Source organism: Hyla sarda, unplaced genomic scaffold, assembly GCF_029499605.1.
Source record: "Hyla sarda isolate aHylSar1 unplaced genomic scaffold, aHylSar1.hap1 scaffold_1475, whole genome shotgun sequence".
Taxonomy (NCBI): domain Eukaryota; kingdom Metazoa; phylum Chordata; class Amphibia; order Anura; family Hylidae; genus Hyla; species Hyla sarda.
The window spans coordinates 10,400-82,488 of NW_026608107.1; the positions used below are offsets into that span (position 1 = coordinate 10,400).

A 72,089-nucleotide genomic window follows, 5' to 3' on the forward strand; every position below is an offset into this window, starting at 1 on the left:
TCATTGTATATATAATTGTGTATGTGTGTAACACAGTCCTCAGTGTGTGATCATTGTATATAATTGTGTATGTGTGTAGTACAGTCCTCAGTGTGAGATCAATGTATATAATTGTGTATGTGTGTAGTACAGTCCTCAGTGTGTGATCATTGTATATAATTGTGTATGTGTGTAGTACAGTCCTCAGTGTGAGATCATTGTATATATAATTGTATGTGTATAGTACAGTCCTCAGTGTGATCATTGTATATATAATTGTGTATATGTGTAGTACAGTCCTCAGTGTGAGATCATTGTATATATAATTGTGTATGTGTGTAGTACAGTCCTCAGTGTGTGATCATTGTATATAATTGTGTATGTGTGTAGTACAGTCCTCAGTGTGAGATCATTGTATATATAATTGTATGTGTATAGTACAGTCCTCAGTGTGATCATTGTATATATAATTGTGTATATGTGTAGTACAGTCCTCAGTGTGAGATCATTGTATATATAATTGTGTATGTGTGTAGTACAGTCCTCAGTGTGAGATCATTGTATATATAATTGTGTATGTGTGTAGTACAGTCCTCAGTGTGAGATCATTGTATATATAATTGTGTATGTGTGTAGTACAGTCCTCAGTGTGTGATCATTGTATATAATTGTATGTGTGTAGTACAGTCCTCAGTGTGAGATCATTGTATATAATTGTGTATGTGTGTAGTACAGTCCTCAGTGTGTGATCATTGTATATATAATTGTGTATGTGTGTAGTACAGTCCTCAGTGTGTGATCATTGTATATATAATTGTGTATGTGTGTAGTACAGTCCTCAGTGTGAGATCATTGTATATAATTGTGTATGTGTGTAGTACAGTCCTCAGTGTGTGATCATTGTATATATAATTGTGTATGTGTGTAGTACAGTCCTCAGTGTGTGATCATTGTATATATAATTGTGTATGTGTGAAGTACAGTCCTCAGTGTGAGATCATTGTATATATAATTGTGTATGTGTGTAGTACAGTCCTCAGTGTGTGATCATTGTGTATATAATTGTGTATGTGTGTAGTACAGTCCTCAGTGTGAGATCATTGTATATATAATTGTGTATGTGTGTAGTACAGTCCTCAGTGTGAGATCATTGTATATATAATTGTGTATGTGTGTAGTACAGTCCTCAGTGTGTGATCATTGTATATATAATTGTGTATGTGTGTAGTACAGTCCTCAGTGTGAGATCATTGTATATATAATTGTGTATGTGTGTAGTACAGTCCTCAGTGTGAGATCATTGTATATAATTGTGTATGTGTGTAGTACAGTCCTCAGTGTGAGATCATTGTATATAATTGTGTATGTGTGTAGTACAGTCCTCAGTGTGAGATCATTGTATATATAATTGTGTATGTGTGTAGTACAGTCCTCAGTGTGAGATCATTGTATATATAATTGTGTATGTGTGTAGTACAGTCCTCAGTGTGAGATCATTGTATATATAATTGTGTATGTGTGTAGTACAGTCCTCAGTGTGAGATCATTGTATATATAATTGTGTATGTGTGTAGTACAGTCCTCAGTGTGAGATCATTGTATATATAATTGTGTATGTGTGTAGTACAGTCCTCAGTGTGAGATCATTGTATATATAATTGTGTATGTGTGTAGTACAGTCCTCAGTGTGAGATCATTGTATATATAATTGTGTATGTGTGTAGTACAGTCCTCAGTGTGAGATCATTGTATATATAATTGTGTATGTGTGTAGTACAGTCCTCAGTGTGAGATCATTGTATATATAATTGTGTATGTGTGTAGTACAGTCCTCAGTGTGTGATCATTGTATATATAATTGTGTATGTGTGTAGTACAGTCCTCAGTGTGAGATCATTGTATATAATTGTGTATGTGTGTAGTACAGTCCTCAGTGTGAGATCATTGTATATATAATTGTGTATGTGTGTAGTACAGTCCTCAGTGTGAGATCATTGTATATAATTGTGTATGTGTGTAGTACAGTCCTCAGTGTGAGATCATTGTATATATAATTGTGTATGTGTGTAGTACAGTCCTCAGTGTGAGATCATTGTGTATATAATTGTGTATGTGTGTAGTACAGTCCTCAGTGTGTGATCATTGTATATAATTGTGTATGTGTGTAGTACAGTCCTCAGTGTGAGATCATTGTATATATAATTGTGTATGTGTGTAGTACAGTCCTCAGTGTGAGATCATTGTATATATAATTGTGTATGTGTGTAGTACAGTCCTCAGTGTGTGATCATTGTATATATAATTGTGTATGTGTGTAGTACAGTCCTCAGTGTGAGATCATTGTATATATAATTGTATGTATGTGTGTAGTACAGTCCTCAGTGTGTGATCATTGTATATATAATTGTGTATGTGTGTAGTACAGTCCTCAGTGTGTGATCATTGTATATAATTGTGTATGTGTGTAGTACAGTCCTCAGTGTGAGATCATTGTATATAATTGTGTATGTGTGTAGTACAGTCCTCAGTGTGTGATCATTGTATATATAATTGTGTATGTGTGTAGTACAGTCCTCAGTGTGAGATCATTGTATATATAATTGTGTATGTGTGTAGTACAGTCCTCAGTGTGTGATCATTGTATATATAATTGTGTATGTGTGTAGTACAGTCCTCAGTGTGTGATCATTGTATATATAATTGTGTATGTGTGTATTACAGCCCTCAGTTTGTGATCATTGTATATATTTGTGTATGTGTGTAGTACAGTCCTCAGTGTGAGATCATTGTATATAATTGTGTATGTGTGTAGTACAGTCCTCAGTGTGTGATCATTGTATATATAATTGTGTATGTGTGTAGTACAGTCCTCAGTGTGAGATCATTGTATATAATTGTGTATGTGTGTAGTACAGTCCTCAGTGTGTGATCATTGTATATATAATTGTGTATGTGTGTAGTACAGTCCTCAGTGTGAGATCATTGTATATAATTGTGTATGTGTGTAGTACAGTCCTCAGTGTGAGATCATTGTATATAATTGTGTATGTGTGTAGTACAGTCCTCAGTGTGAGATCATTGTATATATAATTGTGTATGTGTGTAGTACAGTCCTCAGTGTGTGATCATTGTGTATATAATTGTGTATGTGTGTAGTACAGTCCTCAGTGTGTGATCATTGTGTATATAATTGTGTATGTGTGTAGTACAGTCCTCAGTGTGAGATCATTGTATATAATTGTGTATGTGTGTAGTACAGTCCTCAGTGTGTGATCATTGTATATATAATTGTGTATGTGTGTAGTACAGTCCTCAGTGCGTGATCATTGTATATAATTGTGTATGTGTGTAGTACAGTCCTCAGTGTGAGATCATTGTATATAATTGTGTATGTGTGTAGTACAGTCCTCAGTGTGTGATCATTGTATATATAATTGTGTATGTGTGTAGTACAGTCCTCAGTGTGAGATCATTGTATATATAATTGTGTATGTGTGTAGTACAGTCCTCAGTGTGAGATCATTGTATATATAATTGTGTATGTGTGTAGTACAGTCCTCAGTGTGAGATCATTGTATATATAATTGTGTATGTGTGTAGTACAGTCCTCAGTGTGAGATCATTGTATATATAATTGTGTATGTGTGTAGTACAGTCCTCAGTGTGAGATCATTGTATATATAATTGTGTATGTGTGTAGTACAGTCCTCAGTGTGTGATCATTGTATATAATTGTATGTGTGTAGTACAGTCCTCAGTGTGTGATCATTGTGTATATAATTGTGTATGTGTGTAGTACAGTCCTCAGTGTGTGATCATTGTATATAATTGTGTATGTGTGTAGTACAGTCCTCAGTGTGAGATCATTGTATATAATTGTGTATGTGTGTAGTACAGTCCTCAGTGTGAGATCATTGTATATAATTGTATGTGTGTAGTACAGTCCTCAGTGTGAGATCATTGTATATATAATTGTATGTGTGTAGTACAGTCCTCAGTGTGAGATCATTGTATATATAATTGTGTATGTGTGTAGTACAGTCCTCAGTGTGAGATTATTGTATATATAATTGTGTATGTGTGTAGTAACGTCCTCAGTGTGAAATCATTGTATATATATAATTGTGTATGTGTGTAGTACAGTCCTCAGTGTGAGATCATTGTATATAATTGTGTATGTGTGTAGTACAGTCCTCAGTGTGAGATCATTGTATATATAATTGTGTATGTGTGTAGTACAGTCCTCAGTGTGAGATCATAGTATATATAATTGTGTATGTGTGTAGTACAGTCCTCAGTGTGTGATCATTGTATATAATTGTGTATGTGTGTAGTACAGTCCTCAGTGTGAGATCATTGTATATAATTGTGTATGTGTGAAGTACAGTCCTCAGTGTGTGATCATTGTATATAATTGTGTATGTGTGTAGTACAGTCCTCAGTGTGTGATCATTGTATATATAATTGTGTATGTGTGTAGTACAGTCCTCAGTGTGAGATCATTGTATATAATTGTGTATGTGTGTAGTACAGTCCCCAGTGTGATATCATTGTATATATAATTGTGTATGTGTGTAGTACAGTCCTCAGTGTGAGATCATTGTGTATATAATTGTGTATGTGTGTAGTACAGTCCTCAGTGTGAGATCATTGTATATATAATTGTGTATGTGTGTAGTACAGTCCTCAGTGTGAGATCATTGTATATAATTGTGTATGTGTGTAGTACAGTCCTCAGTGTGAGATCATTGTATATATAATTGTGTATGTGTGTAGTACAGTCCTCAGTGTGTGATCATTGTATATATAATTGTGTATGTGTGTAGTACAGTCCTCAGTGTGAGATCATTGTATATATAATTGTGTATGTGTGTAGTACAGTCCTCAGTGTGAGATCATTGTATATATAATTGTGTATGTGTGTAGTACAGTCCTCAGTGTGAGATAATTGTATATATAATTGTGTATGTGTGTAGTACAGTCCTCAGTGTGAGATCATTGTATATAATTGTGTATGTGTGTAGTACAGTCCTCAGTGTGTGATCATTGTATATATAATTGTGTATGTGTGTAGTACAGTCCTCAGTGTGTGATCATTGTATATATAATTGTGTATGTGTGTAGTACAGTCCTCAGTGTGAGATCATTGTATATATAATTGTGTATGTGTGTAGTACAGTCCTCAGTGTGAGATCTATTGTATATATAATTGTGTATGTGTGTAGTACAGTCCTCAGTGTGAGATCATTGTATATATAATTGTGTATGTGTGTAGTACAGTCCTCAGTGTGAGATCATTGTATATATAATTGTGTATGTGTGTAGTACAGTCCTCAGTGTGTGATCATTGTATATAATTGTGTATGTGTGTAGTACAGTCCTCAGTGTGTGATCATTGTATATAATTGTGTATGTGTGTAGTACAGTCCTCAGTGTGTGATCATTGTATATATAATTGTGTATGTGTGTAGTACAGTCCTCAGTGTGAGATCATTGTATATATAATTGTGTATGTGTGTAGTACAGTCCTCAGTGTGAGATCATTGTATATATAATTGTGTATGTGTGTAGTACAGTCCTCAGTGTGAGATCATTGTATATATAATTGTGTATGTGTGTAGTACAGTCCTCAGTGTGAGATCATTGTATATATAATTGTGTATGTGTGTAGTACAGTCCTCAGTGTGAGATCATTGTATATAATTGTGTATGTGTGTAGTACAGTCCTTAGTGTGAGATCATTGTATATATAATTGTGTATGTGTGTAGTACAGTCCTCAGTGTGTGATCATTGTATATATAATTGTGTATGTGTGTAGTACAGTCCTCAGTGTGTGATCATTGTATATATTTGTGTATGTGTGTAGTACAGTCCTCAGTGTGTGATCATTGTATATATAATTGTGTATGTGTGTAGTACAGTCCTCAGTGTGTGATCATTGTATATATAATTGTGTATGTGTGTAGTACAGTCCTCAGTGTGAGATCATTGTATATATAATTGTGTATGTGTGTAGTACAGTCCTCAGTGTGTGATCATTGTATATATAATTGTGTATGTGTGTAGTACAGTCCTCAGTGTGAGATCATTGTATATATAATTGTGTATGTGTGTAGTACAGTCCTCAGTGTGAGATCATTGTATATATAATTGTGTATGTGTGTAGTACAGTCCTCAGTGTGTGATCATTGTATATATAATTGTGTATGTGTGTAGTACAGTCCTCAGTGTGAGATCATTGTATATATAATTGTGTATGTGTGTAGTACAGTCCTCAGTGTGAGATCATTGTATATATAATTGTGTATGTGTGTAGTACAGTCCTCAGTGTGTGATCATTGTATATATAATTGTGTATGTGTGTAGTACAGTCCTCAGTGTGAGATCATTGTATATAATTGTGTATGTGTGTAGTACAGTCCTCAGTGTGTGATCATTGTATATATAATTGTGTATGTGTGTAGTACAGTCCTCAGTGTGTGATCATTGTATATATAATTGTGTATGTGTGTAGTACAGTCCTCAGTGTGAGATCATTGTATATATAATTGTGTATGTGTGTAGTACAGTCCTCAGTGTGAGATCATTGTATATATAATTGTGTATGTGTGTAGTACAGTCCTCAGTGTGAGATCATTGTATATAATTGTGTATGTGTGTAGTACAGTCCTCAGTGTGTGATCATTGTATATAATTGTGTATGTGTGTAGTACAGTCCTCAGTGTGTGATCATTGTATATATAATTGTATGTGTGTAGTACAGTCCTCAGTGTGTGATCATTGTATATATAATTGTGTATGTGTGTAGTACAGTCCTCAGTGTGTGATCATTGTATATAATTGTGTATGTGTGTAGTACAGTCCTCAGTGCATGATCATTGTATATAATTGTGTATGTGTGTAGTACAGTCCTCAGTGTGAGATCATTGTATATATAATTGTATGTGTGTAGTACAGTCCTCAGTGTGTGATCATTGTATATATAATTGTGTATGTGTGTAGTACAGTCCTCAGTGTGAGATCATTGTATATATAATTGTGTATGTGTGTAGTACAGTCCTCAGTGTGTGATCATTGTATATATAATTGTGTATGTGTGTAGTACAGTCCTCAGTGTGAGATCATTGTATATGTAATTGTGTATGTGTGTAGTACAGTCCTCAGTGTGTGATCATTGTATATATAATTGTGTATGTGTGTAGTACAGTCCTCAGTGTGTGATCATTGTATATAATTGTGTATGTGTGTAGTACAGTCCTCAGTGCATGATCATTGTATATAATTGTGTATGTGTGTAGTACAGTCCTCAGTGTGAGATCATTGTATATATAATTGTATGTGTGTAGTACAGTCCTCAGTGTGTGATCATTGTATATATAATTGTGTATGTGTGTAGTACAGTCCTCAGTGTGAGATCATTGTATATATAATTGTGTATGTGTGTAGTACAGTCCTCAGTGTGAGATCATTGTATATATAATTGTGTATGTGTGTAGTACAGTCCTCAGTGTGAGATCATTGTATATATAATTGTGTATGTGTGTAGTACAGTCCTCAGTGTGAGATCATTGTATATATAATTGTGTATGTGTGTAGTACAGTCCTCAGTGTGTGATCATTGTATATAATTGTATGTGTGTAGTACAGTCCTCAGTGTGATATCATTGTATATATAATTGTGTATGTGTGTAGTACAGTCCTCAGTGTGTGATCATTGTATATAATTGTATGTGTGTAGTACAGTCCTCAGTGTGAGATCATTGTATATATAATTGTGTATGTGTGTAGTACAGTCCTCAGTGTGAGATCATTGTATATATAATTGTGTATGTGTGTAGTACAGTCCTCAGTGTGTGATCATTGTATATATAATTGTGTATGTGTGTAGTACAGTCCTCAGTGTGTGATCATTGTATATATAATTGTGTATGTGTGTAGTACAGTCCTCAGTGTGTGATCATTGTATATATAATTGTGTATGTGTGTAGTACAGTCCTCAGTGTGAGATCATTGTATATATAATTGTGTATGTGTGTAGTACAGTCCTCAGTGTGTGATAATTGTATATATAATTGTGTATGTGTGTAGTACAGTCCTCAGTGTGAGATCATTGTATATAATTGTGTATGTGTGTAGTACAGTCCTCAGTGTGTGATCATTGTATATAATTGTGTATGTGTGTAGTACAGTCCTCAGTGTGTGATCATTGTATATATAATTGTGTATGTGTGTAGTACAGTCCTCAGTGTGTGATCATTGTATATAATTGTGTATGTGTGTAGTACAGTCCTCAGTGCATGATCATTGTATATAATTGTGTATGTGTGTAGTACAGTCCTCAGTGTGAGATCATTGTATATATAATTGTATGTGTGTAGTACAGTCCTCAGTGTGTGATCATTGTATATATAATTGTGTATGTGTGTAGTACAGTCCTCAGTGTGAGATCATTGTATATATAATTGTGTATGTGTGTAGTACAGTCCTTAGTGTGAGATCATTGTATATATAATTGTGTATGTGTGTAGTACAGTCCTCAGTGTGAGATCATTGTATATATAATTGTGTATGTGTGTAGTACAGTCCTCAGTGTGAGATCATTGTATATATAATTGTGTATGTGTGTAGTACAGTCCTCAGTGTGTGATCATTGTATATAATTGTATGTGTGTAGTACAGTCCCCAGTGTGTGATCATTGTATATAATTGTGTATGTGTGTAGTACAGTCCTCAGTGTGAGATCATTGTATATAATTGTGTATGTGTGTAGTACAGTCCTCAGTGTGTGATCATTGTATATATAATTGTGTATGTGTGTAGTACAGTCCTCAGTGTGATATCATTGTATATATAATTGTGTATGTGTGTAGTACAGTCCTCAGTGTGTGATCATTGTATATAATTGTATGTGTGTAGTACAGTCCTCAGTGTGAGATCATTGTATATATAATTGTGTATGTGTGTAGTACAGTCCTCAGTGTGAGATCATTGTATATAATTGTGTATGTGTGTAGTACAGTCCTCAGTGTGTGATCATTGTATATAATTGTGTATGTGTGTAGTACAGTCCTCAGTGTGAGATCATTGTATATAATTGTGTATGTGTGTAGTACAGTCCTCAGTGTGAGATCATTGTATATATAATTGTGTATGTGTGTAGTACAGTCCTCAGTGTGAGATCATTGTATATATAATTGTGTATGTGTGTAGTACAGTCCTCAGTGTGTGATCATTGTATATATAATTGTGTATGTGTGTAGTACAGTCCTCAGTGTGAGATCATTGTATATATAATTGTGTATGTGTGTAGTACAGTCCTCAGTGTGAGATCATTGCATATATAATTGTGTATGTGTGTAGTACAGTCCTCAGTGTGAGATCATTGTATATATATAATTGTGTATGTGTGTAGTACAGTCCTCAGTGTGAGATCATTGTATATATAATTGTGTATGTGTGTAGTACAGTCCTCAGTGTGAGATCATTGTATATATAATTGTGTATGTGTGTAGTACAGTCCTCAGTGTGAGATCATTGTATATATAATTGTGTATGTGTGTAGTACAGTCCTCAGTGTGAGATCATTGTATATAATTGTGTATGTGTGTAGTACAGTCCTCAGTGTGAGATCATTGTATATATAATTGTGTATGTGTGTAGTACAGTCCTCAGTGTGAGATCATTGTATATATAATTGTGTATGTGTGTAGTACAGTCCTCAGTGTGAGATCATTGTATATATAATTGTGTATGTGTGTAGTACAGTCCTCAGTGTGTGATCATTGTATATATAATTGTGTATGTGTGTAGTACAGTCCTCAGTGTATGATCATTGTATATATAATTGTGTATGTGTGTAGTACAGTCCTCAGTGTGTGATCATTGTATATATAATTGTGTATGTGTGTAGTACAGTCCTCAGTGTGTGATCATTGTATATATAATTGTGTATGTGTGTAGTACAGTCCTCAGTGTGTGATCATTGTATATATAATTGTGTATGTGTGTAGTACAGTCCTCAGTGTGAGATCATTGTATATATAATTGTGTATGTGTGTAGTACAGTCCTCAGTGTGAGATCATTGTATATAATTGTGTATGTGTGTAGTACAGTCCTCAGTGTGTGATCATTGTATATATAATTGTGTATGTGTGTAGTACAGTCCTCAGTGTGAGATCATTGTATATAATTGTGTATGTGTGTAGTACAGTCCTCAGTGTGTGATCATTGTATATAATTGTGTATGTGTGTAGTACAGTCCTCAGTGTGTGATCATTGTATATATAATTGTGTATGTGTGTAGTACAGTCCTCAGTGTGTGATCATTGTATATATAATTGTGTATGTGTGTAGTACAGTCCTCAGTGTGAGATCATTGTATATATAATTGTGTATGTGTGTAGTACAGTCCTCAGTGTGTGATCATTGTATATATAATTGTGTATGTGTGTAGTACAGTCCTCAGTGTGTGATCATTGTATATAATTGTGTATGTGTGTAGTACAGTCCTCAGTGCATGATCATTGTATATAATTGTGTATGTGTGTAGTACAGTCCTCAGTGTGAGATCATTGTATATATAATTGTATGTGTGTAGTACAGTCCTCAGTGTGTGATCATTGTATATATAATTGTGTATGTGTGTAGTACAGTCCTCAGTGTGAGATCATTGTATATATAATTGTGTATGTGTGTAGTACAGTCCTCAGTGTGAGATCATTGTATATATAATTGTGTATGTGTGTAGTACAGTCCTCAGTGTGAGATCATTGTATATATAATTGTGTATGTGTGTAGTACAGTCCTCAGTGTGAGATCATTGTATATATAATTGTGTATGTGTGTAGTACAGTCCTCAGTGTGTGATCATTGTATATAATTGTATGTGTGTAGTACAGTCCCCAGTGTGTGATCATTGTATATATAATTGTGTATGTGTGTAGTACAGTCCTCAGTGTGTGATCATTGTATATATAATTGTGTATGTGTGTAGTACAGTCCTCAGTGTGAGATCATTGTATATAATTGTGTATGTGTGTAGTACAGTCCTCAGTGTGTGATCATTGTATATATAATTGTGTATGTGTGTAGTACAGTCCTCAGTGTGAGATCATTGTATATATAATTGTGTATGTGTGTAGTACAGTCCTCAGTGTGAGATCATTGTATATAATTGTGTATGTGTGTAGTACAGTCCTCAGTGTGAGATCATTGTATATATAATTGTGTATGTGTGTAGTACAGTCCTCAGTGTGAGATCATTGTATATATAATTGTGTATGTGTGTAGTACAGTCCTCAGTGTGTGATCATTGTATATATAATTGTGTATGTGTGTAGTACAGTCCTCAGTGTGAGATCATTGTATATATAATTGTGTATGTGTGTAGTACAGTCCTCAGTGTGAGATCATTGTATATATAATTGTGTATGTGTGTAGTACAGTCCTCAGTGTGTGATCATTGTATATATAATTGTGTATGTGTGTAGTACAGTCCTCAGTGTGTGATCATTGTATATATAATTGTGTATGTGTGTAGTACAGTCCTCAGTGTGAGATCATTGTATATATAATTGTGTATGTGTGTAGTACAGTCCTCAGTGTGAGATCATTGTATATATAATTGTGTATGTGTGTAGTACAGTCCTCAGTGTGTGATCATTGTATATAATTGTGTATGTGTGTAGTACAGTCCTCAGTGTGAGATCATTGTATATATAATTGTGTATGTGTGTAGTACAGTCCTCAGTGTGAGATCATTGTATATATAATTGTGTATGTGTGTAGTACAGTCCTCAGTGTGAGATCATTGTATATATAATTGTATGTGTGTAGTACAGTCCTCAGTGCGAGATCATTGTATATATAATTGTGTATGTGTGTAGTACAGTCCTCAGTGCGAGATCATTGTATATATAATTGTGTATGTGTGTAGTACAGTCCTCAGTGCGAGATCATTGTATATAATTGTGTATGTGTGTAGTACAGTCCTCAGTGTGTGATCATTGTATATAATTGTGTATGTGTGTAGTACAGTCCTCAGTGTGTGATCATTGTATATATAATTGTGTATGTGTGTAGTACAGTCCTCAGTGTGTGATCATTGTATATATAATTGTGTATGTGTGTAGTACAGTCCTCAGTGTGTGATCATTGTATATTTTGCTGTTTTGTGTCTATTCTATAAGTTCTTTTTTTGCGTAAATTTTTTCTACGGTTACGTTTTCCATAGAGCATTTTCTACTGTAGAATCAATTTACTAACTGCGTTTTTTTTTTTGCGCAAATATACACCACCTCTGGGGACACGTACCTTAAGTGTCTATTTTCACACAGTAAGGACTGTAACTCCCATCATGGGACAGACTCTGAGTATGATGGGAGTTGTAGTCCAGGGGCTGAGCTGCAGATCGCACTGCGTCATTCTGCAGAGACCCGGCGGTACATGCATCTACATCGCGCTGCCACCGGCTTCTATATACACTGTAATAATTCCTAATCCGGGACACGGGAGCTCTGATTGGTCAATAGCTGTTCTCCAATCAGAGCTCCCGGCGGGGATTATGAATTATGACAGTGTATATAGAAGCCGGTGGCAGCGCGATGTAGACGCATGAACCGCCGGCTTTTTAATTGAAATGCGGATCGCAGCAAATCATTCTGGAGATCTACTGCGATCCGCATTGCATAATGCCGTTGACGGCGGATTGCGCAGGTCCTTCACGCATTCCACCGTTTATAAACGGCATTCTGTTAACCTGATGATGCGCGGCATCGCACGGGTTAACTGGCAGAAGTCCCGCTGTTTCCAGCAGGGGACAACTTCTGTCGATGGTCCTGGTCAGCGATCACTGTGATTGGTCCCTGTGGACACAGTGAAGGAGTTGACTGGGGGGGGGGGTAAAGTTAATTTCCCCTGCCCACCTCTAGAAGTCCGAGCAGAGCAGGGGAAGATGACGCCAAGAGCTGCAGCGGGGACCGCGGCACTTACTAAGTACTGGCGCAACAGTGGGCACCGGCGGCAGGCTCTCAACAGCTGGAGGCACATGGGTTGGCGGCTGCGGGTAAGTGGAGGAGGCAGCGGCGGCATCTAGATCAGAGGCAGCAGTGAAGCTCTTCACTGCTGCTTCTGATAGTTTCAAAACTACAACTCCCAGCATGCCCAGACAGCCTTTGGCTGTCTGGGCATGCTGGGAGTTGTAGTTTTGCAACATCTGGAGGGCCACAGTTTCTAGGCCACTGTAATCTGTGCTCTTCCAGATGTTGCAAAACTACAACTCCCAGCATGTCCAGACAGTCCAGGCATGCTGGGAGTTGTAGTTCTGTAACATTGATCATTCAGATGTTGCCGAACTACAATTCCCAGCATGCCTTGGCAGTCTGGGCATGCTGAGAGTTGTAGTTTTGCAACATTTGGAGGCCTACAGTTTGGAGACCACTAAACAGTGGTCTCCAAACTGTTCTCCTCCAGTTGTTGCAAAACTACAACTCTCAGCATGCCCTTCGGCTGCCTGGGCATGCTGGGAGTTGTAGTTTTGCAACAACTGGAGGCGCACTGGTTGGGAAACATTGTCTGTTTCCTAATTCAGTGTTTCCCTACCTGTGCGCCTCCAGCTGTTGCAAAACTATAACTCCCAGCATGCACTGACAAACCATACATGCAGGGAGTTGTAGTTTTGCAACAGCTGGAGGCGCACGGGTTGGGAAAAACTGAGTTAAGTAACAAACTCTCAGTGTTTTGCAACCAGTGTGCCTCCAGCTGTGGCTTAACTACAGCCCCCCATGATGGGAGTTGTAGTTTAGCAACAATTGGAGGTTCCCTGTTTAGGAACACGCTGCATTATGTGTGCTCTCCCCAGGGGAGAGCACAAAAAATGTACTAACCCATATTTCTTTTCTTCTCATTTCAGATACGTGAATGCGGAGGACGACGTCAGATTCGGTGGACTGCAATGATGAACAGCGTTTTTTTTTTATTTCAATAAAAGGGTTAAAGAGGGCTGTGGGGAAGTGTTGTTTTTAAATAAAAAATGTTTTCAATGTGTTGTGTTTTTTATAATTGAATTTGCAGGCTTAGTAGTGGAAGCCGACTTATAGACAGAATCCATTACTAAGCCAGGGCTTAGCGTTAGCACCAAAATCAGCTAGCGCTAACCTCCAAATATTACCCCGGTACCCACCGCCACAGGGGTGCCGGGAAGAGCCGATACCAACAGGCCTGGAGCGTCAAAAATGGCGCTCCTGGGCCTAGGCGGTAACAGGATGGTGATATTTATTTAGGGAGGGCCGGTAACAATGGTCGCCCCCCCCCCCCCTGGTAACATCAGGCCGTTGCTGCTTGGTTGGTATCTGGCTGATACAGAAAATAGGGGGAACCTTATGCAATTTTTTTAATTTATTTTTTTATAAATAAAAAATACTAAAAAAAACTGGTGCGGTTCCCTCATTTTTTCATTATCAGCCAGATACCAACCAAGCAGCAACAGCCTGATGTTACCAGGGGGGGGGGGCGACCATTGTTACTGGCCCTCCCCAGCCTAAATAACACCAGCATGTTACCGCCTAGGCCCAGGAGAGCCATTTTTGACGCTCCGGGTCTGTTGGTACCGGCTCTTCTCGGCACCCCTGTGGCGGTGGGTACCGGGGGTAATAATTGTTAGCACTAGCTGTTTAGGGGGCTAACGCTAAGCCCCAGCTTAGTAATGGATTCTGTCTACTGGACACCTTCAAAATCCAACAAAATCCCTATGTCCACTTTTCCTGTGAGGTAGAGTAGTGTATGGTAGAGAAGGAGTGTACGGTAGAGGAGGAGTGTACGGTAGAGGAGGAGTGTACGGTAGAGAAGGAGTGTACGGTAGAGAAGGAGTGTACGGTAGAGGAGGAGTGTACGGTAGAGGAGGAGTGTATGGTAGAGTAGTGTATGGTAGAGAAGGAGTGTACGGTAGAGGAGGAGTGTACGGTAGAGTAGTGTATGGTAGAGAAGGAGTGTACGGTAGAGAAGGAGTGTACGGTAGAGAAGGAGTGTACGGTAGAGAAGGAGTGTACGGTAGAGGAGGAGTGTACGGTAGAGAGGGAGTGTACGGTAGAGAAGGAGTGTACGGTAGAGGAGGAGTGTACGGTAGAGAAGGAGTGTACGGTAGAGAAGGAGTGTACGGTAAAGGAGGAGTGTACGGTAGAGGAGGAGTGTACGGTAGAGTAGTGTATGGTAGAGGAGGAGTGTACTGTAGAGAAGGAGTGTATGGTAGAGAAGGAATGCTCGGTAGAGAAGGAGTGTACGGTAGAGAAGGAGTGTATGGTAGAGGAGGAGTGTACGGTAGAGAGGGAGTGTACGGTAGAGTAGTGTATGGTAGAGAAGGAGTGTACGGTAGAGGAGGAGTGTACTGTAGAGAAGGAGTGTACGGTAGAGAAGGAGTGTACGGTAGAGAAGGAATGTACGGTAGAGGAGGAGTGTACGGTAGAGAGGGAGTGTACGGTAGAGTAGTGTATGGTAGAGAAGGAGTGTACGGTAGAGGAGGAGTGTACTGTAGAGAGGGAGTGTACGGTAGAGAAGGAGTGTACGGTAGAGGAGTGTACTGTAGAGAGGGAGTGTACTGTAGAGAGGGAGTGTACGGTAGAGAGGGAGTGTACGGTAGAGAGGGAGTGTACGGTAGAGAAGGAGTGTACGGTAGAGTAGTGTATGGTAGAGAAGGAGTGTACGGTAGAGGAGGAGTGTACTGTAGAGAAGGAGTGTATGGTAGAGAAGGAGTGTACGGTAGAGAAGGAGTGTACGGTAGAGAAGGAGTGTATGGTAGAGAAGGAGTGTACGGTAGAGAAGGAGTGTACGGTAGAGAAGGAGTGTACGGTAGAGAAGGAGTGTACGGTAGAGAGGGAGTGTACGGTAGAGAAGGAGTGTACGGTAGAGAAGGAGTGTACGGTAGAGAAGGAGTGTACGGTAGAGAGGGAGTGTACGGTAGAGAAGGAGTGTACGGTAGAGAGGGAGTGTACGGTAGAGAGGGAGTGTACGGTAGAGAAGGAGTGTACTGTAGAGAGGGAGTGTACGGTAGAGAAGGAGTGTACGGTAGAGGAGGAGTGCACGGTAGAGAGGGAGTGTACGGTAGAGAGGGAGTGTACGGTAGAGAAGGAGTGTACGGTAGAGAGGGAGTGTACGGTAGAGAAGGAGTGTACGGTAGAGGAGGAGTGCACGGTAGAGAGGGAGTGTACGGTAGAGAGGGAGTGTACGGTAGAGAGGGAGTGTACGGTAGAGAAGGAGTGTACGGTAGAAGAGGAGGGCACGGTAGAGAAGGAGTGTACGGTAGAGTAGGAGTGTGCGGTAGAGGAGGAGTGTGCGGTAGAGGAGGAGTGTGCGGTAGAGAAGGAGTGTACGGTAGAGAGGGAGTGTACGGTAGAGAAGGAGTGTACGGTAGAGAAGGAGTGTACGGTAGAGAAGGAGTGTACGGTAGAGAGGGAGTGTACGGTAGAGAAGGAGTGTACGGTAGAGAGGGAGTGTACGGTAGAGAAGGAGTGTACAGTAGAGAAGGAGTGTACGGTAGAGAAGGAGTGTACGGTAGAGAAGGAGTGTACGGTAGAGAAGGAGTGTACGGTAGAGAGGGAGTGTACGGTAGAGAAGGAGTGTACGGTAGAGGAGGAGTGCACGGTAGAGAGGGAGTGTACGGTAGAGAGGGAGTGTACGGTAGAGAAGGAGTGTACGGTAGAGAGGGAGTGTACGGTAGAGGAGGAGTGCACGGTAGAGAGGGAGTGTACGGTAGAGAGGGAGTGTACGGTAGAGAAGGAGTGTACGGTAGAGAAGGAGTGTACGGTAGAGGAGGAGTGCACGGTAGAGAGGGAGTGTACGGTAGAGAGGGAGTGTACGGTAGAGAGGGAGTGTACGGTAGAGAAGGAGTGTACGGTAGAGAAGGAGTGTACGGTAGAGAAGGAGTGTACGGTAGAGAAGGAGTATACAGCCTTAGTAAATTCTGAGCAAGAGTGTAAAGGGGGAGAACTGTGTGTACAATAGACACATAATGATAAATTCCCCCCAGGGTGTGTATATATAATTGTGTATCATGTATCCTCATCCTCCGCTCCTCCTCCTCCGCTCCTCATCCTCCGCTCCTCATCCACCGCTCCTCATCCTCCGCTCCTCATCCTCCGCTCCTCATCCTCCGCTCCTCATCCTCTGCTCCTCATCCTCCGCTCCTCATCTTGTGCTCCTCATCCTCCGCTCCTCATCCTCCGCTCCTCATCCTCCGCTCCTCATCCTCCGCTCCTCATCCTCCGCTCCTCATCTTGTGCTCCTCATCCTCCGCTCCTCATCCTCCGCTCCTCATCCTCCGCTCCTCATCTTGTGCTCCTCATCCTCCGCTCCTCATCCTCCGCTCATCTTGTGCTCCTCATCCTCCACTCCTCATCCTCCGCTCCTCATCCTCCGCTCCTTATCCTCCGCTCCTCATCCTCCACTCCTCATCCTCCGCTCCTCATCCTCCGCTCCTCATCCTCCGCTCCTCATCCTCCGCTCCTCATCCTCCGCTCCTCATCCTCCGCTCCTCATCTTGTGCTCCTCATCCTCTGCTCCTCATCTTGTGCTCCTCATCCTCCGCTCCTCATCCTCCGCTCCTCATCCTCCGCTCCTCATCTTGTGCTCCTCATCCTCCGCTCCTCATCCTCCGCTCCTCATCCTCCGCTCCTCATCTTGTGCTCCTCATCCTCCGCTCCTCATCCTCCGCTCCTCATCCTCCGCTCCTCATCCTCCGCTCCTCATCCTCCGCTCCTCATCTTGTGCTCCTCATCCTCCGCTCCTCATCCTCCGCTCCTCATCCTCCGCTCCTCATCTTGTGCTCCTCATCCTCCGCTCCTCATCCTCCGCTCATCTTGTGCTCCTCATCCTCCACTCCTCATCCTCCGCTCCTCATCCTCCGCTCCTCATCCTCCGCTCCTCATCCTCCACTCCTCATCCTCCGCTCCTCATCTTGTGCTCCTCATCCTCCGCTCCTCATCCTCCGCTCCTCATCCTCCGCTCCTCATCCTCCGCTCCTCATCCTCCGCTCCTCATCTTGTGCTCCTCATCCTCTGCTCCTCATCTTGTGCTCCTCATCCTCCGCTCCTCATCCTCGGCTCCTCATCCTCCGTTCTTACCACTGAGGATGCCCCATTATTTGTGCCCCCCCCCCCCAGCCCACATCCTCCTCAGCCTCTGTTGTATGATACTCACCGGGGTCCAGGAGGGGTGGCGGCACTATGTAGCGCCCCTGTGCATCGATGTGTGTGGTGAGTGAAGTGTGCGGAGGAGGGTCAGGCAGAAGAGGAGAATACTGAGCGGAGGACTCACTGAGCCCCTCATCCCACACAGCATCAAGAGGGTCCCCCGGGGTCTCCTCCACCTCCAAGGAAGAAGAAGATGATGATGATGATGGGTGATGAGACGTCCTCCGCATCCACCGCTCTCCTGTAGTGAGAAGATTATAATTACAACTTGTGACCAGCAGGGGGGGCGTAATATGACCAGTAAAGGGCCCCGCCACTACTACTCTGATCATCTACACGGGGCCCTGCCACTACTACTCTGATCATCTACACGGGGCCCTGCCACTACTACTCTGATCATCTACACAGAGGCCCTGTCACTACTACTCTGATCATCTACACGGGGGCCCTGCCACTACTACTCTGATCATCTACACAGAGGCCCTGCCACTACTACTCTGATCATCTACACGGGGCCCCTGCCACTACTACTCTGATCATCTACACGGGGCCCTGCCACTACTACTCTGATCATCTACACGGGGCCCCTGCCACTACTACTCTGATCATCTACACAGAGGCCCCTGCCACTACTACTCTGATCATCTACACGGGGCCCTGCCACTACTACTCTGATCATCTACACGGGGCCCTGTCACTACTACTCTGATCATCTACACGGGGGCCCCCGCCACTACTACTCTGATCATCTACACGGGGCCCCTGCCACTACTACTCTGATCATCTACACGGGGGCCCTGTCACTACTACTCTGATCATCTACACGGGGCCCCTGTCACTACTACTCTGATCATCTACACGGGGCCCTGTCACTACTACTCTGATCATCTACACGGGGCCCTGTCACTACTACTCTGATCATCTACACAGGGCCCCTGTCACTACTACTCTGATCATCTACACGGGGGCCCCTGCCACTACTACTCTGATCATCTACACGGGGCCCCTGTCACTACTACTCTGATCATCTACACGGGGCCCCTGTCACTACTACTCTGATCATCTACACGGGCCCCTGCCACTACTACTCTGATCATCTACACAGAGGCCCTGTCACTACTACTCTGATCATCTACACGGGGCCCCTGCCACTACTACTCTGATCATCTACACGGGGCCCCTGTCACTACTACTCTGATCATCTACACGGGGCCCCTGTCACTACTACTCTGATCATCTACACGGGGCCCCTGTCACTACTACTCTGATCATCTACACGGGGCCCCTGTCACTACTACTCTGATCATCTACAAGGGGCCCTGTCACTACTACTCTGATCATCTACACGGGGCCCTGTCACTACTACTCTGATCATCTACAAGGGGCCCTGTCACTACTACTCTGATCATCTACACGGGGCCCTGCCACTACTACTCTGATCATCTACACGGGGCCCCTGTCACTACTACTCTGATCATCTACACAGAGGCCCCTGCCACTACTACTCTGATCATCTACACGGGGCCCTGTCACTACTACTCTGATCATCTACACGGGGCCCCTGTCACTACTACTCTGATCATCTACACAGAGGCCCCTGCCACTACTACTCTGATCATCTACACGGGGCCCCTGTCACTACTACTCTGATCATCTACACAGAGGCCCTGTCACTACTACTCTGATTATCTACACGGGGCCCTGTCACTACTACTCTGATCATCTACACGGGGCCCCTGTCACTACTACTCTGATCATCTACACAGAGGCCCCTGCCACTACTACTCTGATCATCTACACGGGGCCCCTGTCACTACTACTCTGATCATTTACACGGGGCCCCTGTCACTACTACTCTGATCATCTACACGGGGGCCCTGTCACTACTACTCTGATCATCTACACGGGCCCCTGCCACTACTACTCTGATCATCTACAAGGGGCCCTGTCACTACTACTCTGATCATCTACACGGGGCCCTGTCACTACTACTCTGATCATCTACACGGGGCCCCTGCCACTACTACTCTGATCATCTACACAGAGGCCCTGTCACTACTACTCTGATCATCTACACGGGGCCCTGCCACTACTACTCTGATCATCTACACGGGGCCCCTGTCACTACTACTCTGATCATCTACACGGGGCCCTGTCACTACTACTCTGATCATCTACACGGGGGCCTGTCACTACTACTCTGATCATCTACACGGGGGCCCCTGCCACTACTACTCTGATCATCTACAAGGGGGCCCTGTCACTACTACTCTGATCATCTACACGGGGCCCCTGTCACTACTACTCTGATCATCTACACGGGGCCCCTGTCACTACTACTCTGATAATCTACACGGGGCCCCTGTCACTACTACTCTGATCATCTACACGGGGCCCCTGCCACTACTACTCTGATCATCTACACAGAGGGCCCTGTCACTACTACTCTGATCATCTACACGGGGCCCCTGCCACTACTACTCTGATCATCTACACGGGGCCCCTGTCACTGCTACTCTGATCATCTACACGGGGCCCCTGTCACTACTACTCTGATCATCTACACGGGGCCCCTGTCACTACTACTCTGATCATCTACAAGGGGCCCTGTCACTACTACTCTGATCATCTACACGGGGCCCTGTCACTACTACTCTGATCATCTACACGGGGCCCCTGTCACTACTACTCTGATCATCTACACGGGGCCCTGCCACTACTACTCTGATCATCTATACGGGCCCTGTCACTACTACTCTGATCATCTACACGGGGCCCCTGCCACTACTACTCTGATCATCTACACAGAGGCCCTGCCACTACTACTCTGATCATCTATACGGGCCCTGTCACTACTACTCTGATCATCTACACGGGGCCCCTGTCACTACTACTCTGATCATCTACACGGGGCCCTGTCACTACTACTCTGATCATCTACACGGGGCCCCTGTCACTACTACTCTGATCATCTACAAGGGGCCCTGTCACTACTACTCTGATCATCTACACGGGGCCCCTGCCACTACTACTCTGATCATCTACACGGGGGCCTGCCACTACTACTCTGATCATCTACACGGGGCCCCTGCCACTACTACTCTGATCATCTACACGGGCCCCTGTCACTACTACTCTGATCATCTACACGGGCCCCTATCACTACTACTCTGATCATCTACACGGGGCCCTGTCACTACTACTCTGATCATCTACACGGGGCCCCTGTCACTACTACTCTGATCATCTACACGGGGCCCCTGTCACTACTACTCTGATCATCTACACGGGGCCCCTGTCACTACTACTCTGATCATCTACACGGGGCCCCTGTCACTACTACTCTGATCATCTACACGGGGGCCCTGTCACTACTACTCTGATCATCTACACGGGGCCCTGTCACTACTACTCTGATCATCTACACGGGGCTCATGTCACTACTACTCTGATCATCTACACGGGGCCCCTGTCACTACTACTCTGATCATCTACACGGGGCCCCTGTCACTACTACTCTGATCATCTACACGGGGCCCCTGTCACTACTACTCTGATCATCTACACGGGGGCCCTGTCACTACTACTCTGATCATCTACACGGGGGCCCTGCCACTACTACTCTGATCATCTACACGGGGCCCCTGTCACTACTACTCTGATCATCTACACGGGGCCCCTGTCACTACTACTCTGATCATCTACACGGGGGCCCTGTCACTACTACTCTGATCATCTACAAGGGGGCCCTGTCACTACTACTCTGATCATCTACAAGGGGGCCCTGTCACTACTACTCTGATCATCTACACGGGGCCCCTGTCACTACTACTCTGATCATCTACACGGGGCCCTGTCACTACTACTCTGATCATCTACACACGGCCCCTGTCACTACTACTCTGATCATCTACACGGGGCCCCTGTCACTACTACTCTGATCATCTACACGGGGCCCCTGTCACTACTACTCTGATCATCTACAAGGGGGCCCTGTCACTACTACTCTGATCATCTACACGGGGCCCTGTCACTACTACTCTGATCATCTACACGGGGCCCCTGTCACTACTACTCTGATCATCTACACGGGGGCCCTGTCACTACTACTCTGATCATCTACACGGGGCCCTGTCACTACTACTCTGATCATCTACACGGGGCCCCTGTCACTACTACTCTGATCATCTACACGGGGCCCTGTCACTACTACTCTGATCATCTACACGGGGCCCTGTCACTACTACTCTGATCATCTACAAGGGGGCCCTGTCACTACTACTCTGATCATCTACACGGGGCCCCTGTCACTACTACTCTGATCATCTATACGGGGCCCCTGCCACTACTACTCTGATCATCTACACGGGGCCCCTGTCACTACTACTCTGATCATCTACATGGGGCCCTGTCACTACTACTCTGATCATCTACACATGGCCCCTGTCACTACTACTCTGATCATCTACACGGGGCTCATGTCACTACTACTCTGATCATGTACACGGGGCCCCTGTCACTACTACTCTGATCATCTACACGGGGCCCCTGCCACTACTACTCTGATCATCTACACGGGGGCCCTGTCACTACTACTCTGATCATCTACACGGGGCCACTGCCACTACTACTCTGATCATCTATACGGGGCCACTGCCACTACTACTCTGATCATCTACACGGGGCCCCTGTCACTACTACTCTGATCATCTACACGGGGCCCCTGTCACTACTACTCTGATCATCTACACGGGGCCCTGTCACTACTACTCTGATCATCTACACGGGGCCCCTGCCACTACTACTCTGATCATCTACACGGGGCCCTGTCACTACTACTCTGATCATCTACACGGGGCCCCTGTCACTACTACTCTGATCATCTACACATGGCCCCTGTCACTACTACTCTGATCATCTACACGGGGCCCTGTCACTACTACTCTGATCATCTACACGGGGGCCCCTGTCACTGATACTCTGATCATCTACACGGGGCCCCTGCCACTACTACTCTGATCATCTACACGGGGCCCTGTCACTACTACTCTGATCATCTACACGGGGCCCTGTCACTACTACTCTGATCATCTACACGGGGCCCCTGCCACTACTACTCTGATCATCTACACGGGGCCCCTGTCACTACTACTCTGATCATCTACACGGGGCCCCTGTCACTACTACTCTGATCATCTACACGGGGCCCCTGCCACTACTACTCTGATCATCTACACGGGGCCCCTGTCACTACTACTCTGATCATCTACACGGGGCCCCTGTCACTACTACTCTGATCATCTACACGGGGCCCCTGTCACTACTACTCTGATCATCTACACGGGGCCCCTGTCACTACTACTCTGATCATCTACACGGGGCCCCTGTCACTACTACTCTGATCATCTACACGGGGCCCCTGTCACTACTACTCTGATCATCTACACGGGGCCCCTGTCACTACTACTCTGATCATCTACATGGGGCCCCTGTCACTACTACTCTGATCATCTACACGGGGGCCCCTGTAACTACTACTCTGATCATCTACACGGGGCCCCTGCCACTACTACTCTGATCATCTACACGGGGCCCCTGTCACTACTACTCTGATCATCTACACGGGGCCCCTGTCACTACTACTCTGATCATCTACACGGGGCCCCTGTCACTACTACTCTGATCATCTACACGGGGCCCCTGTCACTACTACTCTGATCATCTACACGGGGCCCCTGTCACTACTACTCTGATCATCTACATGGGGCCCTGTCACTACTACTCTGATCATCTACACGGGGGCCCCTGTAACTACTACTCTGATCATCTACACGGGGCCCCTGCCACTACTACTCTGATCATCTACACGGGGCCCCTGTCACTACTACTCTGATCATCTACACGGGGCCCTGTCACTACTACTCTGAGCATCTACACGGGGCCCCTGTCACTACTACTCTGATCATCTACACGGGGCCCTGTCACTACTACTCTGATCATCTACACGGGGCCCCTGTCACTACTACTCTGATCATCTACACAGAGGCCCTGTCACTACTACTCTGATCATCTACACGGGGCCCTGTCACTACTACTCTGATCATCTACACGGGGCCCGTGTCACTACTACTCTGATCATCTACACAGAGGCCCTGTCACTACTACTCTGATCATCTACACGGGGCCCCTGTCACTACTACTCTGATCATCTACACGGGGCCCTGTCACTACTACTCTGATCATCTACACGGGGCCCTGTCACTACTACTCTGATCATCTACACGGGGCCCTGTCACTACTACTCTGATCATCTACACAGAGGCCCTGTCACTACTACTCTGATCATCTACACGGGGCCCCTGTCACTACTACTCTGATCATCTACACGGGGCCCCTGCCACTACTACTCTGATCATCTACACGGGGCCCCTGTCACTACTACTCTGATCATCTACACAGAGGCCCTATCACTACTACTCTGATCATCTACACGGGGGCCCTGTCACTACTACTCTGATCATCTACACGGGGCCCTGTCACTACTACTCTGATCATCTACACGGGGCCCCTGCCACTACTACTCTGATCATCTACACGGGGGCCCCTGTCACTACTACTCTGATCATCTACACGGGGCCCCTGTCACTACTACTCTGATCATCTACACGGGGCCCCTGTCACTACTACTCTGATCATCTACACGGGGCCCCTGTCACTACTACTCTGATCATCTACACGGGGTCCTGTCACTACTACTCTGATCATCTACACGGGGCCCCTGCCACTACTACTCTGATCATCTACACGGGGGCCCCTGTCACTACTACTCTGATCATCTACACGGGGCCCCTGCCACTACTACTCTGTTCATCTACAAGGGGGCCCTGTCACTACTACTCTGATCATCTACACAGAGGCCCCTGTCACTACTACTCTGATCATCTACACGGGGCCCCTGTCACTACTACTCTGATCATCTACACGGGGCCCCTGTCACTACTACTCTGATCATCTACACGGGGCCCCTGTCACTACTACTCTGATCATCTACACGGGGCCCCTGCCACTACTACTCTGATCATCTATACGGGGCCCCTGCCACTACTACTCTGATCATCTACACGGGGCCCTGTCACTACTACTCTGATCATCTACACAGAGGCCCTGTCACTACTACTCTGATCATCTACACGGGGCCCCTGCCACTACTACTCTGATCATCTACACGGGGCCCTGTCACTACTACTCTGATCATCTACACGGGGCCCCTGTCACTACTACTCTGATCATCTACACGGGGCCCTGTCACTACTACTCTGATCATCTACACGGGCCCCTGTCACTACTACTCTGATCATCTACACGGGGGCCCTGTCACTACTACTCTGATCATCTACACGGGGCTCCTGTCACTACTACTCTGATCATCTACACGGGGCCCCTGTCACTACTACTCTGATCATCTACACGGGGCCCTGTCACTACTACTCTGATCATCTACACGGGGCCCCTGCCACTACTACTCTGATCATCTATACGGGGCCCCTGCCACTACTACTCTGATCATCTACACGGGGCCCCTGCCACTACTACTCTGATCATCTATACGGGGCCCCTGCCACTACTACTCTGATCATCTACACGGGGCCCCTGTCACTACTACTATGATCATCTACACGGGGCCCCTATCACTACTACTCTGATCATCTACACGGGGCCCCTGTCACTACTACTCTGATCATCTACACGGGGCCCCTGCCACTACTACTCTGATCATCTACACGGGGCCCCTGTCACTACTACTCTGATCATCTACACGGGGCCCCTGTCACTACTACTCTGATCATCTACACGGGGCCCTGTCACTACTACTCTGATCATCTACACGGGGCCCCTGTCACTACTACTCTGATCATCTACACGGGGCTCCTGTCACTACTACTCTGATCATCTACACGGGGCCCCTGCCACTACTACTCTGATCATCTACACGGGGGCCCTGCCACTACTACTCTGATCATCTACACGGGCCCCTGTCACTACTACTCTGATCATCTACACGGGCCCCTATCACTACTACTCTGATCATCTACACGGGGCCCTGTCACTACTACTCTGATCATCTACACGGGGCCCCTGTCACTACTACTCTGATCATCTACACGGGGCCCCTGTCACTACTACTCTGATCATCTACACGGGGCCCCTGTCACTACTACTCTGATCATCTACACGGGGCCCCTGTCACTACTACTCTGATCATCTACACGGGGGCCCTGTCACTACTACTCTGATCATCTACACGGGGCCCTGTCACTACTACTCTGATCATCTACACGGGGCTCCTGTCACTACTACTCTGATCATCTACACGGGGCCCCTGTCACTACTACTCTGATCATCTACACGGGGCCCCTGTCACTACTACTCTGATCATCTACACGGGGCCCCTGCCACTACTACTCTGATCATCTACACGGGGCCCCTGTCACTACTACTCTGATCATCTACACGGGGCCCCTGTCACTACTACTCTGATCATCTACAAGGGGGCCCTGTCACTACTACTCTGATCATCTACAAGGGGGCCCTGTCACTACTACTCTGATCATCTACACGGGGCCCCTGTCACTACTACTCTGATCATCTACACGGGGCCCTGTCACTACTACTCTGATCATCTACACGGGGCCCCTGTCACTACTACTCTGATCATCTACACGGGGCCCCTGTCACTACTACTCTGATCATCTACACGGGGCCCCTGTCACTACTACTCTGATCATCTACAAGGGGGCCCTGTCACTACTACTCTGATCATCTACACGGGGCCCTGTCACTACTACTCTGATCATCTACACGGGGCCCCTGTCACTACTACTCTGATCATCTACACGGGGCTCCTGTCACTACTACTCTGATCATCTACACGGGGGCTCCTGTCACTACTACTCTGATCATCTACACGGGGCCCTGTCACTACTACTCTGATCATCTACACGGGGCTCCTGTCACTACTACTCTGATCATCTACACGGGGCTCCTGTCACTACTACTCTGATCATCTACACGGGGCCCCTGCCACTACTACTCTGATCATCTATACGGGGCCCCTGCCACTACTACTCTGATCATCTACACGGGGCCCCTGCCACTACTACTCTGATCATCTACACGGGGCCCCTGTCACTACTACTCTGATCATCTACACGGGGGCCCCTGTCACTGCTACTCTGATCATCTACAAGGGGCCCCTGTCACTACTACTCTGATCATCTACACGGGGCCCCTGTCACTACTACTCTGATCATCTACGCGGGGCCCCTGTCACTACTACTCTGATCATCTACACGGGGCCCCTGTCACTACTACTCTGATCATCTACACGGGGCCCCTGTCACTACTACTCTGATCATCTACACGGGGCCCCTGTCACTACTACTCTGATCATCTACACGGGGCCCCTGTCACTACTACTCTGATCATCTACACGGGGCCCTGTCACTACTACTCTGATCATCTACACGGGGCCCCTGTCACTACTACTCTGATCATCTACACGGGGCCCTGCCACTACTACTCTGATCATCTACACGGGGCCCCTGTCACTACTACTCTGATCATCTACACGGGGCCCTGCCACTACTACTCTGATCATCTACACGGGGCCCCTGTCACTACTACTCTGATCATCTACACAGGGGCCCCTGTCACTACTACTCTGATCATCTACACGGGGCCCCTGCCACTACTACTCTGATCATCTACACGGGGCCCCTGTCACTACTACTCTGATCATCTACACGGGGCCCCTGTCACTACTACTCTGATCATCTACACGGGGCCCCTGTCACTACTACTCTGATCATCTACACAGAGGCCCTGTCACTACTACTCTGATCATCTACACGGGGCCCTGTCACTACTACTCTGATCATCTACACGGGGGCCCTGTCACTACTACTCTGATCATCTACACGGGGCCCCTGTCACTACTACTCTGATCATCTACACGGGGGCCCTGTCACTACTACTCTGATCATCTACACGGGGTCACTGCCACTACTACTCTGATCATCTACACGGGGCCCTGTCACTACTACTCTGATCATCTACACGGGGCCCCTGTCACTACTACTCTGATCATCTACACGGGGCCCTGCCACTACTACTCTGATCATCTACACGGGGCCCCTGCCACTACTACTCTGATCATCTACACGGGGCCCCTGTCACTACTACTCTGATCATCTACACGGGGCCCCTCTCACTACTACTCTGATCATCTACACAGAGGCCCTGTCACTACTACTCTGATCATCTACACGGGGCCCCTGTCACTACTACTCTGATCATCTACACGGGGGCCCCTATCACTACTACTCTGATCATCTACACGGGGCCCCTGCCACTACTACTCTGATCATCTACACGGGGCCCCTGTCACTACTACTCTGATCATCTACACGGGGCCCCTGTCACTACTACTCTGATCATCTACACGGGGCCCCTGTCACTACTACTCTGATCATCTACATGGGGTCACTGCCACTACTACTCTGATCTTCTACACGGGGTCCCTGTCACTACTACTCTGATCATCTACACGGGGCCCCTGTCACTACTACTCTGATCATCTACACGGGGCCCCTGTCACTACTACTCTGATCATCTACACGGGGGCCCTGTCACTACTACTCTGATCATCTACACGGGGCTCCTGTCACTACTACTCTGATCATCTACACGGGGCCCTGTCACTACTACTCTGATCATCTACACGGGGCCCCTGCCACTACTACTCTGATCATCTACACGGGGGCCCCTGTAACTACTACTCTGATCATCTACATGGGGCCCCTGTCACTACTACTCTGATCATCTACACGGGGCCCCTGTCACTACTACTCTGATCATCTACACGGGGCTCCTGTCACTACTACTCTGATCATCTACACGGGGCTCCTGTCACTACTACTCTGATCATCTACACGGGGGCCCTGCCACTACTACTCTGATCATCTACACAGAGGCCCCTGTCACTACTACTCTGATCATCTACACGGGGCCCCTGTCACTACTACTCTGATCATCTACACGGGCCCCTGTAACTACTACTCTGATCATCTACACGGGGCCCCTGTCACTACTACTCTGATCATCTACACGGGGCCCTGTCACTACTACTCTGATCATCTACACGGGGCCCCTGCCACTACTACTCTGATCATCTACACGGGGCCCCTGTCACTACTACTCTGATCATCTACACGGGGGCCCCTGTAACTACTACTCTGATCATCTACACGGGGCCCCTGTCACTACTACTCTGATCATCTACACGGGGGCCCCTGTAACTACTACTCTGATCATCTACATGGGGCCCCTGTCACTACTACTCTGATCATCTACACGGGGGCCCTGTCACTACTACTCTGATCATCTACACGGGGGCCCCTGTCACTACTACTCTGATCATCTACACGGGGCCCTGTCACTACTACTCTGATCATCTACACGGGGCCCCTGCCACTACTACTCTGATCATCTATACGGGGCCCCTGCCACTACTACTCTGATCATCTATACGGGGCCCCTGCCACTACATTTCTGATCATCTACACGGGGCCCCTGCCACTACTACTCTGATCATCTATACGAGGCCCCTGCCACTACTACTCTGATCATCTATACGGGGCCCCTGCCACTACTACTCTGATCATCTATACGGGGCCCCTGCCACTACATTTCTGATCATCTACACGGGGCCCCTGCCACTACTACTCTGATCATCTATACGGGGCCCCTGCCACTACTACTCTGATCATCTATACGGGGCCCCTGCCACTACTACTCTGATCATCTACACGGGCCCTGTCACTACTACTCTGATCATCTACACGGGGCCCCTGCCACTACTACTCTGATCATCTACACGGGCCCTGTCACTACTACTCTGATCATCTACACGGGCCCCTGTCACTACTGTACATACCAGCTGCAGGATGTGATCCTTACCCACAGAGGGCGCTGTCTGCACATCTGATTCCCAGTTCTGGTCACCATTGGCGGCTGCAACAAGAAACAATGAGAACCATAAATGTCGACCAATCACATGATCATGGACACCCCCATATATATGGCTGGGCTCCTACATCACATGACCATGGACACCCCCATATATATGGCTGGGCTCCTACATCACATAACCATGGACACCACATATATATGGCTGGGCTCCTACATCACATGACCATGGACACCCCATATATATGGCTGGGCTCCTACATCACATGACCATGGACACCCCCATATATATGGCAGGGCTCTGATATCACATGACCATGGACACCCCCATATATATGGCTGGGCTCCTACATCACATGACCATGGACACCCCCATATATATGGCTGGGCTCCTACATCACATGACCATGGACACCCCCATATATATGGCGGGGCTCTGATATCACATTACCATGGACACCCCATATATATGGCTGGGCTCCTACATCACATGACCATGGACACCCCCATATATATGGCAGGGCTCTGATATCACATGACCATGGACACCCCCATATATATGGCTGGGCTCCTACATCACATGACCATGGACACCCCCATATATATGGCTGGGCTCCTACATCACATGACCATGGACACCCCCATATATAAGGCTGGGCTCTTATATCACATGACCATGGACACCCCCATATATATGGCTGGGCTCCTACATCACATGACCATGGACACCCCCATATATATGGCTGGGCTCCTACATCACATGACCATGGACACCCCCATATATATGGCTGGGCTCCTATATCACATGACCATGGACACCCCCATATATATGGCTGGGCTCCTACATCACATGACCATGGACACCCCCATATATATGGCAGGGCTCTGATATCACATGACCATGGACACCCCCATATATATGGCTGGGCTCCTACATCACATGACCATGGACACCCCCATATATAAGGCTGGGCTCTTATATCACATGACCATGGACACCCCATATATATGGCTGGGCTCCTACATCACATGACCATGGACACCCCCATATATATGGCTGGGCTCCTACATCACATGACCATGGACACCCCCATATATAAGGCTGGGCTCTTATATCACATGACCATGGACACCCCCATATATATGGCTGGGCTCCTACATCACATGACCATGGACACCCCCATATATATGGCTGGGCTCCTACATCACATGACCATGGACACCCCCATATATATGGCTGGACTCCTACATCACATGACCATGGACACAACCATATATAAGGCTGGGCTCCGATATCACATGACCATGGACACCCCCATATATATGGCTGGGCTCCGATATCACATGACCATGGACACCCCCATATATATGGCTGGGCTCTGATATCACATGACCATGGACACCCCCATATATATGGCTGGGCTCCTACATCACATGACCATGGACACCCCCATATATATGGCTGGGCTCCTACATCACATGACCATGGACACCCCCATATATATGGCTGGGCTCCTACATCACATGACCATGGACACCCCCATATATATGGCTGGACTCCTACATCACATGACCATGGACACAACCATATATAAGGCTGGGCTCCGATATCACATGACCATGGACACCCCCATATATATGGCTGGGCTCCGATATCACATGACCATGGACACCCCCATATATATGGCTGGGCTCTGATATCACATGACCATGGACACCCCCATATATATGGCTGGGCTCCTACATCACATGACCATGGACACCCCCATATATATGGCTGGGCTCCTATATCACATGACCATGGACACCCCCATATATATGGCTGGGCTCCTACATCACATGACCATGGACACCCCCATATATATGGCTGGGCTCCTACATCACATGACCATGGACACCCCCATATATATGGCTGGGCTCCTACATCACATGACCATGGACACCCCATATATATGGCTGGGCTCCTACATCACATGACCATGGACACCCCCATATATAAGGCTGGGCTCCGATATCACATGACCATGGACACCCCCATATATAAGGCTGGGCTCCGATATCACATGACCATGGACACCCCATATATATGGCTGGGCTCCGATATCACATGACCATGGACACCCCCATATATATGGCTGGACTCCTACATCACATGACCATGGACACCCCCATATATATGGCAGGGCTCTGATATCACATGACCATGGACACCCCCATATATATGGCTGGGCTCCTACATCACATGACCATGGACACCCCCATATATATGGCTGGGCTCCTACATCACATGACCATGGACACCCCCATATATATGGCTGGGCTCCTACATCACATGACCATGGACACCCCCATATATATGGCTGGGCTCCGATATCACATGACCAGGGACACCCCCATATATATGGCAGGGCTCTGATATCACATGACCATGGACACCCCCATATATATGGCTGGGCTCCTACATCACATGACCATGGACACCCCCATATATATGGCTGGGCTCCTACATCACATGACCATGGACACCCCCATATATATGGCTGGGCTCCGATATCACATGACCAGGGACACCCCCATATATAAGGCTGGGCTCTGATATCACATGACCAGGGACACCCCCATATATAAGGCTGGGCTCCGATATCACATGACCATGGACACCCCCATATATATGGCTGGGCTCCGATATCACATGACTGGGACACCCCCATACCCCAGTACCTGCAGCACATATCACCATTTTATGGCCCATCCCCCAGTACCTGCAGCACATCTCACCATTTTATGGCCAATCCCCCAGTACCTGCAGCACATCTCACCATTATATGGCCCATCCCCAAGCACCTGCAGCACATCTCACCATTATATGGCCCATCCACCAGTACCTGCAGCACACCTCACTATTATATGGCCCATCCCCCAGTACCTACAGCACATCTCACCATTGTTTGGCCCATCCCCCAGTACCTGCAGCACATCTCACCATTGTTTGGCCCATCCCCCAGTATCTGCAGCACATCTCACCATTATATGGCCCATCCCCCAGTACCTGAAGCACATCTCACCATTGTTTGACCCATCTCCCAGTACCTGCAGCACATCTCACCATTATATGGCCCATTCCCCAGTACCTGCAGCACATCTCACCATATATGGCTGGGCTCCTACATCACATGACCATGGACACCCCCATATATATGGCTGGGCTCCTACATCACATGACCATGGACACCCCCATATATATGGCTGGGCTCCTATATCACATGACCATGGACACCCCCATATATATGGCTGGACTCCTACATCACATGACCATGGACACCCCCATATATATGGCTGGGCTCCTACATCACATGACCATGGACACCCCCATATATATGGCTGGACTCCTACATCACATGACCATGGACACCCCCATATATATGGCTGGGCTCCTACATCACATGACCATGGACACCCCCATATATATGGCTGGGCTCCTACATCACATGACCATGGACACCCCCATATATATGGCTGGGCTCCTACATCACATGACCATGGACACCCCCATATATATGGCTGGGCTCCGATATCACATGACCAGGGACACCCCCATATATATGGCAGGGCTCTGATATCACATGACCATGGACACCCCCATATATATGGCTGGGCTCCTACATCACATGACCATGGACACCCCCATATATATGGCTGGGCTCCTACATCACATGACCATGGACACCCCCATATATATGGCTGGGCTCCGATATCACATGACCAGGGACACCCCCATATATAAGGCTGGGCTCTGATATCACATGACCAGGGACACCCCCATATATAAGGCTGGGCTCCGATATCACATGACCATGGACACCCCCATATATATGGCTGGGCTCCGATATCACATGACTGGGACACCCCCATACCCCAGTACCTGCAGCACATATCACCATTTTATGGCCCATCCCCCAGTACCTGCAGCACATCTCACCATTTTATGGCCAATCCCCCAGTACCTGCAGCACATCTCACCATTATATGGCCCATCCCCAAGCACCTGCAGCACATCTCACCATTATATGGCCCATCCACCAGTACCTGCAGCACACCTCACTATTATATGGCCCATCCCCCAGTACCTACAGCACATCTCACCATTGTTTGGCCCATCCCCCAGTACCTGCAGCACATCTCACCATTGTTTGGCCCATCCCCCAGTATCTGCAGCACATCTCACCATTATATGGCCCATCCCCCAGTACCTGAAGCACATCTCACCATTGTTTGACCCATCTCCCAGTACCTGCAGCACATCTCACCATTATATGGCCCATTCCCCAGTACCTGCAGCACATCTCACCATTTTATGGCCCATCCCCCAGTACCTGCAGCACATTTCACTATTTTGTGGCCCATCCCCCAGTACCTGCAGCACATCTCACCACTATATGGCCCATCCCCAAGCACCTGCAGCACATCTCACCATTGTTTGACCCATCCCCCAGTACCTGCAGCACATCTCACCATTGTTTGGCCCATCCCCCAGTACCTGCAGCACATCTCACCATTGTTTGGCCCATCCTCCAGTATCTGCAGCACATCTCACCATTTTATGGCCCATCCCTGAGTACCTGCAGCACATTTCACAATTTTATGGCCCATCCCCCACTACCTGCAGCACATCTCACCATTTTATGGCCCATCCCCAAGTAGCTGCAGCACATCTCACCAAAGTGGAGCTGCATCCGTATCTCCATCAGGCGCTCGGGGTCTCTGTTGTTGAAGTCCGCCCATCGGTGGAGCAGCTGGCGCGGGGTGCGGAGGCAGCCGGACATGGGCTCCAGGCGGCGGGCGATCTCCTGGAGGATGGAGCGGCGCTGGCACAGAGAGATGGCCCCCGTCCTCTGGAGCTCGTCCGGGAGATAGCGATCCATCAGGGACACGAAGCGCTCCAGCTCCACGCGGGAGAAGTTGGGGGAGCGGCGGCCGCAGCGCTTTCTCACCACACCTGAAATGTAAAGAGGGACCCCGTAATATCTGGGGTGCACCACAACGGATAACGCTGAGTCATCAACTTACGCCTGCCGTATGTGAGCGGCCGCTGATCCCGCCACATCCTTCCATTTGTCCAGTCCTCTGATCTCTGGCTCCTCCCATCTACAAGAAATGATGTCAGCAAGTGAGCAGAACGCAGAGTGACGAAACACAACGTGAACGAAAATCAACGTGCGCAAAACACAACGTGACGAAACAGAGTGAGCGAAAATCAACGTGCGCAAAACACAACGTGACGAAGCAGAGTGAGCGAAAATCAACGTGCGCAAAACACAACGTGACGAAACAGAGTGAGCGAAAATCAACGTGCGCAAAACACAACGTGACGAAGCAGAGTGAGCGAAAATCAACGTGCGCAAAACACAACGTGACGAAGCAGAGTGAGCGAAAATCAACGTGCGCAAAACACAACGTGACGAAGCAGAGTGAGCGAAAATCAACGTGCGCAAAACACAACGTGACGAAACAGAGTGAGCGAAAATCAACGTGCGCAAAACACAACGTGACGAAACAGAGTGAGCGAAAATCAACGTGCGCAAAACACAACGTGACGAAACAGAGTGAGCGAAAATCAACGTGAGCGAAAATAAACGTGAGCGAAACAGAGTGAGCGAAAATCAACGTGAGCGAAAATAAACGTGACGAAACAGAGTGAGCGAAAATCAACGTGCGCAAAACACAACGTGACGAAACAGAGTGAGCGAAAATCAACGTGAGCGAAAATAAACGTGAGCGAAACACAATGGGGGAGATTTATCAAACTGTGTGAGAGAAAGTGATTTCCCCACACCGACCAATCACAGCTCAGCTTTCACTTTACCAGAGCTCGTTAGCTGCGTTGCGATTGGTCGCTGTGGGGAAATCTCCCCCAATGACCCTGAGTTCCTAATACCCTGTGTCCTTTCTGGGTGTTTTAGATCTCACTCCTCTTTTTCCGGGAGATATTTACTAATGTGTCGCACGTGTCGGTTCATTTTCTGTCGCATGTTTTTTTGTCGCATGTTTTTTTGTGTTGCACATACTCCAAGTTATAATAAAAAAAATAAAAACCATGGGTAAAGAATACAAATCATCAATAGCATGTGCCAAACCAAACAAGCTGAACACAAGATTTAAAGGGGTACTCCGGTGGAATTTTTCTTTTTTTTTTTTTAAATCAACTGGTGCCAGAAAGTTACACAGATTTGTAAATGACTTCTATTAAAAAATCTTAATCCTTTCAGTACTTATTAGCTGCTGAATACTACAGAGGAAATTATTTTCTTTTTGGAGCACAGAGTTCTCTGCTGACATCACGAGCACAGTGCTCTCTGCTGACCTCTCTGTCCATTTTAGGAACTGTCCAGAGCAGCATATATTTTGGACAGTTCCTAAAATGGACAGAGGTGTCAGCAGAGAGCACTTCATATAATTTATAAAGAAAATAATTTCTTCTGTAGTATTCAGCAGCTAATAAGTACTGGAAGGATGAAGATTTTTTAATAGAAGTAATTTACAAATCTGTTTAACTTTCTGGCACCAGTTGATTAAAAAAAAAGTTTTCCATCAAAGTACCCCTTTAACGGGAATTAAGCAACAAAATATAACTAAAAAATTTTATGGACTTAGACAATCTCATATAGGAGTTTAACCCCCCCCCCCTCCCCCCCAAAAAATAAAAAATAAAAATACATATATATATATATATATATACAATTAAAGGCTTATTTTAAAGATTAAAATGCTTTGAATATTCGAAAAATCCTTGTATAAAACTGTAAAACAATGAAAATACAAACAAAAAGGAAATAGTTTCAGCCCCCCCACCACGTTAAGCTTCGCCTTTGCCAAGATCACTCGCTTTTGGTAGTTTTTACACATCCTCTTGGCTGTCTGTTATTCTCACACTTTTTCAGGAGTGATTTTGGAAGTAATCCGAGTAATTTCTGCTTTTTGTCAGGAACACTTTTTTTCACCATTTTTTGTTAACCACGCCCATTTTCTTGTAATAAAAAAACACTGAGTGTTTTCAAACGTGTAGGTTGTGTGGTGTAAAATTTGGACGCAGAATTAGTCGCATTGATGGTCGACAAAAATTTAGGCGCATAAACTGAGAGAAAAAAAATTGTTGTACTTTAGTAAATCAGGGCCAATGTGACGAAACACAACGTGACAAAACAGAGTGACAAAACACAACGTGACAAAACACAGTGAGCAAAACACGTGGCAAAACAGAGTCACAAAAACACAACATGACGAAACAGAGTGAGCAAAACACAACATGATGAAACACAGAGTGACGAAACACAACGTGACAAAACCCAGTGACGAAACACAACGTGACAAAACACAGAGTGAGCAAAACACAACGTGACAAAACACAGAATGAGCAAAACACAACATGACAAAACACAGTGACAACACACAGTGACAAAAACACAACATGACGAAACATAGAGTGAGCAAAACACAGAGTGAGCGAAACACAACATGACAAAACACAGAATGAGCAAAACACAACGTGACAAAACACAGAATGAGTGAAACACAACGTAACAAAACACAGAATGAGCAAAACACAACGTGACAAAACACAGAATGAGCAAAACACAACGTAACAAAACACAGAATGAGTGAAACACAACGTAACAAAACACAGAATGAGCAAAACACAACGTAACAAAACACAGAATGAGCAAAACACAACGTGACAAAACACAGAATGAGCAAAACACAACGTAACAAAACACAGAGTGACGAAACACATGACAAAACACAGAGTGAGCAAAACACAGAGTGAGCGAAACACAACGTGACAAAACACAGAATGAGCAAAACACAACGTGACAAAACACAGAATGAGCAAAACACAACGTGACAAAACACAGAATGAGCAAAACACAACGTGACAAAACACAGAATGAGCAAAACACAACGTGACAAAACACAGAATGAGCAAAACACAACGTAACAAAACACAGAGTGACGAAACACAACGTAACAAAACACAGAGTGACGAAACACATGACAAAACACAGAGTGAGCAAAACACAGAGTGAGCGAAACACAACGTGACAAAACTCAGAATGAGCAAAACACAACGTAACAAAACACAGAGTGACGAAACACATGACAAAACACAGAGTGAGCAAAACACAGAGTGAGCGAAACACAACGTGACAAAACACAGAATGAGCAAAACACAACGTGACAAAACACAGAATGAGCAAAACACAACGTAACAAAACACAGAATGAGTGAAACACAACATGACAAAACACAGAGAGAAAAACACAACGTGACAAAACACAGAATGAGCAAAACACAACGTGACAAAAAACAGTGAGCGAAAAACAACATGAAAAAACACAGTGACAAAAACACAACATGGCGAAACACAGTGTGAGCAAAACACAACATGACGAAACACAGAGTGAGTGAAACACGTGACAAAACACAGAGTGACGAAACAGTGATGAAACAAAGTGACGAAACACAACGTGACAAAACAGAGTGAGCGAAATACAACGTGACAAAACACAGAGTGAACGAAACACAACGTGACATAACACAGAGTGAGCGAAACACAAATTGACAAAACAGAGTGACAAAAACACAACGTGACGAAACAGAGAGCGAAACACAACATGACGAAACAGAGTGAGCGAAACAATGTGACAAAACAGAGTGACGAAACAGAACGTGACGAAACACAGAGTGACGAAACACAACGTGACAAAACAGAGTGACAAAACAGAGTGAGCGAAACATAACATGACAAAACACAGAGTGACGAAACACAACGTGACAAAACACAGAGTGAGCGAAACACAACGTGACAAAACAGAGTGACAAAAACACAATGTGACAAAACACAGAGTGAGCGAAACACAACAAGACAAAACACAGTGAGCAAAACACAACGTGACAAAACAGAGTCACAAAAACACAACATGACGAAACAGAGTGAGCAAAACACAACATGATGAAACACAGAGTGACGAAACACAACGTGACAAAACAGTGAGCGAAACACAACATGACAAAACACAGAGTGACGAAACACAACGTGACAAAACACAGAGTGAGCAAAACACAACGTGACAAAACACAGAATGAGCAAAACACAACGTGACAAAACACAGTGAGCGAAATACAACGTGACAAAACACAGTGATAAAAACACAACATGGCGAAACACAGTGTGAGCAAAACACAACATGACGAAACACAGAGTGAGTGAAACACGTGACAAAACACAGAGTGAGTGAAACACGTGACAAAACACAGAGTGACGAAACAGAGTGATGAAACAAAGTGACGAAACACAATGTGACAAAACACAGAGTGAACGAAACACAACGTGACATAACACAGAGTGAGCGAAACACAGAGTGAGCGAAATACAACGTGACATAACACAGAGTGAGCGAAACACAAATTGACAAAACAGAGTGACAAAAACACAACGTGATGAAACAGAGAGCGAAACACAACATGACGAAACAGTGAGCGAAACACAATGTGACTAAACACAGAGTGACAAAACAGAACGTGACGAAACACAGAGTGACGAAACACAACGTGACAAAACAAAGAGTGAGTGAAACACAACATGACAAAACACAGAATGAGCAAAACACAACATGACGAAACAGAGTGAGCAAAACACAACATGACGAAACACAGAGTGAGCGAAACACAACATGACGAAACACAGAGTGAGCGAAACACAACATGACGAAACACAGAGTGAGCGAAACACAATGTGACAAAACACAGTGAGCGAAACACAACGTGACAAAACACAGTGACAAAACACAACATGACAAAACACAGTGACAAAACACAACATGACGAAACACAGAGTGAGCGAAACACAACATGACGAAACACAGAGTGAGCGAAACACAACATGACGAAACACAGAGTGAGCGAAACACAACATGACGAAACACAGTGACAAAACACAGCGTGACAAAACACAACATGACGAAACACAGTGACAAAACACAGCGTGACAAAAACACAACATGACGAAACACAGAGTGAGCGAAACAGAGTGATGAAACGCAACATGACAAAACAGAGTGATGAAACACAGTGGCCTCATTTACAAAGACTGGAGTGTTGATTAGGTTTTTTTTTTCAATGTACTCGTCTTTTTTTTCCTTGTGATTTACTAATCTGTCGACCAATTTCCCTTTCTCTGCAAATTCTGACTACATTAGTGCTTGTACTACTACCCCCATCATGGAACAGGGTCTGTTCCATGTTGGAGGTAGTAGTATATAGTGTTGAGCGGCATAGGCCATATTCGAATTCGCGAATATTCGCGAATATATGGACGAATAGTCGTCATATATTCGCGAATATTCGCATATTTGTAATATTCACGTTTTATTTTCGCATATGCGAAAAGTAGCACATAAAAAAATTAGCATAAGCAAAAATTTGCACGCCGGTCTCACACAGTAGTATTAGAGATTTCTTTACACCACACAAGCTGGAAGCAGAGAGGGGGGATCACTGGGATGTGTACTGGGAAAAAAAAAAAAAAATGAATATTCGCGAGCAACACTAGTAGTAGAGGGGCTGAGGGATTGATCGCACCGGGTCTCACTTCTGAGACCCGATCAGATGTTATTAAGCAGGGGAGCGGGCGGCATGTTCCAATCCCCTGCAATGTACTGTAAACTTTCATTTTTAAATTCCCCACCAGAAGCCCTGAATGGCCGGGACCGAGGAGCCAATCAGGGCTCCTGGCAGGGTTTTAATATAGAAGCGCTGTGGTGGGCAAAGATGTATAGAATCTCTGGGGGGGGGGGTATATATCTGGCCCCTCCAGCATTTCTATATATATTTCCCCCTGCTGCGCTATATCAAACTTAGTGGCCGCTGCGCTTGAATAAATGTACTGCCCCCCCAGCCCTATTATATATCTATACTGACCCCCGCTGCGCATATACTGACCCCCGCTGCGCATATTTATATATATACTGACCCTCCCCCCAAGCTGCGCATATTAATCTTCATCTTCTCCCTCCCCTTGCTGCCAATGAATGAAAACTCTATTAGCGGGGGAGCGGAGGGCTGGTGCCCGCTCTCGCTGCTAAGAGTTTGTCAGTCATAGCGGGCAGCAGCTGCATATCATGCTGTGGGGGTCAGACCTATGGATATATATATATATCTGACCCTCACATCATACATATACAGGTGCCGGCTCACCGCTATGAATGACAAGTAAAGCAGTGCAGGGAGGCTCCGCTGCTGCTCCTAATAGCTTACTTGTCATTCATAGCGGTGAGCCGGCACCTGTATATGTATGATGTGAGGGTCAGATATATATATATATATATATCCACATGTCTGACCCCCACAGCATGATATGCAGCTGCTGCCCGCTATGACTGACAAACTCTTAGCAGTGAGAGCGGGCACCAGCCCTCCGCTCCCCCGCTAATAGAGTTTTCATTCATTGGCAGCAAGGGGAGGGAGAAGATGAAGATTAATATGCGCAGCTTGGGGGGAGGGTCAGTATATATATAAATATGCGCAGCGGGGGTCAGTATATGCGCAGCGGGGGTCAGTATAGATATATAATAGGGCTGGGGGGGCAGTACATTTATTCAAGCGCAGCGGCCACTAAGTTTGATATAGCGCAGCAGGGGGAAATATATATAGAAATGCTGGAGGGGCCAGATATATACCCCCCCCCCCCCAGAGATTCTATACATCTTTGCCCACCACAGCGCTTCTATATTAAAACCCTGACAGGAGCCCTGATTGGCTCCTCGGTCCCGGCCATTCAGGGCTTCTGGTGGGGAATTTAAAAATGAAAGTTTACAGTACATTGCAGGGGATTGGAACTTGCCGCCCGCTCCCCTGCTTAATAACATCTGATCGGGTCTCAGAAGTGAGACCCGGTGCGATCAATCCCTCAGCCCCTGTACTACTACCTCCAACATGGAACAGACCCTGTTCCATAATGGGGGTAGTAGTACAAGCACTAATGTAGTCAGAATTTGCAGAGAAAGGGAAATTGGGCGACAGATTAGTAAATCACAAGGAAAAAAAAGACGAGTACATTGAAGAAAAAACTAACTAACCGGGAGGCGTGGCCTGCTATGCGCGCCGTCTAGCTGTCTTTTCTGTGAGTTCCGTGACTGCTCGGGAGAGAGAGGCCCACAATACCTGAATGATGGTGCGGAGGATGAAACTAAAAGGTCCCAAGGGCGTGGGAAGCTCCCGGGCTCCCCCGGCACCGATCTCAAATTATTTTTCCCCCCTGGCCGGGCTCCAGGACTCCATGGACGCAGTTCCCCCAGGGCTGCCGCCATCTTCAGCTCCCTCGCAGCAGCGTGAAGCCCCGCCCACCGTCAGCGGCACCTCACAGCAGGCGCCATCTCGGTCCTCAGGCGCAGGAGACAGGAAGAAGCGGCGGGGACACCAGGCCTCCGGTGAGTGTGCGGGCCCGGAGGAGATACCCCCCGTCCCGCTGCTGATTGATTTGCCCGTTGGGGACCTGTGCTTACCTGCCCCAGCTGCAACCTCACGGGGCGCCCCTCTTCTGCCGGAACCGCCGGGAGCTGCAGAGGCCGCTCTGCACAGGCCACTGCAGCCCCGACCGTATCAGCCCTCAGCTCCCCTCTCCAGCCCTAGACCGGACACCACCTGGGCTGCTGAGCCCCTGCCCACGCCACCTGCGACAACGGGAGTGCGGTGGCCCCTTCAGCTACCTGGGGTCCCCATCCTGGCTGGGGACACCACGGCAATGGCGGACTGTCCTGGATCGCAGGGATCCCCCCTTCTATACTCTGCTGTGGCAGCCCCCTCATCACCTCCCCTCCTGGGCCCACTTTCCCGGGCACCTGAGGAGGTGCAACCTCCTCCCTCACCGGCCCCCTCCTGGTCCTCCTCAGGGGGTAGCCCTTGGCCCCTGCAGACCCCAGCTGATGACTTTGGGACTGAGACTGTGGTGCCCTGCCCCCCACAACTCTCGCAGAGGCCCCTACAACTGCCCGCTCCTGCACCTGTCCTGGACCCTGTCCCACCAAGCTCTGCTGCAGCCCAAATACTGCAATCCCACCCTGAGCTCCAGGCGTTATTATCTTTTTTACCTACCAAGGCTGATATTGTAGCCCTCAGGGAGGACTTGCGTTCTGCCTGGAGACGGGACCTCCAGGAGGTGCAGTCTGAGGTGCAGACCCTCTCCGCAACAGTTGGGACTCTGGAATCCTTTCGATCTGACACCCAGGAATCTATTGCTGAGCTTAGGGCTGCAGTCTCTAAACAAGCGGTTAATCAGAAGCTATTGCACTCTCATATGGAAGATCAGGAAAACCGAAACCGTCGCAACAATATCAGACTGCGGGGTCTCCCGGAGGCGACTCGAACTGATGGTCTTCTGCCTACGTTAACAGACATCTTCAATTCTATCCTGGGCCGTCCGGCTCAGTCCCCGATTGCTATTGACCGGGCACACAGAGCTCTCCGTCCTCCTAGCTCAGACCCTGCTAAGCCGCGGGACGTTATCTGTCGCATTCACTATTTCTCTGAGAAAGAAGAGATTATGCAAAATGCCCGACAGCTCAGGGACATTGACTTTGATGGGGCTAAGCTGCAGCTCTTTACGGATTTATCAAGACACACACTTCGCCTGCGGGCAGCCCTGAAGCCCCTCCTGCATGAGATGCAATCCCGCCACATCGTGTACCGCTGGGGCTTTCTGTTTGCCCTGCATGCTCATCACCAAGACAAGTCTGCTACCTTGCGCACCTTGGAGGACCTCCCCCATTTTCTCCGGGCGTTTGATCTCCCTCCTGTGTCACTCCCGGGATGGGTGGAACTGTCTGCTGACCCCTTCTCCTCCCTCCTCCCGCCCCAGCCTAGGCTGCGCTCCTCCCAATCTGAGAGGTTCTCCCCGCGGCCCCAACGCTCTCGACGCCGCCATCGCACCAGATCTGGCTCTGCAGAGAGGCCGGGAGGTTTCCGAGAGGGTTGATCGCTGTCTACCTGTGCTTTGATGTTATGATAATGCCTGTGTATAGTGCTATTTACGCTGTCTCACTGGGTTTTTTTATTTTATTTTATTTTTTTTCTCTATTTTAGGTGCGGGTGACACAGGCCCATGTGGCCGAGCTGTAGCCATTGCCTGGTTGTTTCCCTCCCGTACATGCCCTCCCCTCCGCTACCTCTCTCTCTCTTTTCTTTTTTGCTACCCTCTCTCCCCGTGCCGGTCACTGGGGCTCCTCTCTCTTTTCTGGCATTTTTCTTCCTGTTGTGATGCTTCTGTCTCCACTTTGCCCCCAATAGGTTGAGGCAGGATTACTCCCTGCCTGTGCTTAGCCTCGTTCTATATATTTAGTCCACCTTTGCAGCCGTTTGTTGAGCTGCTGTTTTTGTCCTGGTTTTTGTACCTGTTCTCCCCCTGAGTGTTCTCTTTGTCGTTGATTCTCCCTCCCCTCTGCCGTCCTTGTTTTCCCTTTCTCTTTCCCCTCCTTGTTTATCCCTTCTCTCCTACTCCGGTGTTGTGTTTTTCTTGTCCCCCGTCTGTGTGGTCCTCTAATCCCGTCCCTTATCTCCCCTGACCCTTGTCCCCGCTCTCTGCTGACTCCTCGCTCTCTCCGCTGGGTATAGCTGGTCTGGGCCATGATTCTTTACTCTCTGCACAAGCAGAGGGCTATGGTGGTCTGCCTTCAGGAGACGCATCTCCTCCGGGATCATGCTGCAGTGCTTCGAAACCGCTATTATCCTACGTGCTACCAGAGTAATGACCCTAGTCAGAAGGTTAAGGGTGTAGCCATATTGTTCCACAAGTCTCTATCATTGCAGGTGTCGGACTCCAGGGTGGGGGAGGGGGGCCGTTATGTTTTTGTTACCTGCTCCATTCAAGGCAGGACTTACACGATTGCCAATGTGTATGCCCCGAATAGTGGCCAGCTGTCCTTCCTGCGTACAGTGTTGGATGACCTGACCGTGTTCTCCCAGGGGGTGTTGATGGTTTGCGGGGATTTTAATGTCTCTCTGTTTCCTTCCTTAGACTGTTCCTCGGGGACCTCTGTCATGTCTCATGCTCAGCTCAATAGGATCCGACGACTTCTCTACTCTATGCAACTGATGGACCCATGGAGACTGGCTCATCCAGACACACGTGACTACACTTTCTATTCTCACGCCTGTAAAGTATACACTAGGCCGGACTATATCTTTGTTAGTCACTGTCTTCTCCCTCAGGTACTGTTCTCCTTCATTGGTTCCATTGTTTTCTCGGACCATGCACCGTTTTTTTGTGACATATCACTGCCGAATGGTCCGAGGAGAGACTTTATGTGGAGACTTAACGAATCACTCCTCTCTGACTCGCTGTGTCTGGCTGATCTGAGAGCAGCGATTGCTAATTTTACTCTGGATCATGCCAGCGATCCCACATCCCCTCAGTGCCGTTGGGAAACGCTGAAATGTGTGCTTAGAGGCGTACTTATTAAACATGGTGCCCGTCTTAAGCGGGAGGCATCCCAGAAGTTGCGAGACCTTCTCGCTCAACTAAATTCTTTGGAGTCTCGGCATAAATCCTCTCTCTCGGAGGAGGTCTACCGTGAGTTACTTGCGGTCCGGAGGGAGATACAGGTGCGGATAGATAAACAACATAACAGATACCCTCAGATTTGCTCTAGTGTGTACTATGAATGGGGTAATAAGGCGGGTAGGATGCTAGCTAGGGCACTGCGGGATAAAAGGGCGGCCCTTCATGTCCCCTCCATTAAGTCGTCCTCAGGCTCCCTGGTCCACCTGACCTCCCAGATCTTAGACTGTTTTCGTTCCTATTACACTGACCTTTATAATCTGGACTCTCAGACCCCTGACTCGGGTGACCTCCCTCCAGCTCTCTTAGAATACCTGCGGAGGACCAAGCTGCCCACCCTCCCTCCCCAGTCGCTTCTTGATCTGGAGCGCCCTTTTGGCCTGGAGGAGGTAATGGAGACTGTTAAGTCCATGCCGTCCGGCAAAGCTCCTGGCCCTGATGGCTATACCTCGAAGTTTTACAAACTTCTTATTACAGAGTTGTCTCCGTGCCTCCTTGGGGCCTTTAATGCGGTTTCAGATGCCTCTCCTTTCCCTCAATCTTTTCTACAGGCCTTTATTACGGTCATCCCTAAAGAGGGCAAGGACCCCAACCTTTGTCAGAGTTATAGACCGATCTCCCTCATAAACGTTGATGCTAAACTGTACGCAAAGCTCTTGGCTGAGCGTTTGTCCCCCTTGCTGGGGGCCCTCGTCCACCCGGACCAGGTGGGCTTTGTACCTACCAGAGAAGCTTGAGACAATACCTTGAAGACTTTCTCTTTGATGCATCATGCCCAGGTCTCTCACATTCCTTGTATTTTACTATCCCTGGATGCCGAGAAGGCCTTTGACAGGGTGGCTTGGGGCTTCCTGCGAGGGGTCCTTTCTAATTTGGGTTTGGGCCCTTTGATGCTACAACGCATTTTTGCACTATACACAAGTCCTCAGGCTAGGGTACACATTAACGGGTCCCTGTCTACCCCTATAGCTATACGTAATGGTACTAGGCAGGGCTGCCCCCTGTCCCCTCTTCTCTATGTGTTAGCTATGGAACATTTACTCCAGGCAATCAGACAGAGCACGGAGGTGAGGGGTGTCAAGGTCTGTGGCGAGGAGGTTAAATGTGCAGCTTTCGCGGATGACCTCTTAATATACCTCTCGTCCCCTGAGTCCAGTCTCCCGGCCCTCCTATCGCTCATCTCTGATTATGGTCAGTTTAGTAACTTCAAGTTGAACCTGACGAAAAGTGTAGCCTTGGATGTCTCCCTTGGCCCGATAGGGGTCTCGGCCCTTAAAAGTAGATATCAGTTTAGATGGGCTACTTCCTCTATCACATACCTAGGGGTCCAGGTCCCCAATGATCTCACCCGTACATATGACTTGAACTTTAGCCCCTTGCTCTCCTCTTTCTCCTCTGACCTGACTAAATGGGACAGACGTGACTTTTCTTGGATTGGGAGGGTCAACATTATCAAAATGAATCTTTTGCCTCGTCTTCTCTATCTCTTTCAAACTATCCCTGTCCTCCTCCCCCGCACATTCTTCACTGCCCTGGATAGAATGTGGACTAAATATGTGTGGGGTCCGGTGGGCCATCGTATGGCTCGGAGTGCTCTGGTGCGTCCTAAGTCTGAGGGGGGTCTGGCTCTCCCCGACCCCTTTCTCTATTACCTGTCCGCGGTAGCCACGAGAATATTGAATTGGTTCCACCACTCTAAGGGGAAGCTTTGGGTGCGCTTGGAGACCCTCTTGACACCTGTCCCGCTCACTTCGCTCCCCTGGCTGCGAGTATCGTATTGGACATCCTCTCGAATGGCGAGCCTCCCATTTGTGGCGCGGTCTGTGCTCCGGGTGTGCCATCGCTTTTTTGACAGGATGGGTCTCCTGCGCCCCAACGGCCCCCTCACGCCTCTTCGTGATAACCCCGATTTAACCCCGGGTGCTGTAGCCGGTCCCTTTCTGGGTAAGGTCAGGGGGACGGTCTTTGTTTGCGCCCACGTTTTACACTCGGGCTCCATTAAATCATTGGCGGAGATAGTTCCAGGTGGTTCCCCCGCTCCCCTTCACTTATGGCAATATATGCAACTTGCCCATTTTTACTCTAATTGGAAGCAGGTACTGGACCTTCATAGATCCCCGCTCCCCTTTGAGTCCCTCTGTTTGGGTACTGACCCCCCTGGTCGTTTGGTCTCTGTTCTCTATGCCCTCTTACGTGATCATAAATGCTCTAAACCTTTGGCTCATCAGGGGGGATGGTCTCGGGAGTTGGGCTGCACTCTAGCCCGGCAGGATTGGACCAAGGCTTATGCCCTTTGTCATGGTGCCTCGGTCTCGGTGAAATTACAAGAGACCAACTTTAAAGTGTTATCATGTACCTGCATTGTTGCACCGCTTTTATCCCTCCATCTCAGATGTATGCTGGAGGTGTGGCGCTTCTCCCGGGACCATGTCTCATGTTTGGCTGGACTGCCCCCTTCTTCTCCCATTTTGGTAGGGGGTTCTGGAGATCATTAAGAGGGTGACGGACATTGCTGTTCCCTGTTCCCCACAGGCTGTATTGCTGTCAATGCTCCCGGGCTCGATCAAATCCTTGAAGGCGGGCTTGGTGTGTATTCTCTCCGCGGCACGTAGGGTCATACCTAGAAAGTGGAAATCTGCCCAACCCCCGACAGTTTCTGACTGGGTCCGTGAAGTAATCTATATACATGGGATGGAGGAGTGCATGGCGGAGACGGCGTCCAAATCGGAGCATTTTTTGCTGCGCTGGATGCCGTGGTCTGCGTTTTTGGACTCCCCCGCCTGCGGTGCCCTGCACCTGTCCCCTTGAGGTGGGGTCCTGTGGACGCACTTTTTGGGAACTGGTTGGACGCCCCTGGCCCTGGTGGTCCCTCTCCACGGTAGAGTTCCTCTCCCTTTCCCGAGTTCCCCCTCCCTCTTTCCCCCAGTGTGTCCTTCTATGTCCGCCCTTTTCCTTTTTTTCCCCTCTCCGTCTCTCTTTTCTTCGGTTTGTGTTGTTTAGTCTTCCCTTTTCGTTGTTGTTTTTGTTTGATTTAGTTGATATGTTACGGGCTTATAGTGTCTTTCCTTGCCCATATTCCACCTACTGATCATTTATTGTTTACCCGGCTTGATTATGCTGGTTTACTTGCTCTCCTGTTTCTTATTATTATTTTTTGCATTGGCTGCTACACGTCCCTTTCTTGTGTACGGGATGACTGGGAGACGTAGCTCCTGGGACTCCTCATTGGTCTATTTGCTGCTTTTATTTGTATCTCCTCATTGTCAATGTATTGCTGCCATCTCATGCAGAATTGTTTACATATGCTTTCCTGTCAGAAGATGTATATCTTGGCGGATGACGTTCCTAATGTTTTTGTATTACTATTGGTCCTTAATAAACTTTTTTTTGAATTCGGAAAAAAAAAAAAAAAAAATAAACCTAACCGACACTCCAGTCTTTGTAAATGAGGGCCATTGTGACAAAACACAGAGTGAGCGAAACACAACGTGACAAAACACAGAATGAGCAAAACACAACGTGACAAAACACAGTGAGCGAAACACAACATGACGAAACAGAGTGACGAAACACAACGTGACAAAACAGAGTGACGAAACACAACGTGACAAAACAGAGTGACGAAACACAACGTGACAAAACACAGAGTGAGCTAAACACAACATAACAAAACACAACGTGACAAGACACAGAGTGAGCGAAAAACACAACGTGACAAAACACAGTGAACAAAACACAAAGTGACGAAACACAACATGAAAAAACAGAGTGAGCGAAACACAACGTGACGAAACACAGTGAGCAAAACCTAAAAGGGAGTGAAACAACGTGACATAACAGAGTGAGCAAAACACAAAGTGAGTGAAACACAACGTGACTAAACAACGTGGCAAAACACAGTGACGAAACACAACGTGACGAAACACAACGTGACAAAACACAACGTGAAAAAACACAGTGAGCGAAACAACGTGACGAAACAGAGTGAGCAAAACACAAAACACGAAGTGAGTGAAACAGCACAAGCGAAATGCAGCGTGCAGCACACACGTGGAAGTCCTTGCTGGGCTCTTACCTGGGGTGGCCCTTGGTTCACATCCCAGCTTCTCCCATCTTGGCTGACCTTGAACACATGGCTCCTCTCCACCCTCAATCAGTAACAGGAGCTCAGACTTCACCATGGGGATCCCTGCCCCAAATAAAGAAGAGGAGGAATCACCTGACCACGCATGAAGAGGAGGAATCACCTGACCACACATGAAGAGGAGGAATCACCTGACCACGCATGAAGGAGGAATCACCTGACCACACATGAAGAGGAGGAATCACCTGACCACACATGAAGAGAAGGAATCACCTGACCACGCATGAAGAGGAGGAATCACCTGACCACGCATGAAGGAGGAATCACCTGACCACACATGAAGAGGAGGAATCAACTGACCACGCATGAAGAGGAGGAATCACCTGACCACGCATGAAGAGGAGGAATCACCTGACCACACATGAAGAGGAGGAATCACCTGACCACACATGAAGAGGAGGAATCACCTGACCACGCATGAAGAGGAGGAATCACCTGACCACGCATGAAGAGGAGCAATCACCTGACCACACATGAAGAGGAGGAATCACCTGACCACGCATGAAGAGGAGCAATCACCTGACCACACATGAAGAGGAGGAATCACCTGACCACACATGAAGAGGAGGAATCACCTGAACACACATGAAGAGGAGGAATCACCTGACCATACATGTCACTGATCCCTCCCATCAGGGATGAAGCCATCACTGACCCCTACCGTCAGGGATGAAGCTGTCACTGACCCCTCCAGTCAGAGATGAAGCAGTCACTGACCCCTCCCGTCAGGGATGAAGCCGTCACTGACCCCTCCCGTCAGGAAAGAAGCCGTCACTGACCCCTCCCGTCAGGGATGAAGCCATTATCGACCCCTCCCATAAAGGAAGAAGCCATCACTGACCCCTCCCGTCAGAAAAGAAGCCGTCACTGACCCCTCCCGTCAGGGAAGAAGCCGTCACTGACCCCTCCCATCAGGGAAGAAGCAGTCACTGATCCCTCCTGTCAGGGATGAAGCTGTCACTGACCCCTCTCGTCAAAGAAGAAGCTGTCACTGACCTATCCCATCAGGTATGAAGCTCTCACTGACCCCTCCCATCAGGGAAGAAGCCGTCACTGACCCCTCTCGTCAGAGAAGCTGTAAATGACCCCTCCCGTCAGGGATGAAGCTGTCACTGACCCCTCTCGTCAGAGAAGAAGCTGTCATTGAACCCCTCCCATCAGGAAAGAAGCTGTCACTGACCCCTCCCGTCAGGGATGAAGAGGTCACTGACCCCTCTCGTCAGAGAAGCTGTCAATGACCCCTCCCATCAGGGATGAAGCTGTCACTGACCCCTCCTGTCAGGGATGAAGCTGTCACTGACCCCTCCTGTCAGGGATGAAGCTGTCAATTACCCCTCTCGTCAAAGAAGAAGCTGTCACTGACCCCTCCCATCAGGAAAGAAGCTGTCACTGATCCCTCCCGTCAGGGAAGAAGCTGTCGCTGATCCCTCCCATCAGGGAAGAAGCTGTCGCTGATTCCTCCCGTCAAGGAAGAAGCTGTCACTGACCCCTCTTGTCAGGGATGAAGCTGTCACTGACCCCTCCCGTCAGGGATGAAGCTCTCACTGACCCCTCCTGTCAGGGATGAAGCTGTCACTGACCCCTCCCATCAGGGATGAAGCTGTCACTGACCCCTCCTGGTAGGGATGAAGCTGTCACTGACCCCTCCCGTCAGGGATGAAGATGTCACTGACCCCTCCTGTCAGGGATGAAGCTGTCACTGACCCCTCCTGTCAGGGATGAAGCTGTCAATGACCCCTCTCGTCAAAGAAGAAGCTGTCACTGACCCCTCCCATCAGGAAAGAAGCTGTCACTGATCCCTCCCGTCAGGGAAGAAGCTGTCGCTGATTCCTCCCGTCAAGGAAGAAGCTGTCACTGACCCCTCTCGTCAGGGATGAAGCTGTCACTGACCCCTCCAGTCAGGGATGAAGCTCTCACTGACCCCTCCTGTCAGGGATGAAGCTGTCACTGACCCCTCCCATCAGGGATGAAGCCGTCACTGACCCCTCCCGTCAGGGATGAAGCCGTCACTGACCCCTCCCGTCAGGGATGAAGCTCTCACTAACCCCTCCTGTCAGGGATGAAGCTCTCACTAACCCCTCCTGTCAGGGATGAAGCTGTCACTGACCCCTCCCATCAGGGATGAAGCTGTCACTGACCCCTCCTGTCAGGGATGAAGATGTCACTGACCCCTCTCGTCAGAGAAGCTGTCAATGACCCCTCTCGTCAGAGAAGCTGTAAATGACCCCTCCTGTCAGGGATGAAGCTGTCACTCACCCCTCTCGTCAGAGAAGCTGTAAATGACCCCTCCTGTCAGAGATTAAGCTGTCACTCACCCCTCTCGTCAGAGAAGAAGCTGTCACTGACCCCTCCCATCAGGAAAGAAGCTGTCACTGACCCCTCCCGTCAGGGATGAAGATATCACTGACCCCTCTCGTCAGAGAAGCAGTCAATGACCCCTCCCGTCAGGGATGAAGCTGTCACTGACCCCTCCTGTCAGGGATGAAGCTGTCACTGACCCCTCCTGTCAGGGATGAAGCTGTCACTGACCCCTCTCGTCAAAGAAGAAGCTGTCACTGACCCCTCCCATCAGGAAAGAAGCTGTCACTGATCCCTCCCGTCAGGGAAGAAGCTGTCGCTGATTCCTCCCGTCAAGGAAGAAGCTGTCACTGACCCCTCTCGTCAGGGATGAAGCTGTCACTGACCCCTCCCGTCAGGGATGAAGCTCTCACTGACCCCTCCTGTCAGGGATGAAGCTGTCACTGATCCCTCCCATCAGGGATGAAGCGGTCACTGACCCCTCCTGGTAGGGATGAAGCTGTCACTGATCCCTCCCGTCAGGGAAGAAGCTGTCACTGACCCCTCCTGGCAGGCCAAGGAAGGTACTGGGAGGACTGCGGCTGTGACTAGAGAAGTGTGTCAAGTACTAGCTCCAATTCACACCTGCTGTTTATGATTCTGTCCATACATGTGAACATTACACTCTGATGCAGTAATAGTGCCACTCCCCACTGCACCCCCACTACCTTGTGGGCCGTAATTTGTACAGTCACAGGGGAAAGGGCCCAACTGTAGGGGGCGCTGCCCTCGATCTCTGGACCCGGCGCTCACTCCCCAGAAGTAGAGATTGTTTTTACCCAGTGAGCAGAGGGTGTGGTAATTCTCCACCATCACCTCCTTGTACAGCTCCTTCTGCCATTCCTCTAAGCTCCCCCACTCCTCTGGGGTGAAGTATATGGCCACGTCATCAAACATCAGAGGCTCCTGCAAAAAGAAACATGGGGGATAATCCTGATGGTACAGAGGTCAGGGAACTGCTGTCCGTGTAACATAAGGATGGCCCAGTCTTCCAGATCAGGGGAGGGCGCTCTCATAGGATGTATGGGCAGGGGCAGGTATTATGAGTTTATTTATTCACCTGTATATACACCTGATCCATGTGCAGCGACTCTACCCATTCAGGCTTTATGCCCCTTTCTTTTCTAGCCCCCCCACCCCCATTCTCTTGCTGTTTGTGGCATTAGTTTTGGCTTCAATATGCTACTGAGGGTCTATATAGCTAAAGCAGCGGGCATCTGCTCTCCCTTCTCTGACAGAAACCTCAAAGCAGGGCCATAGATTCCCCACAAAAGGATAGGTGGGGGTTTTGTGGGTCTGTCAGGTGTAAGTTGGGTGTTGTGGGGCGTCAGGTGTAGGTTGGGAGTGTCAGGGCGTCAGGTGTAGGTTGGGAGTTTCAGGGTGTCAGGTGTAGGTTGGGTGTTTCAGTGTGCCAGGTGTAGGTTGGGAGTTTCAGGGCGTCAGGTGTAGGTTGGGAGTTTCCGGCGCCTCAGGTGTAGGTTGGGAGTTGCAGGGCGTCAGGTGTAGGTTGGGTGTTGCAGGGCGTCAGGTGTAGGTTGGGTGTTGCGGGGTGTCAGGTGTAGGTTGGTAGTTTCAGGGCGTCAGGTGTAGGTTGGGTGTTGCACGGCGTCAGGTGTAGGTTGGGTGTTGCACGGAGTCAGGTGTAAGTTGGGTGTTGCAGGGAGTCAGGTGTAGGTTGGGAGTTGTGGGGTGTCAGGTGTAGGTTAGGTGTTCCACGGCGTCAGGTGTAGGTTGGGTGTTACACGGCGTCAGGTGTAGGTTGGGTGTTGCACGGCGTCAGGTGTAGGTTGGGTGTTGCACGGCGTCAGGTGTAAGTTGGGTGTTGCAGGGAGTCAGGTGTAGGTTGGGAGTTGCGGGGTGTCAGGTGTAGGTTAGGTGTTCCACGGCGTCAGGTGTAGGTTGGGTGTTACACGGCGTCAGGTGTAGGTTGGGTGTTGCACGGCGTCAGGTGTAGGTTGGGTGTTGCACGGCGTCAGGTGTAAGTTGGGTGTTGCAGGGAGTCAGGTGTAGGTTGGGTGTTGCAGAGCGTCAGGTGTAAGTTGGGTGTTGCACGGCGTCAGGTGTAGGTTGGGAGTTGCAGGGCGTCAGGAGTAGGTTGGGTGTTGCAGGGCGTCAGGTGTAGGTTGGGAGTTGCAGGGCGTCAAGTGTAGGTTGGGTGTTGCACGGCGTCAGTTGTAGGTTGGGTGTTGCAGGGCGTCAGGTGTAGGTTGGGTGTTGCAGGGCGTCAGGTGTATGTTAGGTGTTGCGGGGCGTCAGGTGTAAGTTGGGTGTTGTAGGGTGTCAGGTGTAGGTTGGGGGTTGCAGGGCGTCAGGTGTAGGTTTGGTGTTGCAGGGAGTCAGGTGTAGGTTGGGTGTTGCAGGGAGTCAGGTGTAGGCTGGGTGTTGCAGGGCGTCAGGTGTAGGTTGGGTGTTGCAGGGCGTCAGGTGCAGGTTAGGAGTTGCAGGGTGTCAGGTGTAGGCTGGGTGTTACAGGGAGTCAGGTGTAGGTTGGGTGTTGAGGGGTGTCAGGTGTAGGTTGGGAGTTGCAGGGCGTCAGGTGTAGGCTGGGTGTTGCAGGGCGTCAGGTGTAGGCTGGGTGTTGCGGGGAGTCAGGTGTAGGTTGGGTGTTGCAGGGCGTCAGGTGTAGGTTGGGTGTTGCAGGGCGTCAGGTGTAGGCTGGGTGTTGCAGGGCGTCAGGTGTAGGCTGGGTGTTGCAGGGCGTCAGGTGTAGGCTGGGTGTTGCAGGGCGTCAGGTGTAGGTTGGGTGTTGCAGGGCGTCAGGTGTAGGCTGGGTGTTGCGGGGAGTCAGGTGTAGGTTGGGTGTTGCAGGGCGTCAGGTGTAGGTTGGGTGTTGCAGGGCGTCAGGTGTAGGTTGGGTGTTGCAAGGCGTCAGGTGTAGGTTGGGTGTTGCAGAGTGTCAGGTGTAGGCTGGGTGTTGCAAGGAGTCAGGTGTAGGTTGGGTGTTGCAGGGCGTCAGGTGTAGGTTGGGTGTTGCAGGGCGTCAGGTGTAGGTTGGGAGTTGCAGGGCGTCAGGTGTAGGTTGGGAGTTGCAGGGTGTCAGGTGTAGGTTGGGAGTTGCAGGGCGTCAGGTGTAGGTTGGGTGTTGCAGGGCGTCAGGTGTAGGTTGGGTGTTGCAGGGCGTCAGGTGTAGGTTGGGTGTTGCAGGGCGTCAGGTGTAGGTTGGGTGTCAGGTGTAGGTTGGGTGTTGCAGGGCGTCAGGTGTAGGTTGGGTGTTGCAGGGCGTCAGGTGTAGGTTGGGTGTTGCAGGGCGTCAGGTGTAGGCTGGGTGTTGCAGGGTGTCAGGTGTAGGTTGGGTGTTGCAGGGTGTCAGGTGTAGGTTGGGAGTTTCAGGGCGTCAGGTGTAGGTTGGGAGTTTCCGGCGCCTCAGGTGTAGGTTGGGAGTTGCAGGGCGTCAGGTGTAGGTTGGGTGTTGCAGGGCGTCAGGTGTAGGTTGGGTGTTGCGGGGTGTCAGGTGTAGGTTGGTAGTTTCAGGGCGTCAGGTGTAGGTTGGGTGTTGCACGGCGTCAGGTGTAGGTTGGGTGTTGCACGGAGTCAGGTGTAAGTTGGGTGTTGCAGGGAGTCAGGTGTAGGTTGGGAGTTGTGGGGTGTCAGGTGTAGGTTAGGTGTTCCACGGCGTCAGGTGTAGGTTGGGTGTTACACGGCGTCAGGTGTAGGTTGGGTGTTGCACGGCGTCAGGTGTAGGTTGGGTGTTGCACGGCGTCAGGTGTAAGTTGGGTGTTGCAGGGAGTCAGGTGTAGGTTGGGAGTTGCGGGGTGTCAGGTGTAGGTTAGGTGTTCCACGGCGTCAGGTGTAGGTTGGGTGTTACACGGCGTCAGGTGTAGGTTGGGTGTTGCACGGCGTCAGGTGTAGGTTGGGTGTTGCACGGCGTCAGGTGTAAGTTGGGTGTTGCAGGGAGTCAGGTGTAGGTTGGGTGTTGCAGAGCGTCAGGTGTAAGTTGGGAGTTGCAGGGCGTCAAGTGTAGGTTGGGTGTTGCACGGCGTCAGGTGTAGGTTGGGTGTTGCACGGCGTCAGTTGTAGGTTGGGTGTTGCAGGGCGTCAGGTGTAGGTTGGGTGTTGCAGGGCGTCAGGTGTATGTTAGGTGTTGCGGGGCGTCAGGTGTAAGTTGGGTGTTGTAGGGTGTCAGGTGTAGGTTGGGGGTTGCAGGGCGTCAGGTGTAGGTTTGGTGTTGCAGGGAGTCAGGTGTAGGTTGGGTGTTGCAGGGAGTCAGGTGTAGGCTGGGTGTTGCAGGGCGTCAGGTGTAGGTTGGGTGTTGCAGGGCGTCAGGTGCAGGTTAGGAGTTGCAGGGTGTCAGGTGTAGGCTGGGTGTTACAGGGAGTCAGGTGTAGGTTGGGTGTTGAGGGGTGTCAGGTGTAGGTTGGGAGTTGCAGGGCGTCAGGTGTAGGCTGGGTGTTGCAGGGCGTCAGGTGTAGGCTGGGTGTTGCGGGGAGTCAGGTGTAGGTTGGGTGTTGCAGGGCGTCAGGTGTAGGTTGGGTGTTGCAGGGCGTCAGGTGTAGGCTGGGTGTTGCAGGGCGTCAGGTGTAGGCTGGGTGTTGCAGGGCGTCAGGTGTAGGCTGGGTGTTGCAGGGCGTCAGGTGTAGGTTGGGTGTTGCAGGGCGTCAGGTGTAGGCTGGGTGTTGCGGGGAGTCAGGTGTAGGTTGGGTGTTGCAGGGCGTCAGGTGTAGGTTGGGTGTTGCAGGGCGTCAGGTGTAGGTTGGGTGTTGCAAGGCGTCAGGTGTAGGTTGGGTGTTGCAGAGTGTCAGGTGTAGGCTGGGTGTTGCAAGGAGTCAGGTGTAGGTTGGGTGTTGCAGGGCGTCAGGTGTAGGTTGGGTGTTGCAGGGCGTCAGGTGTAGGTTGGGAGTTGCAGGGCGTCAGGTGTAGGTTGGGAGTTGCAGGGTGTCAGGTGTAGGTTGGGAGTTGCAGGGCGTCAGGTGTAGGTTGGGTGTTGCAGGGCGTCAGGTGTAGGTTGGGTGTTGCAGGGCGTCAGGTGTAGGTTGGGTGTTGCAGGGCGTCAGGTGTAGGTTGGGTGTCAGGTGTAGGTTGGGTGTTGCAGGGCGTCAGGTGTAGGTTGGGTGTTGCAGGGCGTCAGGTGTAGGTTGGGTGTTGCAGGGCGTCAGGTGTAGGCTGGGTGTTGCAGGGTGTCAGGTGTAGGTTGGGTGTTGCAGGGTGTCAGGTGTAGGTTGGGAGTTTCAGGGCGTCAGGTGTAGGTTGGGAGTTTCCGGCGCCTCAGGTGTAGGTTGGGAGTTGCAGGGCGTCAGGTGTAGGTTGGGAGTTGCAGGGCGTCAGGTGTAGGTTGGGTGTTGCAGGGCGTCAGGTGTAGGTTGGGTGTTGCGGGGTGTCAGGTGTAGGTTGGTAGTTTCAGGGCGTCAGGTGTAGGTTGGGAGTTGCGGGGTGTCAGGTGTAGGTTAGGTGTTGCACGGCGTCAGGTGTAGGTTGGGTATTACACGGCGTCAGGTGTAGGTTGGGTGTTGCACGGCGTCAGGTGTAGGTTGGGTGTTGCACGGCGTCAGGTGTAAGTTGGGTGTTGCAGGGAGTCAGGTGTAGGTTGGGTGTTGCAGAGCGTCAGGTGTAAGTTGGGTGTTGCACGGCGTCAGGTGTAGGTTGGGAGTTGCAGGGCGTCAGGTGTAGGTTGGGTGTTGCAGGGCGTCAGGTGTAGGTTGGGAGTTGCAGGGTGTCAAGTGTAGGTTGGGTGTTGCACGGCGTCAGGTGTAGGTTGGGTGTTGCACGGCGTCAGTTGTAGGTTGGGTGTTGCAGGGCGTCAGGTGTAGGTTGGGTGTTGCAGGGCGTCAGTTGTAGGTTGGGTGTTGCAGGGCGTCAGGTGTAGGTTGGGTGTTGCAGGGCGTCAGGTGTAGGTTAGGTGTTGCGGGGCATCAGGTGTAGGCTGGGTGTTGTAGGGTGTCAGGTGTAGGTTGGGAGTTGCAGGGCGTCAGGTGTAGGTTTGGTGTTGCAGGGAGTCAGGTGTAGGTTGGGTGTTGCAGGGAGTCAGGTGTAGGCTGGGTGTTGCAGGGCGTCAGGTGTAGGTTGGGTGTTGCAGGGCGTCAGGTGCAGGTTGGGAGTTGCAGGGTGTCAGGTGTAGGCTGGGTGTTACAGGGAGTCAGGTGTAGGTTGGGTGTTGAGGGGTGTCAGGTGTAGGTTGGGAGTTGCAGGGCGTCAGGTGTAGGCTGGGTGTTGCGGGGCGTCAGGTGTAGGCTGGGTGTTGCGGGGAGTCAGGTGTAGGTTGGGTGTTGCAGGGCGTCAGGTGTAGGTTGGGTGTTGCAGGGCGTCAGGTGTAGGCTGGGTGTTGCAGGGCGTCAGGTGTAGGCTGGGTGTTGCAGGGCGTCAGGTGTAGGCTGGGTGTTGCAGGGCGTCAGGTGTAGGCTGGGTGTTGCAGGGCGTCAGGTGTAGGTTGGGTGTTGCAGGGCGTCAGGTGTAGGCTGGGTGTTGCGGGGAGTCAGGTGTAGGTTGGGTGTTGCAGGGCGTCAGGTGTAGGTTGGGTGTTGCAGGGCGTCAGGTGTAGGTTGGGTGTTGCAAGGCGTCAGGTGTAGGTTGGGTGTTGCAGGGCGTCAGGTGTAGGCTGGGTGTTGCAAGGAGTCAGGTGTAGGTTGGGTGTTGCAGGGCGTCAGGTGTAGGTTGGGTGTTGCAGGGCGTCAGGTGTAGGTTGGGAGTTGCAGGGCGTCAGGTGTAGGTTGGGAGTTGCAGGGTGTCAGGTGTAGGTTGGGAGTTGCAGGGCGTCAGGTGTAGGTTGGGTGTTGCAGGGCGTCAGGTGTAGGTTGGGTGTTGCAGGGCGTCAGGTGTAGGTTGGGTGTCAGGTGTAGGTTGGGAGTTGCAGGGTGTCAAGTGTAGGTTGGGTGTTGCACGGCGTCAGGTGTAGGTTGGGTGTTGCACGGCGTCAGTTGTAGGTTGGGTGTTGCAGGGCGTCAGGTGTAGGTTGGGTGTTGCAGGGCGTCAGTTGTAGGTTGGGTGTTGCAGGGCGTCAGGTGTAGGTTGGGTGTTGCAGGGCGTCAGGTGTAGGTTAGGTGTTGCGGGGCATCAGGTGTAGGCTGGGTGTTGTAGGGTGTCAGGTGTAGGTTGGGAGTTGCAGGGCGTCAGGTGTAGGTTTGGTGTTGCAGGGAGTCAGGTGTAGGTTGGGTGTTGCAGGGAGTCAGGTGTAGGCTGGGTGTTGCAGGGCGTCAGGTGTAGGTTGGGTGTTGCAGGGCGTCAGGTGCAGGTTGGGAGTTGCAGGGTGTCAGGTGTAGGCTGGGTGTTACAGGGAGTCAGGTGTAGGTTGGGTGTTGAGGGGTGTCAGGTGTAGGTTGGGAGTTGCAGGGCGTCAGGTGTAGGCTGGGTGTTGCGGGGCGTCAGGTGTAGGCTGGGTGTTGCGGGGAGTCAGGTGTAGGTTGGGTGTTGCAGGGCGTCAGGTGTAGGTTGGGTGTTGCAGGGCGTCAGGTGTAGGCTGGGTGTTGCAGGGCGTCAGGTGTAGGCTGGGTGTTGCAGGGCGTCAGGTGTAGGCTGGGTGTTGCAGGGCGTCAGGTGTAGGCTGGGTGTTGCAGGGCGTCAGGTGTAGGTTGGGTGTTGCAGGGCGTCAGGTGTAGGCTGGGTGTTGCGGGGAGTCAGGTGTAGGTTGGGTGTTGCAGGGCGTCAGGTGTAGGTTGGGTGTTGCAGGGCGTCAGGTGTAGGTTGGGTGTTGCAAGGCGTCAGGTGTAGGTTGGGTGTTGCAGGGCGTCAGGTGTAGGCTGGGTGTTGCAAGGAGTCAGGTGTAGGTTGGGTGTTGCAGGGCGTCAGGTGTAGGTTGGGTGTTGCAGGGCGTCAGGTGTAGGTTGGGAGTTGCAGGGCGTCAGGTGTAGGTTGGGAGTTGCAGGGTGTCAGGTGTAGGTTGGGAGTTGCAGGGCGTCAGGTGTAGGTTGGGTGTTGCAGGGCGTCAGGTGTAGGTTGGGTGTTGCAGGGCGTCAGGTGTAGGTTGGGTGTCAGGTGTAGGTTGGGTGTTGCAGGGCGTCAGGTGTAGGTTGGGTGTTGCAGGGCGTCAGGTGTAGGCTGGGTGTTGCAGGGTGTCAGGTGTAGGTTGGGTGTCAGGTGTAGGTTAGGTGTTGCAGGGCGTCAGGTGTAGGTTGGGAGTTGCAGGGTGTCAGGTGTAGGTTGGGAGTTGCAGGGTGTCAGGTGTAGGCTGGGTGTTGTAGGGCGTCAGGTGTAGGTTGGGTGCTGCAGGGCGTCAGGTGTAGGTTGGGTGTTGCAGGGCGTCAGGTGTAGGTTGGGTGTTGCAGGGCGTCAGGTGTAGGTTGGGTGTTGCAGGGCGTCAGGTGTAGGCTGGGTGTTGCAGGGCGTCAGGTGTAGGTTGGGTGTCAGGTGTAGGTTGGGTGTTGCAGGGCGTCAGGTGTAGGTTGGGTGTTGCAGGGCGTCAGGTGTAGGTTGGGAGTTGCAGGGCGTCAGGTGTAGGCTGGGTGTTGCAGGGCGTCAGGTGTAGGTTGGGTGTTGCAGGGCGTCAGGTGTAGGTTGGGTGTTGCAGGGCGTCAGGTGTAGGTTGGGTGTTGCAGGGCGTCAGGTGTAGGTTGGGAGTTGCAGGGTGTCACGTGTAGGCTGGGTGTTGCAGGGCGTCAGGTGTAGGTTGGGTGTTGCAGGGCGTCAGGTGTAGGTTGGGAGTTGCAGGGTGTCACGTGTAGGCTGGGTGTTGCAGTGCATCAGGTGTAGGTTGGGTGTTGCAGGGCGTCAGGTGTAGGTTGGGAGTTGCAGGGTGTCAGGTGTAGGTTGGGAGTTGCAGGGTGTCAGGTGTAGGCTGGGTGTTGTAGGGCGTCAGGTGTAGGTTGGGTGCTGCAGGGCGTCAGGTGTAGGTTGGGTGTTGCAGGGCGTCAGGTGTAGGTTGGGTGTTGCAGGGCGTCAGGTGTAGGCTGGGTGTTGCAGGGTGTCAGGTGTAGGTTGGGTGTCAGGTGTAGGTTAGGTGTTGCAGGGCGTGAGGTGTAGGTTGGGAGTTGCAGGGTGTCAGGTGTAGGTTGGGAGTTGCAGGGTGTCAGGTGTAGGCTGGGTGTTGTAGGGCGTCAGGTGTAGGTTGGGTGCTGCAGGGCGTCAGGTGTAGGTTGGGTGTTGCAGGGCGTCAGGTGTAGGTTGGGTGTTGCAGGGCGTCAGGTGTAGGTTGGGTGTTGCAGGGCGTCAGGTGTAGGCTGGGTGTTGCAGGGCGTCAGGTGTAGGTTGGGTGTCAGGTGTAGGTTGGGTGTTGCAGGGCGTCAGGTGTAGGTTGGGTGTTGCAGGGCGTCAGGTGTAGGTTGGGAGTTGCAGGGCGTCAGGTGCAGGCTGGGTGTTGCAGGGCGTCAGGTGTAGGTTGGGTGTTGCAGGGCGTCAGGTGTAGGTTGGGTGTTGCAGGGCGTCAGGTGTAGGTTGGGTGTTGCAGGGCGTCAGGTGTAGGTTGGGAGTTGCAGGGTGTCACGTGTAGGCTGGGTGTTGCAGGGCGTCAGGTGTAGGTTGGGTGTTGCAGGGCGTCAGGTGTAGGTTGGGAGTTGCAGGGTGTCACGTGTAGGCTGGGTGTTGCAGTGCGTCAGGTGTAGGTTGGGTGTTGCAGGGCGTCAGGTGTAGGTTGGGGTAAACGTTGGGCTGGGTCATGTCAGGGCTTTTATAGGTCCGACATAAACCAAAGACATGTGATCACAGTGGTCTCCAGCATCACTTGTAGTGGCCAATATAATCCTTAGATTTCTTCTTGTGTATTTCTCCCGCACCTCTTTCTCTAAGCACAAAGAATACACAGTAACATAGTAACATAGTAACATAGTAACACAGTAACATAGTAACATAGTAACACAGTAACATAGTAATATAGTAACACAGTAACACAGTAACATAGTAACACAGTAATATAGTAACAAAGTAATATAGTAACATAGCAACACAGTAACATAGTAACATAGTAATATAGTAACACAGTAACATAGTAATATAGTAACATAGTAATATAGTAACACAGTAACATAGTAACACAGTAACATAGTAATATAGTAACACAGTAACATAGTAACACAGTAATATAGTAACATAGTAACACAGTAACATAGTAACACAGTAACATAGTAACACAGTAACATAGTAATATAGTAACACAGTAAGATAGTAATATAGTAACATAGTAACATAGTAATATAGTAACACAGTAACATAGTAACACAGTAACATAGTAACATAGTAACACAGTAACATAGTAACACAGTAACATAGTAACATAGTAACACAGTAACATAGTAACATAGTAACACAGTAACATAGTAATATAGTAACACAGTAACATAGTAACACAGTAATATAGTAACATAGTAACACAGTAACATAGTAACACAGTAATATAGTAACAAAGTAATATAGTAACATAGCAACACAGTAACATAGTAACATAGTAATATAGTAACACAGTAACATAGTAATATAGTAACATAGTAATATAGTAACACAGTAACATAGTAACACAGTAACATAGTAATATAGTAACACAGTAACATAGTAACACAGTAACATAGTAACACAGTAACACAGTAACATAGTAACACAGTAACACAGTAACACAGTAACATAGTAATATAGTAACACAGTAAGATAGTAATATAGTAACATAGTAACATAGTAATATAGTAACACAGTAACATAGTAACACAGTAACATAGTAACATAGTAACACAGTAACATAGTAACACAGTAACATAGTAATATAGTAACACAGTAAGATAGTAATATAGTAACACAGTAATATAGTAACACAGTAACATAGTAACACAGTAACATAGTAACACAGTAACATAGTAACACAGTAACATAGTAACATAGTAACATAGTAACACAGTAACATAGTAACACAGTAACACACTAACACAGTAACACACTAACACAGTAACACAGTAACACAGTAACACAGTAACACAGTAACACAGTAACATAGTAACACAGTAACATAGTACCACAGTAACATAGTAACATAGTAACACAGTAAAACAGTAACACAGTAACATAGTAACACAGTAACATAGTAACACAGTAACATAGTAACACAGTAACATAGTAACACAGTAAAACAGTAACACAGTAACATAGTAACATAGTAAAACAGTAACACAGTAACACGGTAACACAGTAACATAGTAACACAGTAACATAGTAACACAGTAACATAGTAACATAGTAACATAGTAACACAGTAACATAGTAACACGGTAACACAGTAACATAGTAACACAGTAACATAGTAACACAGTAACATAGTAACATAGTAACATAGTAACACAGTAAAACAGTAACACAGTAACATAGTAACACAGTAACATAGTAACATAGTAACACAGTAACATAGTAACACGGTAACACAGTAACATAGTAACACAGTAACATAGTAACACAGTAACATAGTAACACAGTAAAACAGTAACACAGTAACACGGTAACACAGTAACATAGTAACACAGTAACATAGTAACACAGTAAAACAGTAACACAGTAACACGGTAACACAGTAACATAGTAACACAGTAACATAGTAACACAGTAAAACAGTAACACAGTAAAACAGTAACACAGTAACATAGTAACACAGTAACATAGTAACACAGTAAAACAGTAACACAGTAACACGGTAACACAGTAACATAGTAACACAGTAACATAGTAACACAGTAACATAGTAACATAGTAACACAGTAAAACAGTAACACAGTAACATAGTAACACAGTAACATAGTAACATAGTAACACAGTAACATAGTAACACAGTAAAACAGTAACATAGTAACACAGTAACACAGTAACATAGTAACACAGTAACACAGTAACATAGTAACACAGTAACACAGTAACATAGTAACATAGTAACACAGTAACATAGTAACACAGTAACACAGTAACACAGTTCATAAGGTTGAAAAAAGAGCAGAGTCCATCAAGTTCATCCTATATCCCTAATGAGTCCCTACTGATCCAGAGGAGGCAAAACCCCTCACACTAGAGGTAAAAAATCCTTCCCGACTCCAAATATCAGAACAAATCCCTGGATCAGCGTTCTGTCCCTATAAATCTATTATACATAACCAGCGATGTTATTATTCTCCAAAAATACATCCAGACCCTTTATATTCTATTACAGAGGTCACCATGACACCTCCTCCGGGAGAGAACCCCACAGTCTCACTGCTCTTACAGTAAAGAACCCGTCTGTGCTGGTGTAGAAACCTTCTCTCCTCTAGACGTAGAGGATGTCCCCTTGTTATATATACAGTCCTGATATATTATATATATTATTAGGTCACCTCCTTGTTATATATACAGTCCTGGGTATAAATAGATCATGGAGAGATCTCTGTACTGTCCTGATATATTATATATATATTATTAGGTCACCTCCTTGTTATATATACAGTCCTGGGTATAAATACATCATGGAGAGATCTCTGTACTGTCCTGATATATTATATATATATTATTAGGTCACCTCCTTGTTATATATACAGTCCTGGGTATAAATAGATCATGGAGAGATCTCTGTACTGTCCTGATATATTATATATATATTATTAGGTCACCTCCTTGTTATATATACAGTCCTGGGTATAAATACATCATGGAGAGATCTCTGTACTGTCCTGATATATTATATATATATTATTAGGTCACCTCCTTGTTATATATACAGTCCTGGGTATAAATAGATCATGGAGAGATCTCTGTACTGTCCTGATATATTATATATATTATTAGGTCACCTCCTTGTTATATATACAGTCCTGGGTATAAATAGATCATGGAGAGATCTCTGTACTGTCCTGATATATTATATATATTATTAGGTCACCTCCTTGTTATATATACAGTCTTGGGTATAAATAGATCATGGAGAGATCTCTGTACTGTCCTGATATATTATATATATATTATTAGGTCTCCTTGTTATATATACAGTCCTGGGTATAAATAGATCATGGAGAGATCTCTGTACAGTCCTGATATATTATATATATTATTAGGTCACCTGCTTGTTATATATACAGTCCTGGGTATAAATAGATCATGGAGAGATCTCTGTACTGTCCTGATATATATATTATTAGGTCTCCTCCTTGTTATATATACAGTCCTGGGTATAAATAGATCATGGAGAGATCTCTGTACTGTCCTGATATATTATATATTATTATATCACCCCCTTGTTATATATACAGTCCTGGGTATAAATAGATCATGGAGAGATCTCTGTACTGTCCTGATATATTATGTATATTATTAGGTCACCTCCTTGTTATATATACAGTCCTGGGTATAAATAGATCATGGAGAGATCTCTGTACTGTCCTGATATATTATATATATATTATTAGGTGACCTCCTTGTTATATATACAGTCCTGGGTATAAATAGATCATGGAGAGATCTCTGTACTGTCCTGATATATTTGATATATTATTAGGTCACCTCCTTGTTATATATACAGTCCTGGGTATAAATAGATCATGGAGAGATCTCTGTACTGTCCTGATATATTATATATATTATTAGGTCACCTCCTTGTTATATATACAGTCTTGGGTATAAATAGATCATGGAGAGATCTCTGTACTGTCCTGATATATTATATATATATTATTAGGTCTCCTTGTTATATATACAGTCCTGGGTATAAATAGATCATGGAGAGATCTCTGTACTGTTCTGATATATTGTATATATTATTAGGTTACCTCCTTGTTATATATACAGTCCTGGGTAAAAAAAGATCATGGAGAGATCTCTGTACTGTCCTGACATATTATATATATTATTAGGTTACCTCCTTGTTATATATACAGTCCTGGGTAAAAAAAGATCATGGAGAGATCTCTGTACTGTCCTGATATATATATTATTAGGTCTCCTCCTTGTTATATATACAGTCCTGGGTATAAATAGATCATGGAGAGATCTCTGTACTGTCTTGATATATTATATATATTATTAGGTCTCCTCCTTGTTATATATACAGTCCCGGGTATAAATAGATCATGGAGAGATCTCTGTACTGTCCTGATATATATATTATTAGGTCACCTCCTTGTTATATATATACAGTCCTGGGTATAAATAGATCATGGAGAGATCTCTGTACTGTACTGATATATATATTATTAGGTCTCCTCCTTGTTATATATACAGTCCTGGGTATAAATAGATCATGGAGAGATCTCTGTACTGTCCCCTGATATATTATATATATTATTAGGTCACCTCCTTGTTATATATACAGTCCTGGGTATAAATATATCATGGAGAGATCTCTGTACTGTCCTGATATATATATTATTAGGTCTCCTCCTTGTTATATATACAGTCCTGGGTATAAATAGATCATGGAGAGATCTCTGTACTGTCCTGATATATTATATATTATTAGGTCTCCTCCTTGTTATATATACAGTCCTGGGTATAAATAGATCATGGAGAGATCTCTGTACTGTCCTGATATATTAAATATATTATTAGGTCACCTCCTTGTTATATATACAGTCCTGGGTAAAAATAGATCATGGAGAGATCTCTTTACTGTCCTGATATATTATATATTATTATATCACCCCCTTGTTATATATACAGTCCTGGGTATAAATAGATCATGGAGAGATCTCTGTACTGTCCTGATATATTATATATTATTATATCACCCCCTTGTTATATATACAGTCCTGGGTATAAATAGATCATGGAGAGATCTCTGTACTGTCCTGATATATATATTATTAGGTCTCCTCCTTGTTATATATACAGTCCTGGGTATAAATAGATCATGGAGAGATCTCTGTACTGTCCTGATATATTATATATATTATTAGGTCTCCTCCTTGTTATATATACAGTCCTGGGTATAAATAGATCATGGAGAGATCTCTGTACTGTCCTGATATATTATATATATTATTAGGTCACCTCCTTGTTATATATACAGTCCTGGGTATAAATAGATCACTGAGAGATCTCTGTACTGTCCTGATATATTATATATATTATTAGGTCACCTCCTTGTTATATATACAGTCCTGGGTATAAATAGATCATGGAGAGATCTCTGTACTGTCCTGATATATTATATATATATTATTAGGTCACCTCCTTGTTATATATACAGTCCTGGGTATAAATAGATCATGGAGAGATCTCTGTACTGTCCTGATATATTATATATTATTATATCACCCCCTTGTTATATATACAGCCCTGGGTATAAATAGATCATGGAGAGATCTCTGTACTGTCCTGATATATTATGTATATTATTAGGTCACCTCCTTGTTATATATACAGTCCTGGGTATAAATAGATCATGGAGAGATCTCTGTACTGTCCTGATATATTATATATATTATTAGGTCACCTCCTTGTTATATATACAGTCCTGGGTATAAATAGATCATGGAGAGATCTCTGTACTGTCCTGATATATTTGATATATTATTAGGTCACCTCCTTGTTATATATACAGTCCTGGGTATAAATAGATCATGGAGAGATCTCTGTACTGTCCTGATATATTATATATATTATTATTAGGTCACCTCCTTGTTATATATACAGTCCTGGGTATAAATAGATCATGGAGAGATCTCTGTACTGTCCTGATATATTATATATATTATTATTAGGTCACCTGCTTGTTATATATACAGTCCTGGGTATAAATAGATCATGGAGAGATCTCTGTACTGTTCTGATATATTATATATATTATTAGGTCACCTCCTTGTTATATATACAGTCCTGGGTATAAATAGATCATGGAGAGATCTCTGTACTGTCCTGATATATTATATATATTATTAGGTCACCTCCTTGTTATATATACAGTCCTGGGTATAAATAGATCATGGAGAGATCTCTGTACTGTCCTGATATATTATATATATTATTATTAGGTCACCTGCTTGTTATATATACAGTCCTGGGTATAAATAGATCATGGAGAGATCTCTGTACTGTCCTGATATATTATATATATTATTATTAGGTCACCTCCTTGTTATATATACAGTCCTGGGTATAAATAGATCATGGAGAGATCTCTGTACTGTCCTGATATATTATATATATTATTATTAGGTCACCTGCTTGTTATATATACAGTCCTGGGTATAAATAGATCATGGAGAGATCTCTGTACTGTCCTGATATATTATATATTATTAGGTCTCCTCCTTGTTATATATACAGTCCTGGGTATAAATAGATCATGGAGAGATCTCTGTACTGTCCTGATATATATATATTATTAGGTCACCTCCTTGTTATATATACAGTCCTGGGTATAAATAGATCATGGAGAGATCTCTGTACTGTCCTGATATATTATATATATTATTATAAGGTCACCTCCTTGTTATATATACAGTCCTGGGTATAAATAGATCATGGAGAGATCTCTGTACTGTCCTGATATATTATATATATTATTATTAGGTCACCTGCTTGTTATATATACAGTCCTGGGTATAAATAGATCATGGAGAGATCTCTGTACTGTCCTGATATATTATATATATTATTAGGTCACCTCCTTGTTATATATACAGTCCTGGGTATAAATAGATCATGGAGAGATCTCTGTACTGTCCTGATATATTTGATATATTATTAGGTCACCTCCTTGTTATATATACAGTCCTGGGTATAAATAGATCATGGAGAGATCTCTGTACTGTCCTGATATATTTGATATATTATTAGGTCACCTCCTTGTTATATATACAGTCCTGGGTATAAATAGATCATGGAGAGATCTCTGTACTGTCCTGATATATTATATATATTATTATTAGGTCACCTGCTTGTTATATATACAGTCCTGGGTATAAATAGATCATGGAGAGATCTCTGTACTGTCCTGATATATTATATATATTATTATTAGGTCACCTCCTTGTTATATATACAGTCCTGGGTATAAATAGATCATGGAGAGATCTCTGTACTGTCCTGATATATATATTATTAGGTCTCCTCCTTGTTATATATACAGTCCTGGGTATAAATAGATCATGGAGAGATCTCTGTACTGTCCTGATATATTATATATTATTAGGTCACCTCCTTGTTATATATACAGTCCTGGGTATAAATAGATCATGGAGAGATCTCTGTACTGTCCTGATATATCATATATATTATTAGGACACCTCCTTGTTATATATACAGTCCTGGGTATAAATAGATCATGGAGAGATCTCTGTACTGTCCTGATATATTATATATTATTATTAGGTCACCTCCTTGTTATATATACAGTCCTGGGTATAAATAGATCATGGAGAGATCTCTGTACTGTCCTGATATATTATATATATTATTAGGTCACCTCCTTGTTATATATATAGTCCTGGGTATAAATAGATCATGGAGAGATCTCTGTACTGTCCTGATATATTATATATTATTATATCACCCCCTTGTTATATATACAGTCCTGGGTATAAATAGATCATGGAGAGATCTCTGTACTGTCCTGATATATTATGTATATTATTAGGTCACCTCCTTGTTATATATACAGTCCTGGGTATAAATAGATCATGGAGAGATCTCTGTACTGTCCTGATATATTATATATATTATTAGGTCACCTCCTTGTTATATATACAGTCCTGGGTATAAATAGATCATGGAGAGATCTCTGTACTGTCCTGATATATTTGATATATTATTAGGTCACCTCCTTGTTATATATACAGTCCTGGGTATAAATAGATCATGGAGAGATCTCTGTACTGTCCTGATATATTATATATATTATTATTAGGTCACCTCCTTGTTATATATACAGTCCTGGGTATAAATAGATCATGGAGAGATCTCTGTACTGTCCTGATATATTATATATATTATTATTAGGTCACCTGCTTGTTATATATACAGTCCTGGGTATAAATAGATCATGGAGAGATCTCTGTACTGTTCTGATATATTATATATATTATTAGGTCACCTCCTTGTTATATATACAGTCCTGGGTATAAATAGATCATGGAGAGATCTCTGTACTGTCCTGATATATTATATATATTATTAGGTCACCTCCTTGTTATATATACAGTCCTGGGTATAAATAGATCATGGAGAGATCTCTGTACTGTCCTGATATATTATATATATTATTATTAGGTCACCTGCTTGTTATATATACAGTCCTGGGTATAAATAGATCATGGAGAGATCTCTGTACTGTCCTGATATATTATATATATTATTATTAGGTCACCTCCTTGTTATATATACAGTCCTGGGTATAAATAGATCATGGAGAGATCTCTGTACTGTCCTGATATATTATATATATTATTATTAGGTCACCTGCTTGTTATATATACAGTCCTGGGTATAAATAGATCATGGAGAGATCTCTGTACTGTCCTGATATATTATATATTATTAGGTCTCCTCCTTGTTATATATACAGTCCTGGGTATAAATAGATCATGGAGAGATCTCTGTACTGTCCTGATATATATATATTATTAGGTCACCTCCTTGTTATATATACAGTCCTGGGTATAAATAGATCATGGAGAGATCTCTGTACTGTCCTGATATATTATATATATTATTATTAGGTCACCTCCTTGTTATATATACAGTCCTGGGTATAAATAGATCATGGAGAGATCTCTGTACTGTCCTGATATATTATATATATTATTATTAGGTCACCTGCTTGTTATATATACAGTCCTGGGTATAAATAGATCATGGAGAGATCTCTGTACTGTCCTGATATATTATATATATTATTAGGTCACCTCCTTGTTATATATACAGTCCTGGGTATAAATAGATCATGGAGAGATCTCTGTACTGTCCTGATATATTTGATATATTATTAGGTCACCTCCTTGTTATATATACAGTCCTGGGTATAAATAGATCATGGAGAGATCTCTGTACTGTCCTGATATATTTGATATATTATTAGGTCACCTCCTTGTTATATATACAGTCCTGGGTATAAATAGATCATGGAGAGATCTCTGTACTGTCCTGATATATTATATATATTATTATTAGGTCACCTGCTTGTTATATATACAGTCCTGGGTATAAATAGATCATGGAGAGATCTCTGTACTGTCCTGATATATTATATATATTATTATTAGGTCACCTCCTTGTTATATATACAGTCCTGGGTATAAATAGATCATGGAGAGATCTCTGTACTGTCCTGATATATATATTATTAGGTCTCCTCCTTGTTATATATACAGTCCTGGGTATAAATAGATCATGGAGAGATCTCTGTACTGTCCTGATATATTATATATTATTAGGTCACCTCCTTGTTATATATACAGTCCTGGGTATAAATAGATCATGGAGAGATCTCTGTACTGTCCTGATATATCATATATATTATTAGGACACCTCCTTGTTATATATACAGTCCTGGGTATAAATAGATCATGGAGAGATCTCTGTACTGTCCTGATATATTATATATTATTATTAGGTCACCTCCTTGTTATATATACAGTCCTGGGTATAAATAGATCATGGAGAGATCTCTGTACTGTCCTGATATATTATATATATTATTAGGTCACCTCCTTGTTATATATACAGTCCTGGGTATAAATAGATCATGGAGAGATCTCTGTACTGTCCTGATATATTATATATTATTATATCACCCCCTTGTTATATATACAGTCCTGGGTATAAATAGATCATGGAGAGATCTCTGTACTGTCCTGATATATTATATATATTATTAGGTCACCTCCTTGTTATATCTACAGTCCTGGGTATAAATAGATCATGGAGAGATCTCTGTACTGTCCTGATATATTATATATATTATTAGGTCACCTCCTTGTTATATATACAGTCCTGGGTATAAATAGATCATGGAGAGATCT

General features: G+C 46.6%; 1 protein-coding gene across 1 annotated transcript; it reads right to left on the reverse strand.

Annotated features, from left to right (window-relative positions):
• Positions 1-18,167: 18,167 nt before the first annotated feature.
• On the reverse strand, positions 18,168-53,734 carry LOC130308286 (uncharacterized; the record flags this gene model as incomplete). The annotated part of the gene is made up of 6 exons (XM_056552240.1): positions 53,055-53,734; positions 49,870-49,983; positions 35,255-35,332; positions 34,905-35,183; positions 30,179-30,232; positions 18,168-18,401 (listed from the first exon to the last, which is right to left on the reverse strand). Coding segments are annotated over exons 1-6 (877 nt in total), but the record flags the coding sequence as incomplete, so codon positions are not given.
• Between the last annotated feature and the right edge of the window lie 18,355 nt (positions 53,735-72,089).